At 35.0% G+C, this 55,376-nt stretch overlaps 1 protein-coding gene and 1 long non-coding RNA gene across 2 annotated transcripts; both read right to left on the bottom strand.

Moving 5' to 3' along the window:
- Positions 1-7,982: 7,982 nt before the first annotated feature.
- LOC101212138 (sulfate transporter 1.3) lies at positions 7,983-12,274 on the bottom strand. Its single transcript, XM_004140325.3, has 13 exons — positions 11,846-12,274; positions 11,684-11,732; positions 11,377-11,584; positions 11,094-11,268; positions 10,908-10,973; positions 10,683-10,796; positions 10,438-10,554; positions 10,194-10,320; positions 9,470-9,756; positions 9,166-9,356; positions 8,433-8,518; positions 8,236-8,312; positions 7,983-8,126 (listed from the first exon to the last, which is right to left on the bottom strand). The coding sequence occupies exons 1-13, from the start codon at positions 12,179-12,181 to the stop codon at positions 7,983-7,985; spliced, it is 1,977 nt and encodes a 658-aa protein (XP_004140373.1). The 5' UTR covers positions 12,182-12,274.
- Positions 12,275-29,901: 17,627 nt separating this feature from the next.
- Positions 29,902-31,117, bottom strand: LOC116403739. Its single transcript, XR_004216571.1, has 2 exons — positions 30,898-31,117; positions 29,902-30,449 (listed from the first exon to the last, which is right to left on the bottom strand). It is a non-coding gene; the product is annotated as an uncharacterized LOC116403739 (long non-coding RNA).
- Between the last annotated feature and the right edge of the window lie 24,259 nt (positions 31,118-55,376).

The following is a 55,376-nucleotide window of genomic DNA, read 5'->3' on the forward strand; positions in this document are numbered from 1 at the left end:
CGGATACATAATCTATATATACGTGGTATATAAATGCAATAAGAAAAAATTACAAAACATGAAGAAAAAAAATGTGAATATATTATTGAATATATGCAATAGTATATATATAAAAAATCACAAAACATAAATGAATTATTTAGTAGCATATATGTAAGAAATAAAAAAAAATATTGAATGGATATATAATATATATGTATATATTGGTATATATACGTAATTAGAAAAAATCACAAAACATAAAAAAACAATATGTGTATGTATTATTGAATATATACAGTAGTATATATGTGACAAATCACAAAAGAAAGGATGAAAAATTTCTTGTCGGCGTCGAAAGAAATTTCTAAGATTCTTAATAAGGTGATGAAAATAGTTATATAAGTTTATATTTAATTATTAAATTATTCCATATTAGAAAAGATTTTATTTTATATTAAAAAAATAAATTATTTCCACAATAGAATTATACATTAATTAGTCGCATAAATAAGGAAGTTATCATTTACTTAATAAATTTGTTCTTAACATGAAAATGAAATAATTTGAAATTAATTTCAAAAATTATAAATAATAAATAATGAAAATAAGGTGAAAATTGTTCTAAAAATATACGAAATCCTAATTAAGAAAATAAATTTCAGTTTAGGGCATTTGTGAAATTTTGTATTAAATTTATGTCTTTTTTCTAAATCTTCCTTATAATAACTCTAACCCTCGTTTGGGGCCTGTTTTAAGGAAACTCTAGTTTTAGGGTTTTCATTTTTCCATTTTTGTCCCTAAATCAATTGTCTACCCTTCTCAACCCTTTACCAATTGTGTACAGTATTCTCCATCTCAACTCGTCTTCATCTTTTCTCCACTCGTCTTCAAACTCTCTTCAACACCCACTTCGCCTTTCCTCAACCCGTTTCATCCTTTCTCGATTTCCATATGAAATCATTCCTTCGTCTCTTGAATTGTTTATCAGCCACCTTGTTTTTGGTTTAATGCCCGGAAAAAATAAATCCCCCTTTTACCTTCAACCTCTTCCGTTCTTGTTCTTTGGTATTCGTTTTCTCGTAGGAAAAAAACCTCTATTCCTCTAATATTTCTTTCTCTCCTACTCTTTACTCTTTGTCATTCAATGTTTTATTGAAGGTTTCGCTCATTGCGTTGCCTCTAAAACAAATTGGTTTCGCCTTTCAATTTCGTTGAATGACTGGGTTTAGACTTTTCCTTTGAAACTCAAAGATTGCATGTTCACCACTCGTCTCAATGAACATGCAATTTCGACTCGGTTTTTCCTCCTTCCACTTCCTCTTGCTGCTTGGACTCCCATTTGTAGAGCAAATTTCTTTTCCCAGTAATTTGGACACTTGCTACACTATTCTTACTATCATTTTGTGCATATGGGATGTTCAAGCAAGGTATGGTTTTGGCATTTCATGCTTCCATTTAGTTGCAATAAATATGCATACTGTATTTGATTACCTATGAAGTTTGTTCTATTTATTTGCAATCAACTCCCCTCCATCTATAACCCTGCAATGCATTAGTCTATTCATAGTTTTTCTTTGCCCTTCATGTGGTAGGTTTTAACTATCTTCTTCCTTTTCCAGACATATTTTTCATTTATAGAGATTCTCTTCTTCTTCTCTTTTTTTTTGGGGGGGTCAATAAAAGCATAATTTATTGACAACTTGTCCATCCATATATACCTATTCATTTGTTATTTTATTGTGTTCTGTTTTTGTGTTTTTTTTCTTCTTCCTATCATGCTTCCTTCTTTGTTGCTTCTTGTTTTGGTAGGTAAGTTACTTTTGCTTTCTTTTTTTTTCAAGTTCTAATCGTCCTTCTATGTTTAGTGAAGATCCATGTTACGAATCATGTGTGTGACTGTAGTTGTTTTAAGCTTTGTATTCTATTTAAGGCATAGTATGGGCCATGACTTCCTTTCTTTATGCAATTATATACTATGTTTCGCACAACCCTATGAACTTGCAAATCATACTGAACTATTTGTTGCAAACTTTTATTGGTTGTTCATTTTCTAAGATTGTTTGTATGCATTTCTATCCCCATACTTCGACTGTACCTCCTTTTCATGCATACTTATATTGATGTTTCCACAATTAGATCCAATTCATTACATTTCACGAATTTAATTCCTCTGAGACACGACCATTTTGAAAATAAAATGGTGCCATTTTCTTAATCATTTTAACGAGCCATTTTTTCATTTGAACATCAATATTCTTCCATAGTGTATGATATGTAATCGCTACATTTTGTCCCTATAGTCTCTTTAGGGCTACTTGTGTTTGCTCGGAAAACTCATTTTGTTACCTTATTTTCAGGGGAGTCGACTCCATATTTCCGTCGTGAGAGGTACGAGGCATTGGTGTTTGTAGTACATATTTTGTTTTCTTTGTTTTCTACATTTTTAAGGGCGTATACTATAATGTATTTTGAACATTATTGGCTATTATTGGTGGTTAATTAACTTTGTTCTTTTTTGTCTTATAATATTGTTTTTTTCCCATAGTAATTTATTTGTACTTCATTATATGACCTATATATTTCATTCCCATAGTTTCTCAATATTTTGTTCAATTATGAAAGCATTAAATTTGAAATAAAATACCTATCGCTAGATTGTAACCATAAGGGCGACTTCGTATTTCATTAACCGTTGCAACTCACACTATTTTTGTATGGATTTGAAACACAGTTGACCATTATTTTGTACTAAAATACGAGTTTAGGGTTTTTAGGAACATGATGAATAATTATTAAGCACATAGTTACGCATTAAAAAAGATGGAATTTTGTCTTTTTCGATATGAACTATTCTTAACGACCCTTTTAAAATAGAACACCATGACTTTGAAAAGTTGTCATAGTCACGCACAATGTATATACTTTTTAAACAGTAGACAATATCCTAAGAACAAAAAAATGCTATTCAATTTTCCGAACACATTAAAAAATCTTTTCAAGGAACTAAAGGGTCCTTCATCATCTTTTTTTGAATAATGTGTTTAGAATTTCTGATTTCAGTTACGAAACAAAATGGATAGCATGCTTGAATAAGTTTGTTTTACTTCATTATAGTGTATACGTTGAAAAATGTATTATGTTCTGACGCATGTACTATAGGTGTGATAACATTGCAGCTAGAACAGTAGATCTTCAGGTTCGTTGTTGCTACCATCAATTATTTATAAACATACACACAATGTTAAGTGTGTTCACAGTCGCCTAACGTCAGTTACTGCTGATTTTGAAGGTACTGAAGAACGATAATAAGCGGGTGACACATACATCCTACGAGACCAAACATCAAATTGGACAACTTGCCTATTTTCGTATGATACACGCCTCTGACCTCGCTTGTCGCCAAAGTACTAGAATGGATAGAATACTTTTTGCCATTCTATGTCACTTACTAAGGACAAGTACTAGTCTGATGTCGATAGAAGTCGTCGATGTGGAGGAGATGGTCGCAATGTGTCTACATATACTGGCGCACGATGTGAAGAATAAAGTCATCCAACGAGACTTTGTGCAGTATGGGGATACTATTTCTCACCATTTCAACCTCGTGTTGTTAGCTATGATACGACTGCACGATGAGTTGCTGAAGAAACCATAGCCAGTAACAAACACATGCATCGATTCACTATCGAGGTGCTTCGAGGTTTGACTAGTTTTCTAATCCATTTTGATAAGGTAGCTCGAGCTCATAGTACTTAGTTGTAGTTTTTCCAATTATGCAAAATTGTCTCAGGGCATTGGACGAGATTTACATAAAGGTGAACGTGCCCGTTTCCGATCGCCCTAGGTATAGAACACGTAAGAGCAAAGTTTCCATTAACGTGCTTAGTGTCTGTGACACGAAAGGCGACTTCGTATTCGTGTTGCCTGGCTGGAAAGGCTTGGCAGCAGATTCTCGCATACTTCGCGATGCTATATCATGACCCAACATATTTCAAGTTCCAAAGGGTAAATGGTGTTCGAACTAATACGACATCGAATCTAGAGATTTGCATATGGTCAAATTAAGTAATGTCACTATCGTGACAAGATTTTACTATCTATACGACACGAGGTATCCTAGCGTCGAATGATTTCTTGCTTCATACAGAGGACAAAGATACCACTTGCAAGAGTGGCACGAATTTGGTAAATATGCGCCAAGTAATGCGAAAGAGTACTTCAACATGAAACATTTCGTTGGCACGAAATGTTATTGAGCGAGCATTTGGTGTGTTGAAGGGTCGTTGGGCAATACTGCGCGACAAGTCGTACTATTCAGTGCAGGTTCAGTGTCGTACGATTTTGGCATGTTGCCTTCTACACAATCTCCTGAACCGAGAGATGGTGCATGACATTCACTTCATTGAGAACTCCAAAGAATGGACTCAGTGGAGGGATGAAATAGCAGCAAAAATGTTCACTCAATGACAATTACGTAATGAGTAGATTCTATTTGTCTATTTAGTATCGATGTATTCTAACTAAGTTATATATGGTTTATTGTCCTTTTATTTGAATGTATGCTTCCATTAATAAAATTAATGGTTACATATCCAATACAAGATCTAAATTGTCATTTTATGTCTTTAATTTTTCTTTTTTACATATTTAACTTACTGATTTATGTGCCTTCATTTCAATTTTTAGTATGGCAACTTCGTCATGTGCACTGAAGAATGTGTGGACAAAGGAGGAGAAGGTAACGCTTGTGGAGTGTTTGGTGGAGTTGGTCTCAATGGGTGGATGGAAGTCGGATAATGACACGTTCAGACCAGGGTATTTGACACAGCTTCTTCGGATGATGGATGCAAAGTTACCGGATTGCAATGTTCGTGCCACTACTGTTATTGACTGTCGCATAAAGACGTTGAAGTGCTCCTACCAGGCAATTGCAGAAATGCGAGGACCCTCATGAAGAGGGTTTGGCTGGAATGAGGATGCAAAGTGCATAGTTGATGAGAAAGAATTGTTTGACAGCTAGGTCAAGGTATGTGAAAAATATAACTAGACAATGTTATTAATTTTTACTAGCATCTGACACTAGTCTCACATGTACGTACTTTTTATTCATGTATGCAGACCCATCTTCCAGCCAAAGGGCTCCTTAACAGGTCATTCCTATTTTACGAAGAATTGTCCTATGTCTTTGAAAAAGATAGGGCAACAAGAGCGCACTAAGTCCTTTGCCGATGTTGACTCGAACGTTCTGCTTGGGTTTGAGGATTTTGCACACGTAGATTTGAACGATATGGAAATTCCTTTCATGTCTAGCCATGGGTTTAATATATACCCTAACAACGTCACACGACCTAGTCGAGCAAGCGATTCAAGGACGTGTTCGAGCGACTCAAAGCGAAAGAGGAAAGGGCATAATTTGGAAACAATTGATGTCATTAAGGATGCCATGGTCTGCCAAACCGACCAGCTGAGGCTCATTGTGAGTGGCTGCGTTTGGCACTCGAGGATGAAATGAGTACCCGAAGGGCTGTCGTTTGAGCATTGTGTGCCATACCTGAGCTTAGTAGGTTGGACAAGGCGCAATATAATCAAATACTGATGAACAATTTAGCCGACATGAAAGGTTTCCTTGAATTGACAGACGAGGAGAAGCTTGACTATTACAAGGTGACTAGGTGCTACCTGCTTGTTTCTTTTAATTCCATGGACTATTGCTAATGTTTTTTTATGACTCTACCTGTTAATTGTTGTTGAATTATTTTTGTAATGACTTTGAACTTTCATGTTTTTAGTTTTGATTATTCATGTTTATTTAATGCAGTTATGTATGAAGTAGTTTATTTCTTATTTATATTTATATATATATATATATATATTTGCAATCATTTTTTTCGTTTTTACTTGGTGCATCACAAAAAGTAATTGAAATTGTGAATGTAATCAAACGTAAAAAATAATCGCCAACTAGTTCATATGGACGTTATCAATGCACGCATTAGGTCAATTGCTTCACGCAATGTCGGGCGATTTGGTAAACAAAAAATTATTCACTTTGCCTATTGGATTTTAAATATGAATTTGATAAAAAAATTAATTAAAAAAAATACATTACATCATTACCAACATAACCATTTTCCAAAACACATGATCATAAAACTATCATAACCCTACCTACATAACACTTCCCCAAACACATCTTAGTATAAAACTATCATACTATCATAACACTATCTAAATAACCATTCTCCAAACGCATTTTTATCATAACACTATCCACATAACCCTTTCTCCAAACACATCTTTATCATAACACTATCCACGTAACCATTTTTTCAAAAACACATCTTATTATAACACTATCATAATTGTATGGCCTTTCCCCAGACCCTCTCACCAAACACCCCTTATGTTTTCAATATCAATTTCATCATTTCTGTAAAAATTCGGAGTGTTAAAAGACGTGGAGACAAAACAACTTTCTTTGGTGGCAAGGCCCCAACACACCACATCAGTTCTTCATTGCTTTTGCCCTCTCTACTTCTTCTTCTGCAGAAATAGGTAAGTGAGAATCCGATGCTTCCATTTCCATCCACTGTGGCCATTGGTGGGAACTGAGTTTTGAAGTAACAACAAACACGGTGATTCCATGGCCTACTTCTAGGTTCGTTCCCTTTTAATTTCTTGTTTACTTATACTCTCCATCTTGAGGGGGAGTATTAGACATATAGATTCTGATAGTTTCAGCTTTCTCTTTCTTTATTTCTTTCTTTTCCTTTCTCAAACCCTGCGCCCAAAGTGCGAGGCCGTCAGTGGCCCTTCAAGATATACAGGCGCACGCGAAGCCGGTCCACGTCTGGCAGAGTATCAATCAAGCGATGGAAAAGAAGAAGTTCATATGTCAAGAGGACCAAAAAGCAAAGATCTTGAGGCGCAAAGAATTTGCGAAGAAGGCTAGGGAACGAACATATGATCCGCGCCCACTCCGCGGGGAAGGTTAAAATTTGAAAGTTCTTGGCATTTCTGTTCGTCTGTGAAATTTGATTCTAAGGAAGAAGAAGGTCTATGTAGAGAGGTAGGCTGTTGAGTGAAGAATTTGGAAGCATCAGTTCAGTGGTTTGGTTGAAAAAAAGGTTTCTTTCTTCATCTTCTGCTGTCAGGGCAAGTAGCGAAAGTTGGCTGCTGTTTGGATCGTATACATTCATTCAAATAATTTTTCCTGATAATGGTCAGGCTCGACGCTTAAAAGGGGATTAGATAAAGAGGTGTATTTTGAATCGCTAATCATCTTAAGGTTAAGTTATAAAATAGTCCTAATTTAATGACAAACCAAGGAGCCAAACGCCCCCTGCGTTAGAGCATTTTTGATAATAATCAAAAGCTTGCGTTCCTAAAATATGATGTTAATGTCACAAGAATGGGATACATTATGAATTTATGATGGACTAATATACCATTTTGGTCCTACCCTTTGCTAATTCTATTTTTGTTCATCGTTAGTTTTTAAGTGTTTAAATTTAGTTATCATTCTTTGAATAAATCTCAGAAATAATCACCATTATTATTAAACCTCGAATAAACAATGCCAACCATCCATTTATATTTGATTAGATAAAATTAAAACGAATATCTAGATTCATTCAAGTTCATAAAATTGTCTCTCTGCTGAGTAACAGAGGGTGAACAAAGATAGGAAAATAAACTTCTAGGGGAAATTGAACAGAAGAGCAGGCTTCTTCACTAAGTATAGATCTATACAGAAAGATGGTTTTTAGACACATTTCTGTGGTACCAAAAAAAGAAAAGAAAAACCCATCACCTTTTACTTTTAGCTTTTTCAGGCATAGTTATGCATTTCCTCTTTGTTCATTTTTCCTTTTCCCTGCAGCCTACTGTATCTACTGAATGATCATCCTCAGGAATCTATAAAAACTGCTGTTTTATTGCTGAGCGATTTTTTACTCCATTCTCAACTCAACTGGAAGGTCTGGCATTCAACTCTTGGATTAGGCCTCTTCCACCAATTTTGGGGAGCAGGATGATATAGCTTCAGCAACTGTTAGAAAGATATGGTCCTCCCCAATCAGATTAGTAACATCAGATGTGTGGAGTTTGTCAATCACTACTGGCCCCGGGTTTGCCAAAACAAGCTGTTCAACAACACCACACAGACTTCCGGTAAGGCATATTTGAAAATTTGAAATAACTGTTTCTTATTTTTTTCTTATTTAATAACGAGAACATTCTGAAGTAGATAACCTGAATGTCTCTTTTCTGGAGATTATTGTATAGCTCTTCCAAGGCATGAATTCCACTAGTATCAATGTCGGTAACAGCTACAATAAACAGAACCCCATAATTTTGTGTACAGAACGAGCAACAGGGATTTGATTGTTAGGTTTGTCTACCGTTGAGGATTAGTTCTAAATATTTGGAAAGGTTGAGAGAGTACTTACGAGACATCTCAACAATCAAAAACTGAGTTTTTGGTGAATAGGCCTTCTTTGTTTGTTCTTCCTCATCTGCCAACCATCTCAATATCCTGCAAGGATTTCCCAGTATTATTAAGGGCGAGGATAACAGAATTGTAAAAGGCAATAGCTCTTGGAACTATCAGAACTTTCACTTTTCCAGACATACATTACTCCAAACATGCAGTCAATAATTTGCTAAATTAGAACTTGATTCTATAATATTTAGTTGAAAAATGAAAATAACACCCGAAGGAGGCAGTCATACATTAATCCAAACATGTAGTTAACACTTAACAATGCTAAAGTTATGTTGTAAAAAGAAAATAGCATGACTTATTAAATTTTGGAAGTAGGCAGTCCTTTCCCTAGGAAACAGTAATAAATTACTTATAACATGAAATAAATCACCAAAGATCCTATTGCATTTGGTTGTTAAGAAAACTTGTACGAAATTAATTTTTATGTAGGTGGCCACCATAGATTGAACTCATGACTTCTTAATCATTCATTAAGAACATATCTCCTTTTTACCCCTAAGCCAACTCATGATTGTCCACCGAGAAAATATTTTTAACTAATTATGTGCCCAGAAATATAAAATCCTAGGGGTTGTCTTCTTTTCAACAACATATGATAGAGTAGGGAAAATACAACATCTTGCATAGAAATGGATGACAACAAAAATAGACTTTTCTAAAAATAAGATCATATTTACCTCTCTTTGATGTAATTGGAGTTAGAAAAGTAAATCGCAGAATCAACTCTCACAATGAGAATGCCTGGAACCCTTGTTGCTTCTGGATACTGTTGAGTGTTCCTATATACTGTAGTCCTAGGGATTTTTCCGAGAACAGAGACCCGTGGCCTGGTTACTTGTAAGAGTATCTTAGCAAATGATATAGAGACCTGCTCCAGCACATCGAAGACAGAATCAGATATCTTTAGGAGAAAAAGCTAGCAATGAGAAAACCAGTTAAGCTAGTAATGAGAAAACTTAAGGTAGCAGGCACGAGTCTTACAGCAATTAGGAGGCCTATCTCAACACTTGCAAATATCACACCGAAGAAGGCTCCCAAGCAAGCAACAAAATCAAATTTATCAATCTTCCAGAGCAAAATTGCTGCTTGAATGTCAATCAAGTTGATCACAGCAGAGATAATGATGACAGCGAGAATAGCATTTGGAGTGTATTTGAATAGGGGAGTGATGAATTCTAAAGTTAGAAATACAACACAGGACATAACAATGTTTGAGACCGCAATTTGACAGCCAGACATGTAATTCACAACTGAGCGAGAGAACGAGCCTGCAAGTAGGAAACAAAGCTTATTAATTATTATCTACCATTTAATGCTCCTAGTTCAAGCCCTATTTTGATGAAAAGGAAACCATGCTATAACCTGCTTAGTTACCAGTTGAGACTATTTGCTAAGATTTATAAGAATTCTACTGCTTAATGGTATAGATGAACTTTTGATCCAAAACTCTAATTTCTGAATGTGAGAGAACCACATTGCCGTTTTGAACTTTTGAGAATGTTTTTTCCCCTAATATCTTAAGATTATTAAAAATGTATATTTAAAACACTTTGAGGGCTTTTGAAGAAAGCGTTTCGACCATTCACAGAAGCATTCCCGGATGACCCTTCGATTGAAACCTTTTCAGACACGGTGGTATTAGAATTCAATAATATCATTTAGATAAAATTGGCTCTACTATCTGTGAATTATAGTTGTTTCTCACCTGTTGCCACATAGCAGGAAGTCATTGAACCAATAACATTCATTGTTCCTAGTGCCACCATTTCTTTGTTACCATCAAGCTGGTAGTCTTTCATGGTAGCAAATGTTCTTCCAATTGCTATGGCTTCCTAAAAAGAATGTGAACTTTCAAATAATATGGAAAGATTCATTGGGTAGTTCAACAAATATTAAAATCTTTCACATCTACGACTACTTCCAAGAAAATAGTTGCTTGATTTGCTTACCGTTAATGTTATCATACCAGCCACCACGCCAGTCCTGAATCCTTTAAGGAGGTTGTCACCTGTGAAGTAGATTTGCTTCACGGATGAGGGGTTGATTCCTCTCTCTATATGTTTCACCTTTCAAAAGTTCAAGAAAACTGCATCTATCAGAGCTGTGGTATATTATTATTATTAGTTTTCTTTTCTTGGTGACAAGTGACAACAGTATGTCAATAGGGAAAAAGAGTGATAAGCGATGTTCTTACTATTGCAACACCTTTCTGGTCTGCATGGGTTATGTAAACAAAGAAGGTGGACAGAATAACTGATATTAATGGAGCAATTGCAGGCACCCAAAAGAGGTTCTTATTCTTCTTTCCCTGAGATTGGAGCGTGAAAGCTCTTTTAAAGCCAAGAACAGAAACAGGAAAAAGAGCTTATATATAAATTCGAACCAGGTAACAATTGCAACTTGCAAGTGAGATTCTTACAATATACTTGGCAAACAGTAGAAAACTTAGAAAAGCTACTCCAATGACTATTGTCTGCCAGTTCCACTGCAAAAGGTCATAAAAGAAGTTACGATACATGAGATTTAGTTTGTTATGCATCAGTGATCCATTTGTCTGCAAATAAACACCATAGACATCTAAGGTTTGAAGGGCAAGGAGGCTTACTCCATGATGCGTTGCCTCAAATACTGAGCGCATTACAGAGATAATGTCTGTTTTCTTTGTCAATTTTTGAATACCAAGAAAGCCTTTAAGTTGCTGAAGGGCAATAGTGATGGCAGCACCACCCATAAAACCCACAATGGCAGCATGAGATGGAAAGTCAATCAGAAAACCCAACCTGATAGGAAAAGTCTTGGATAAATGTTCTCATCAAGGGAGTTTAAAACTGAACAGAAAAATGCTCCCGAAAAATTATGTTGGGGAGAAAGAAAAGGCACTCAACTACCTTAGTATCCCTAGAGTGGCTTGGGTGATCCCAGTAAAAAAGGTAGCTGTAAATGCAAGCCGCAGATACTCTTCTGGATGTGTATGGTAATCAATCTCCTTTTGAAGCAGTGTTCCCAGCAAGAGAGAAACAACGGCCACTGGTCCAATCGCTATGTCTCTTGAGCTACCCATCAAAGCATAAACTAGTGGTGGTACAAAGCTGGAATCTGCAACAATATGACAAGTTTGATTCAGGCTGGGAAAATCTAAGTACAGCACATAAAAGTGGGAAGAAACTTGATGCAAGAAGCATAATGTATGCTTACATAATCCATACTGGGGAGCCAAATTAGCAAGTTTTGCATACCCTATATCCTGTTATATCAAAGTTTGACATGATCAGACGCAGTTGGTTTCTTACTCAGATTGGCATGGTTTTTTCACTCTCTTTTCTAGCATTTGCATGCATATCAAAGCAGCTATTTTACCTGTGGAATACACAAACTTGCAATAGTGAGTCCAGCAACTATATCTCCTCTAAATTTAGTTAGATTGTAATTCCTCCCCCATTCAAATATAGGGAAGATAGCCTGAATTCCTAGGACTAGCTTTCGGGACTTCGATTGGTCCTTGAAGGTTCGCAGAGGATCATCTGCAAAGAATGTCTCTTTCACTCTGGTTTTAAATTCTTTGAAGAGATTTTGCTTCGGTGGAACCCCCACCTTATGGACGCAGTGAGTATTGTTGCGTGAAGACGAAAGATTTCTAATGTCCATCTCATTTGTTTCAAGTTCTCCGCCATTAGAATGGCCCCTTGAGTCCATGAATAACTAGTTCACCTACTGTGAGGAAAAACACACAAGAGAAAACAATGGAAGAGTTAAGTTACGCGAGCAAATAATGGTAGCTGAAGACCAAATGTAGCACGCAGTCAACTTAACGTTCTGAAGCTGAGAAAACTGTGTTTAATGAACTGTAGATGGTGAAAGGAAACAAAAGGAATTCAAAACATTCAATTGGTTTCTAAACACAGTATACTTCCAACACAGACAAAGCTCAGACACGTGAAAACTGAAGCCAATCTTATAAAATTTTTGGAAAACAAATGGCACAAGCAATGGTCGATAGTCTTCAACTGAGTTTTATAGGCCAACTTCTTTATTATATAAGATATGGGGAGGTTCAAGTCAAACATTTCAAGCTGAATAGACAAATTATCAAAAACAAATTTACTTTTATATGTCGTGAATTTAAACGTCAAGACGTACGTAAGGTCTTTAGTTAAAAGTTAAGCTGCAATTCAATCAGAAAATAAATATCCACAAACCCTTTAATTGATGTGAACCGATGGTATCATCTGCCATAACTATTGGTGATTAATTTAAGGCATTGACTTGCGCTGTGTACACAACTTGCACATAAAACTACAAGTTTTTAGTCAATAATTTTGTTTAGGAGTAGCCATGCGAGAGAATCTCTAATTTCAAATCAAGAAGGAAGTATTGAAATTTTTCCTTGTGGAGCCGATCATAAATCAGGATAGACCTTAACGAAAGATATCCAAAGAAAATAGAACGTCCGTTGGGCCCAGGCGGACTTTTCTTCACTTGCTGTCTAAGTTTGAATTTTTAAAGAAATTTGCTTGAGGGGGTTTCATGTGGAATAGAACTAGCAAAGAAAAGTCTAACAACGCGACCAAATGTTTCTATTCTATACAAGGGTCCAAAATTAAGATCATTGATGAGGACAGGTGACTAGAATACAAGCAGTGGGGAATAATATACTTTCTTATGAAATCCACAAGCCAGTGCACAAGAACCAACCAAATATATGAGAAAAACTATCCAGTAAAGTAGTATGTACTTTATACAGCAATTGAAGATGTAGAGATTTGAATTATGGTTTAACTAGTAATTTCCACTTTCACTCCTAACATAAGAAAGTGAGTCCATTACCATCCTATAATGGTGGGATCTCATGATCTTGTGCCATGTAAGCAAGTCGAAACCCAAAAAAAAAAATGAAGAAAAAGGAGGGCAGGGCTCGGAAGAAGAATAATGAAGGATAAAAAGAGACTAAGAGGCCTTATTTCACATCTCTTCCAAACCACCCGTAGTGGACTTTAATAGTTTCATCAATAATAATAATAATGATTTAACTTATTAAAATGTCAGCTTATTTCCTTCAACGCACACTAGGGGCATTTTTTCTCCGAAGAAAAAAAAAGTACATAAGAAAGGAAAAAGTAACACATTATTTTATTGAAAAGAAATGCAACAAGAGAAGAGACGAGGAGAAATGAAAAGAGATATCCATTAGGCATTAGCGTTAAAGTCCAGAATCAGTTTCCCACCATTTCCCCTTCCCCTTCCCCTTCCCCTTTTTGTTCCCCACACTCGATGGTTTCTAGGGTTTCCTTTCCCAGGTTAAGTTAGAACCAGTACCAAACACATCCAATATCCAAAATTCTGTCCAGATTCATTGAAACAACAAATCTGCTTACAACTTCTCCTCAACTCTACTCTAATAATCCACACGCCTCTCCACCTTTCATATAGTTCAACTTTTTCTAAAATAAAGTAGAATGTTGTGCCACAATCAAAAAGAAGATTTTTGATGTGTTGTTCGTAATTTTACCGCTCTTGTTCTGCCGCCGCGTAAACGTGGCCTCATTTCTCTTTAACATTCCCGATTCGTCGTTCCCCAAAGTAATGATTCAAAATTAGGTATTTGTTTGGTTGGTGAATCCATTTTTTTCGACCACCGAACTTGTAATGAAGTGGAATTGGAGTTCATTATTCTTTTTCTACAAAAGTCAAATGAATTCACGGTCACCGAACGCTTCATCCGCGGCGGACGGTTGAACTTTGAATAGTGAACTAGTGTGGCTGCCAACTATGAATTTGGACGTTTATGCGGCAAGATTCGAGTTGAATGGAATGGTTGATTTATTTACTTAAGTTCCTAGAAATTAGAAATTTTTTTTAGAAGAAAGCATACTCTTTGTTTTACATTTTAAAAGTAACAAATTTTTTTAAAATTCTTAAATTTACTTTGCTCCGTCGATTTTCGATCGACATGGACATCAATTAAAAAATGGTTGTAACACAATTTCTAAGTCCATCAGGTTATGTTTTTAAATTTCAAAATAACGAATATTCTAAAATGACCAAAATACCCTTTGAGGCCCGAACGTTAGATATTTGTAAACCCTCAATCCTAAATCATGTACTCACTCTGGCTGAGAGGAAACATGTTTGCTCCTCAAATTTAAGAGATCTATTTGTTTGATTTTTGTTCGTCGAAATTTCAAGAAGTCATTCTAAAACTTAAATATGCGAATGTGATTTACTTTGAACGATTTCATAGTTTAGGACTGGATTTTAGGTTTTGTTATTGTGTTTATGTGAAATTTGAGACGCATGAGAAAATATATAGTTGATTTTTTTTGTTGTAGTTGGATGTAGAAGTAGATTTTAAGTTAATGCAGGTGATTTCCTTGGATGAATTTTGGCAATTTCATCAATTTAGGCTCGTGTAGATGAAAAATCTCGATCGAGATTGATGAAATTGTCCCAAGATTTGTTAAATGAACGAAATCAATCAAACTATTTACAAAATAAAGTGAAATCAATCAAACTCTCCTTATTCAATTTAAACTTTTTGCTATATTTTGTAAATTGTAACGCCAAAAAATTAAGATAATTTTTGGAGTTAAATTATCTTAGTTTTGTTTAATTAGGTTTAATTTATTGGACGTTATTTTAAAGACTATTTGGTTTTGTGGAAATTAGAATTAATTATATAATTTGTGTGTATTTATGGATTTTTTTTAAAAATAATGTAAAATTTAAAACATATATCGAAAATAGGATAGGTACAAAACTATTTATAAAATATAGGTGATTTGAGGGGAAGTCTTGTACCCACTACACGACTTCCACGTAGTGGACCCCACATAGGCCAACTTAAAATACCTATTTTTAAAATAGTTTTGCACCCACCCTATTTTTGATATATGTTTCAAATTTTACATTATTTTTAAAATAGATCCGTTATTTATTAAGTGTTGTTAATAGTTTAAAAGAAGTTGAGAATAAGATTTGCAATAAGAAAATTTCACCGTCACATCCTATTCCCACTACTTTGGCGTTTTGTTCGTAGTGCGATTTGAGGTGTGACATTGTTTTTCCTTTCACTAGGATTTTTTTTCCATTGGGTTTTTCCCTAGTAAGGTTTTAATAAGGCATATTTCATATACGTAATGGACGTCCCATAGGTAGTATTATAAAGAATATTAATATAAGTAGATGCCTATTAGTGTGTGCTTAGTGGCCATAGCCACATGTCAACCCATTAGTATGCTCAGTGTTCACTATGTGTCAAGCAAACATGGTCTCTTAGTGGCCATGTAATCCATCTCATGCTTGCCAAGTTGCTTATAAATTATAAATAGAGGGCTTTGGTGGATTTGTAAACACACACTTGAATTGGATGAGTGTCCAGATTAATGGAAAATAGTGGAGAAAATTGAGAGATTTTCAATTTTCCTAATTTCCTTTATTTCTTTATATATTATATATTACATTATATTATTTTATTATTTAAATATTATATTTTCTTGGTTTTCGTATTTCAGTTGTGTCCCTTTTAATTTTCACAAATAAAAATATCACGTATTATTTATTTTTAGACTAGATATGATTTAATAAACCATTATGGAATCCTAAAGGGATTAGGTTTTTAGAGAGGTCATCATGTCCAATTTAATGGGAGGTATTTTTTTTTATAAGAATTAATAAAGTTAATTGTAGAGACAATTAATTCTCTTTACCCTCTCAAGCCTAGTTGCCACGTGATATATTCTCCATACATTCCTCTTTAAATTACTCTCCATAATCATTCTTCAGTCACTCTCTCCATAATCATTCTTTAGTCACTTTATGTTCCTAAGAATTAGTGACTTCCAATTTTGTAAGGAATCCAAGAGAAAATGTCATGATCTGTGCTGACGTTTCAAGTGAAACGTCAGAACACTCATCTTAAGTTCTTGAACTTTAACTTGATTGCCTAGTCTAACTCAAGTAACTTAAAAAACTCAAAACTTAAAGATTAGACGATAAGAGCTTTATTCACAACGCAACATAGAACAAATAACCTCTTTTAGTAATTTAACAATATGCATTCTCTACACAATACACATTTTCTTAGTACATGAACTATGATATAAACTTAGAATATCTTGCCCAGCTTCAATGCATAGTAGCTCACCTTACTTTCCCACTTTGGCCTTAACGTCTGGTCACCCAGGGAAGGAAAACTTAACCATAAGTCAAATACTTAATGAGTGATGGTTTTGAAAAACCTTTGGACATTCAATATATAAAATCATTTTCATAAAACAGACTTCAACTCCTCATTCAATAAATCATAAACACACATTGGTCCTTTCACATTCCTTTTGCCAAGAACATGAACCATTTCCATGCATAGACTACCGTGATAACCTTTTCATCAACAACATCCCTTAGAGTTTTTTTGGGTTCATTTCTAATTGCTCAGACAGCTAAGGTCAATACGCTCCTTTTACGCATTGGCTAGCTTCATTCTACCAAGCAGTTCTTTTCTACATTGTTGCTTTTACTCATTATGAGCATATAATAGTTAACTCATTGATAGGAATAAGACTAATGGATTACTTGCAAACACATACACAATCACGAAACTTTTACTTGAAATCATAATATAAGAGCTTTCTTAGAAATCAAACTTTCTTATAAACATTAACATAAAATATAACATTACGAGACATTAAAAGCATAAGGAAGCCTTTAAAATCTTTAATCAACTTTGAAAATTACTCATTACTCTTATTCCCTTCTTTAGAATGCCTAGCTTCAGATTTCCCCTTCTCACATAGTAGCTCTTCAGCTGTACCATACTTAGCTTTTCTTAGCAAAGTATTAGAGTAGTCTCATTTTCTTCTATCCAATTTTCCTATTTATACTAATCCTAAGTTGGATTAGTCACCTTCTAAGCTCTCTTAAATCACTAGCTCATACTTGATGTGCTACATGTGTCAGCTTAACATTTCTTTTAGTCATGCTTACCCTTAACCTTGACATGTAGCCTACTAATTAAGTTCAATTAAGAAATTCCCCAGAATTTTCCTAACTCATTAATGACTGGCCTCTCTCACCTTCCACTAAAACACCTTGTTACTCCTTACCACAACTTTTCTTCCTTGTGTTACCTTGCTTAAACCCGAGCAACCACTCAGAATGCTATTGATACCTTGTAGAAATAAAAGTTATTATAGTCTTTTAGGTAGAATAATTAAGCCTTAATGCATAAATTAGGAAGTAAACATGTAGGAAATAAGAAAATTGATCAAGTTGTGCATTGCGGATCACAAAAGAGCTTTATGCCTGTTTATCATGTTTTAGTGTCTTATTTTAGGATTTTTAGACGAGATGAAGAGTAGTCCGACGACGATAAAGGTAGGTGAGAAAGATATGCACAAACTAACCAAACAACCACTTTAGCAAGACTAGGCGAGATGAAATAGTAGAAAACAAAGAATGGTTGGCACAAAAACCTGCAGCTGGAACAAATATAGTAAAGCTTATAAAGGACCTATGTGGTGTCGACTCAACTTTATTAGAATTAATTCGAGCCCATGCTGCATGCTTCCCATACCGTCCTGTCACATCACTTTTCACTTCTAAATAAGAGACTTTTTCTTCATTGGATGTGTGCAAATTTTGACAAAGTGCCATGGCCCACCCTAGTTCGTAACAGAGATGTGACTGCCTAGACAGTCCACGTGATATTCTTTGCGAAGTAACACGTCGATTGCCTAGTAAGCAAAATTTCATTGTAATTGAGAGGAAAATTTAAAACAAAATGAACTTTAGACGGGATGGGCTTCATTGATTTTCTATAATACAATTCATTCAATACAAAACCATTACACATGACCCTTGAGCTTACTAGGATTTTCCTTACCTAGCTACTATATATGTCGTGCGAGTAGACAATGACCACTACCAATATAATGTGATCAAGGAGGCACACTAAGGCAAAAAATTCAACGTGGTATGTCTTTTGCTCATTGGGGGGGGGGGGGGGGGAAAGGGGGAAAATTGAAAGGTTAGACTACAATGTCTAGTGAGTGTGGTTTTTTTCTTAGTCTACTTAGGTAAATTGATTGGTCTTATCGCATAAGTCATTGTCATGTCTGTCCATAGTGAATAGGGTAAGTCAATTATTACATTTTCGATTAAGGCACCCATTCAAAACGTCAACGTCTTTAATATCACGATTTGTCAACACTTAGAATTTTCCAAGACCAGCTCGCTCATTATTCATCGTGATTCATATCACAATGTATGCCACTCACATACCATATATTTATCTCGCAGAGTCATTCTACTTATTCAATTACATCTTTGTACCATTTTCTCGACTCAAGCTTTTACCACACTCTTTTGCCAAGTTGAAGCTGCGTGGAGAATCTCAACGCACTTAACAATTACTATCAATTCCACTACGCATAATGCGTCTTCCAATGCCAGATCACACAACAAGCAAAGGGCATCCCATACTAGATCACACAACAGGTATGAGGCATCCCACACCAAATCACACAACATGTATAATAATGAGGTTTTATCGCATAGAAAAAGAAGAAAATAGAGGAAAAAGTCATCGATTTGGTTAGCTTGTGAATTGCATAATACAAAAGAACCTTATCCCTAATTTACGAGTATTTAATGTTTTTTGTCGTAGGAATTTAGGCAAAGAAGAGTGAAGCTTGACGAGAATATGTTTAGACGAGAGGCACAGTGCAACCTTTACAGAAATAGAAGTGCAGGCTATATGATTAAGGTAATAGCATACAACATCGATTGGCAGGAAATTCAGAAAAAGGACAAAAGGACGTTTGAGCAGTGTCGAATTCAACTTTTTAGAGGTTTTAATGGACCATATTGGCCTCTCAACATCAATCCTCATATATAAATAGAGTGCCTCACTTCTTAATCAATGTACAATTTTTGGCCGAAAAAGCAAGTTCCTCATTTCACCCATTCATCTCCTTTCCTTTGAGCTTTAAAGGGAAGCTTGCAACAAAGGAGAGAGAGATCCATCCCTTCCATTGTTCCCCTCAGATATAGGCAAAGCTCATAGCCAAAGAGTATGAGAGATCAAACTCTATGGCGTAACTGATCATCTGTTGTCTGTTCATTTTGCACTTTTTATATTGTATTGTTTTGTAAGCTAAACCTCATGGAAGAAAAGTTTAACATATTTTTTTGTGAAAACAATGCATTTCTTCTTTCACTCTCCCATATTTCTTGTCTAGCCATATATACATAGTTGATTGACTGAATGGTAATAGTTGATGATTGTGATGTTCTAGAATCATACTTAGTGCAGTGAGAGTTATGCTCAGCTAAGCGTAAGTACTTCAACCTTGCTCATTTGAAAGAAGACCTTGAGTAGAGATTGTAATAACTAAATAAGTGAAAACCACTTTTAGAGCGGGTGACAAGGAGAATGCGGTTGGGCATTCTTGTCGCGAAGTTTTTCCTTTGCATACATCGCTAAAAGGTTGGTATGTGGGTTGAATAAACTGAAAAGTGTAAGACTTAAGTGAGGATTAACTACTACTATTGTATTTGTAATGATCAAGTATAAATCATAGCTTAACTAGAAGTATTTGCATCCCGAGAGGCGAGCAAGTATGGCGGAAGCACTAAGAGATTGCTCGTCTTAATTCTTAGTTAATACATGCTTTATGTCACCTCGAAGTATCACAACATTAATCATTGCCTTTAGTTAATTCAATTTTCTTTCCTTTCCATGCCATCACTAAGTTCATATCCCATTATGCCATACTCCCATGTTCACCTTGCACCACCAAGCACCGTAGTGTAAATATCTAAGACCAATATTATACTATTCATATCTTTACTGTATAGTGTATATTGCATCATTTAGTGCGCGATTAGATAAAATAGAAGCTTAAATTCCCTGTGTTTGACCCTGGACTTACCAGAAAACTTCTATTTTTGTTTGCACTTGGGTGACAGAGGAGAAAACGTGTGCGAGAATGTTTGACTTTCATGATAGCAACGCATGAATAGGAATGCATATTTTATCGCATACCCCTATGTAGCCACATAATAGTCGTAAACTTAGAACTACTCTTGTTAAAATTAAGAGCTTGACACTTGAGAACTTAAAAAACATTGATAAAATGTTAAACATAGAAAAAATCAAGTTTTTGGTGTCGTTGTCGGGGAATTTTTAAAGATTTTTCTATTATTTAATTGTACGCTAAATTATGCAGAAGTTCAATTTCAGTTGAATCACATGCTTTAGTCGAAAAGCTTGTGAACACGTTTATGAGTGCAAGCGAACAACTTGAATTTGAGCTTGACTCTGAGATTGAACGAACATTTGGGAGGAATCATAGTTAAAGGCAGAGGGAACACCAAGTGAACATGGACAATCAGAACAACAATGTCCCTGCCAACCAGGACGCCTAGAACCAAAATCCAACCTACTTAGCTCATGATCTAGACTGGCCCATCAGATCATATGCATCACCAACCATCTATGACTTCAACCCGGGTATTGCAAGTTTAGTATTCGAAGACAGCTTAAGGTTCAAAATCAAATGAGTAATGTTTCAAATGATCTAGAATGCTGGACAATTTGGTGGGCACACACGTGAAGACCCTCATGAGCATATAAGGAATTTCTATTCCATTTTTGCGTTGTTTAATATGCCAAGAATATCGTGAGATGAACTTTGCTTGGCACTATTTCCACTCACACTGCACGACGAGGCTAAACAATGGGCTAACTCTTTGGAAGAAGGATTGGTCACAACATGGGATAACTTTATTGAAAAATTTATGAAGAAGTTCTTCCCACCCATTGAGAATGAAAGAAGAAAGCGAGACTTTATGACCTTCGAACAGAGGAATAGTGAGAACCTGATTGACGTGTGGAGAAGATTCAAGAGAATGAAAAGGGATGCCTTCACCACAACATACCTGGATGTGTTTTGATGTAACGATTTTACTTTGGGCTAAGTAGAGATACATTACAATCTGCTGATGCTCTATTCACTGGTGGGATGCTTGGGTTATCCTATAATCAAATCAAAACAATGCTGGATGCTATGGCCAACAACAGTCAAGAGTGGAGAGATGATGGCTTTGGATCGAGAAATGATAGTAAAGGTAGTAGGAGAGATAGAGGAAGCATAGAAGATGGGACAGACAAAAACACAATCTGTAGATACCGTATTTTGTCCTATATTTATTTATTATAAAAGAAAAAGGAAAAGAAAAAGAAATTAAATTTGAATTTAAATTTGAATTTGAATCTTAAATTTATATTTTAAAAACAATAATAATAATAATAAATACATTTAAAAATAAATAATAAAAATAAAAATAAAAGGTTTGTTTCCTTCCTATTTTTTCTCAACCATCTCTTTTTGTTCGTCATCACTCTCCCACTTTCTCCCACTCTATCACTTTCTCCCACTCTCCCACTTTCTTCCTATTTCTCTGTAGTCTGCACTCCATCTCGTGATCTAAAAAAAAACAATGGACATTGCCCTATAAAAAGGAAAGAGGAAAAAAGAAAGAGGGGGAATTTTTTTTATTATGATTGGAGGATTTAGAAAGAGGTGAAGAGTGAAAGAAGATCAAAAGGAATAACCTTTGGCATTTAAGGGCAGACCTGCCGGTAAGTTTTTTTTTTTTTCCTCTTTTTATTCTTGTTTGATGATACTGCTTTTAATTATGAACTATCGTGTTCATCATTGTTCATCATTTTACCGTCATTTGGCATGTTAATTTAATTATTTGTATTTTTTTTAATACTGAGCATTCTACCTTCTATTCTATATTAAATTTTTTATTTTTTTTATTTTTTTAAATATTGAGCATTCTGTTCTGTGTTAATTTTTTTTTTTTGTTGGGTATCCATTGTGTTAATTTCCTTTTATTATTGGGCATCCATTCTGTGTTAATTTACTTTTATTATTGGGCATCCGCTCTGTGTTAATTTCCTTTTATTTATTGGACATCCATTCTGTGGTGATTTCCTTTTATTATTGGGCATCCATTCTGTGTTAATTTCTTTTTAATTAATTAGCATCATGTATTTGTATTTGGATACTCATTTTTCATTGGCACCCCATTTTACAGTTAATTACTTATATTCATATGACAACATGCCTTAATAATTATGCATAATTAATCAATTAGCATCCTGTATTTGGTAATACTCGTTCTTCATTGGCATCCATTTTACAGTCTTTGTTAATTACTTTATCCATATATCCATATGGCAGTACTGCGTTAATAATTACTGCTATCCATATATTATCCATGTTAATGATTATCCATGATATAATTAATATTTGGCAACACCCATTTTTCATTTGGCCTATTAATTAATTAGCAACTTGTATATGACATTTTCACTCACTCATTCTAATTATTTGCATGATGTATTAATTAATCAGTATGCATCTGGCTATAATTATTTGATATTCATTTTGGTGTGATTATTTATTTGCAATATTATTTGTTTGCATATCGGGTCAAACCTACTTTGGCATTCAACTGTTAATTATTATTTGATATCCATTTGGCCCTCGTTTAATTATGCATTAATCAATTATTTTGTATCATGAATTAATCAATTATTTTGCATCATTTTGAATTAATTAATTATCTTGCATGTGTTGTATTAATTAATTATCTTGCACCCTACATTAATATCTTTTACATTTTGCATATATTATCAATGTATTTATTTTATCTCAGCATATTACACTTAAATATTTTTCAAATTTCATAATGTTTTGTCATTGTTATTATTCATTTTTTTATTTAAATATAATAATGTAAATTGGAGAAAAAGTATTGTTTTTTTTATGGATTTTATAATTTAAAATCCATGAATACATGAAATTTTTCCGTTTGAAATTTAATTAATAGATTGTTTTTAAATTAACACATTTCATATTTTAAATGAGACTGAGTAGTATTTTCTATGAATTTATTAATTCTAGATATATGAAATTTTTCATTAAACACCTATGATAGAGATTAAAATATCAAGTTTTGGTATCTTAATATTCTTAAGGTGAATAAAAATATTTTAAAATAAATGTAAACTTCATTTTTCTAATGGCTCATGTGCCACTCATAATTATCAATTCATGCTTAGGTTTTACTTTCTTCGATATGAATTGATAAACCTAAATAAAAACTTTGTTATGTGAACCCCTATATTTAATTTAAAAGATAAAATTGGGTAACCATTTTGTGGGTGTTGTAGAGTGCTAACACCTTCCCTACACACAACTGACTCCCGAACTTAAATCTCTGAATTTACGTAGACCATTTTTTTTTTTTGTGACCAATCACACCTTAATATGATTGGTGGCGACTCCAAAATTATTTATTAAAATAAAATAAACGGGGAGGTCGGCCGCTCCGCGTAGCGTTCACGTCGCGACAGTGGCACTGCAAGGACAAGTAACTGAAATGAATAAGCTTCTTCAGTCAATGGCTTTATTGCAAGTCAATGCTGTGGGGAGTTTTGTACAGATGATAAAAAAAATGTCTAAAGTTGGTTGTGTGGGATGTAGTGGACATCATGGTGTTGACGGATGCCTATTAAACATAGAGACTGTTACACATGTAAAAAATGACCCTTACTCCAACACCTACAACGTCCAATGGAGAGACCATCCCAATTTCAGTTGGAGGGGTCAGAAGCAAAATGTTCAACAATGAAAAATTGGCCAATCAAATTACAAGGGCGAAACATCTGGTTATCACCAAAGATAGTATCAGGAAAGGCCACAACAACCAAACCAACGCCACGATAACTCTTATAACCCAAATCATTCTTTTTCTTCTTCTTCTTTGTCTTCATCATTAGTGGAAGCCCTTTTTCGCGAGTATATGCAGAGGAATGATGCACTGTTACAAAGTCAAGCCTCATCCATTAAGAACTTGGAGTTGCAACTGGGGCAACTTGCCAACGATGTCTCCGAAAGACCAAAAGGAGCCCTTCTTTGCAATACCAAAACACCAATTCAAAGAGGGGGTTCAAGCAATAAAAAGAGTCAACTAGTGACATTAAGAAGCAGAAGGAACTTGACCATCCACGAACTAGAGTCTGAACAATAAAAATGTGTTGGGCGAGGAAGTAGAGCACAGAGGTGGGAAGAACAACGCGGTAACTTGTCTATTCAGGGAACGAGCTCCAATCCCTTACCACTGTTCCATTTTTTGATTGCCTAAAGAAGAAAGCCGACAAACAACAATTTTTCAAATTCCTAGACGTTTTGAAGCAGCTGCACATTAATATCCCATTTGTTGAGAAGTTAGAGTAGATGCCGACCTACGTCAAGTTCTTAAAAGATATTTTGGCGAACAAAAGGAAGATTGGTGATCTTGAGACAGTGGATCTAACGCAGACAACAAGCAATGTCTTCAAGAAAGGGCTGCCCTAGAAGATGACAGATCTTGGAAGCTTCCCAGTTCCCTAATCTATAGGTGGAGTAGATCTGGGTCGCGCTCTATGCGACCTTAGGGTGAGCATCAGTTTGATGCCTCTTTCAATCTTTAAGAAGTTGAAGGTAGGGGAGGTATAACCAACACATATGAGGCTCCAATTCACACACAAATTCATCTCCAAGCAAGAGGGAAAAATTAAAGACGTTTTAATAAAAGTGGACAAATTCTTGTTCCTCGTAGACTTCGTCATTGTTCTGGATTATGAAGTTGATCGGGAGGTTCTAATCAATTTGGGATGATCATTCCTGTCAACTGGCTGTGCACTCATAGATGTCCATCAAGGCTAATTGACCATGTGTTTTATCAATGAGGAGATCAAGTTGAATGTCATGGATGCAATGAAGCTTCCCGCAGATGTTGAAAACTGCAGCGCAATAGAATTCCTTGGTTGGGACTATTGTGAGGAAGAAATATTTTGTGAACTGTTTAGCATTGAAGAATTTCTTAAAGACGAATCAAATTTACTTGAGGAAGTAAATGTTGTGTGTAGTGAACAGAAGTTTAAACCTTTGGATTTGCAAAACAAAGACAAGAAGAAAATAAGGCCATCAACTAAAGAGCCATCATAACTAGAGCTTAAGCCTTTACCCAATCACCTGGAGTATGCATATGTGGGAGAAAATGATACCCTTCCAATCATTCTCTCCACCTATTTGAACGTTGCAGAAGAAATGTCATTTTTAAATATGTTCAAATGCCATAAGAATGAGATATGATAGACCTTGGTAGATATTCAAGGCATAAGCCCATCCTATTGCATGCATAAGATCAGGTTGGAAGAAGGTCAGGTGCATTCAATTTCAGAGACGATTAAACCTCGTAATGAAAGAGGTCATCAAGAAGGAAATCATTAAATGGTTTCCTGCAAGGGTTATTTATCTTATCGCAGACAGTGAATAGGTAAGCCTAGTCCAATGTGTTCCTACGAAAGGTGGGATGACTGATGTAAAGAACAAGCAGAATGAATTAACTCCAACGCGAACAGTCACAGGATGGAGAATGAATTACCGCAAGTTGAACGCGACAAAAAAGAAGGATCACTTCCCCTACCTTTAATTGACCAAATGCTGGACATGCTTGTAGAGAAAGAATATTACTGTTTTCTAGATGGTTATTCAGGATATAATTAGATCACAGTATCATCGGAAGATCACCAACACAAGATAACATTTACGTGTCCTTACGACACATTTTCATTTCGCATAATGTCATTTGGTTTATGCAATGTGCCAAGGACATTTCAAAGGTGCATGATGGCTATCTTCTTGGATTTCTTGGAGAGATCGGTTGAGATATTTATAGATGACTTCTCAGTATTTGAGGATTCTTTTAATGAATGTATAAACAATCTAGAGGAAGTGTTGGAGAAGTGTGAAGAGACATTGCTCGTTCTGAACTGGATGAAGTGTCACTTCATGGTCAAAGAAGGACTTGATTTGGGGCACAAGATCTCTAACGTGGGACTAGAAATGGATCCTGCAAAGATCAATGTGGTTAGCAAGTTACCACCTCCTTGTGATGTCAAATCGTTGAAAAGATTTATGGGTCATGCAGGATTTGGGTTTTCCCAGATTGTTTTTTAACTAATCTATTATGCACTGATCAACCCTTTGATTTTGATGAAAAATGTAACCAAGCATTTCAAGCCTTAAAAGACACGTTGACTTTAGCACCTATCCTCATCACACTTGAGTGGTCACAACTATTTGAACTCATGTGTGACGTGAGTGATGGACCAGTAGGGGGGCTATGATGGATCAAAAGAAGAACAAGGTGATCCATCCAATCTATTACGTGAGCAAAAACCTTAATGACGCCCAAGAGAATTACAATACTGCTGAGAAGGAATTGCTCGCGGTAGTATTTGCAGTAGAAAAGTTTAGGAGCTACATTGTGGACTCTAAAGTTACAGTGCACACCAATTATTCTGCGATTAAATATCTCATGGCGTAGGGCACTAAGCCGCAATTAATAAGATGGGTTTTATTGCTCCAAGAATTTGATTTGGAGATCATAGACCACAAAGGCGCTGAAAACCAAGTGGCATATCAACTATCATGTCTTAAGAATGAAGAGTTCCAACAAGAGAAGGGAGATATTAAAGAAAGATTCCCAGACAAGCAACTCTTCCGCATTGAAATAAAGGAACCCTGATATGCAGACATATTCAACTATCTTGTTTGCAAAACATGGCCGTAAAACTTTAATAGCCAACAAAAAAAGAAGTTGTTTCACGAGTATCATTTTAATAGATGGGATGAGCCATTCCTTTATAAATTGGGGCCAGATCAGATATTAAGGCGGCGTGTCTCTAAATATGAAACAACTAACATACTGGCAAGTGTCGTAAAGCACCCTATCGAGGACACTTTGGTCGACAAAGGATGGCTGCAAAAGTCTTGTAGAGGGTACTTCTGGCCTACTCTCTTTCAAGATGCAAGGAACTTTGTGGTCAATTGTGACCAATGTCAGAGAACAGGAAATATGGCTCGATGCGATGAAATGCCCCAACAACCCATCTTAGAGATTAGATCATTTGATGTGTGAGTAATAGACTTTATGGAACATTTTCCTTAATCTGGAAACCATGTGTACATCTTGTTAGCTGTGGACTATGTATCGAAATGGGTTGAAGCAATATCCTGCGCTAAGAATTATGCGATTACTATTAACAAATTCTTGAAAAAGAACATCTTCATGCAATTTAGGACTCTTCGAGCTATTATTAGCGATGAAGGATCACATTTCGTTAATCACATCATAACCAAACTGCTCGTGAACTACAAAATAACCCATAAAGTAGCCACTGCCTACCATCCTCAAGTAAATGGACAATTAGAATTGTCCAACAGAGATTAAAAACATATTGGAAAAAGTAGTAAATCACTTCCGAAAGGATTGGACGAATCACTTAGATTTCACGTTATGGGCGTATCGCACCATGTACAAGACACCGATTGAAATGTCCCCTTACGCAATAATCTTTGGGAAAGCATGCCACTTACCATTGGAGTTGGAGCACAAGGCATCATGGGTATGCAAAAAGTTGAACTTTGATAAGAATGCCACATGAGAAGCAAGATTACTTCAATTTCTTGAGCTTCAAGATTGGCATTCTCAAGCCTATGAGAATGCCAAAAATTTACAAGCAAAGGACAAAGGCATGGCATGATAACTGCATCCGTAAACGTGAATTTAGCATTGGTCAGAAAGTGTTATTATTCAATTCACGTTTGCGTTGGTTTGGGCCATTTTTGGTCAAGGAAGTTTTTCCGCATGGTGCAGTAGAGATCACATCGACAGATGGAACAAACACGTTTGAGGTAAACGGACAGAGGCTTAAGGCGTATATGGACTAAGAATGATGTGATAAATTTTATGTAAAACTGTTGTAAAACGCATTTTACACATTTCCTTTGAAACACATAAATACATTTTGTAACTCATTGTAAGTTATATCATGTATATAGAAAGCGTCGTTTTGTGCATCATTATCGCTTTGTATACTTTTCTTGTTCTTGCTTCGTTGTTTGTTTTTTTTGTTTTGATCACTAGTAGAAAAATGGTCTACGACGACAGTTATTTACTGTCGCGAACAAAATCCATGACAGTTATTTTCAGTCATAGAAGCGGGAGTCATGGAAAGTCCTTCCATGACAGTTTTCAAAAACTGTCGCAATAACTTATTTAATGACATAAAATAAATGTCGTTGGTTAGCATTCTACAACATCAAATAGCTGTCATATTTTATTTTATGACAATAAATAACTATCATCATTTTTGTATTAACGACAGTTAAATAAATGTCGCGAATTCGTTTATTGTGACATGTTTTAAATGTCATGGATATGTCAATCGCGACAGTTTTTTTTAAAGAAATGTCATTATTTTGCTATTGACGACATTTTTTTCTGTCAAAGATAGGACAATCGTGACAATTAATTTTGTAAAAAAAAACTGTCATTGTTTTGGTATTCACAACAATTAATAATTCATATATTACGACATGTTTTTCCTGTTGCAAATTACTCGATTACTACAATTTTTTTCTGTTCTCTTTGCCACTCCGCCATTACACGAACCATTTGAATGACAATAATGTAGCCGACAATGACAATTTTGAATTTATAATATTGACACCCATATAGAAAAAAATAGCCGACACTTTAATATGTATACGCTATAATAGAATTTATAATATTCGTACATTTCCAATCAACTTCCAACAATTTACAAGTACGGAATCCTAGCCCTTAATCAAAAAATATTTTAAATTGCATCAGAATACATATAATAAGATTTTCTGCTAAAACATAAACGACCAACCGAGAATGTTCGTCTCTGAAAGTGTTCTTTGAAAGTAAACTCATGAAGTTGTCGATTCCATTTGAACCTACAAAGACAACATGAATATAAGCATCCATTATAGGACAAGAGAGTAAAACTCGCTTCATTTTTTTTTTAAATAAGACTTAGGATTCAAATGTGTTTTCAAGGAAGGTGAAAAGTTCACCAAAAAGTTGTGATAAAAGAAGAACAAAAGGTATAGATATAGAAATATAGTCACGAGAAGACACAAGAGTATACATGGAAAGAGGAAAGAAAACATAGAAGAGTAAACATGGGACGATGATGAAAGAAAACATAAAAGAGTAATCACAGGAAGAGGAAAGAAAACATAGAAGCTACCCGAGGTTTTCAGAATTGAAAAGAATCATGGGGGAAGGGGAGAAAAAGGTTGCTTATGCATACAAAAATTGCATAAGTCCTAACAATCACCTAGTCATTCCACAAAGAATTATCTCACAAAACTTCCTACCAAACAATCCACAAGTGAAGAATGGTGAAAAACTACAATAATGAATGGTAGCAAACAAACATATCAACTAAACTAACGATATGCCAAGAGAACTCTAAATGAAAGAAATGAAGATTTCACAATTAACTTTAACTTAGCTGAATGTCAAGCCAAGAAGATTGTAGCCAAGATTCTTAATTAGTAAGGATTTACATCAAATCATCATTACATAATTCCATGAACAAATGGAGGAATGAGTTAAAAGCATTGATAAAATTTGTTGAGTGAAGAAAGAGTTTTTAAGCATCAATATGCATCCTAGCCCAACAAATAGTGGTATTTGCTAATAACAACCTAATGAATTCCTCCCCCTGCATCCCAGCCCAGCCATAGAAATTTTATCTCAGCAAATTTAATCCAAATAAATACATGGTTGAATATTATTGGTAGAATTGGAAGGTAGAATTCAGTAACAAATTAAACAAGTTAATGAGCGAAAAACAAAAATCCGAGAATTATTTGAGAAAATCGTACCTGATACGACCATCTGCATCGAAAAAAAATATCAAAATCCTACATGAAAAATTTAACAGAAAAGATATACCTCCAACTAAAATGTTGTATGATTCTCTATTGAACTAAAAAGTCTCAGCTGAAGCATATCCAACCTATAAATTCAGGAAAACAACATAACAATTAAATCATAAAACCCAAAGAACACATAAATTACTGCAAAAAAAAAAAAATCAGCATAAGCAAAAATATTGATGACAGAAGGAATGACTACAAACAATGAACTATGCATGATTTACTCTCACATGTGCAAGAAAGAATAATTGATGCCACACATAAAGTCAAAGAATTACAAGTTAATTAAATTTCTAAAACGACATGTCGTGGAGGAGATACAAGTGGTTGTTTTGACATGACATAGAGAAATCAACAACACTGGTGTGGTTAAGAATCACGAGTCAATTCATCTGAATCTGAATCACTAGCATTATAGTCTATCGCAATCAATGTTAGCTTATGAAATTAGCAAGATATGTTGAAAGAGGATGGATAAGATAAGGAAAAGACATTAACAAATAAGAGATTTATATTGTAACAATCAACCTGGATGTTTATCACTAACTTTCCAGACCGACGATCGACTTCTTGATGCTTTTGTCATCTGAATTCTTCCCCAAAATCAAAATACATCAAAATACACTTGACACCTTTAAAATTAGCTTGCTGTAAAATAGAGTAATACAAAAGAAACAGGAAAAAAAAAAAAAAGCAATGTCACAACCACATATTACTATACAAGTACAAACAATAGAAATAATGAAACTTTCCTAATTCGAACGAACAAAAATCAATCAAAAATCAACCAAATGCTTCATTGAGGCATTTCATCAAACACATTGTAAGCTACCAAAATGTTTCATCACCAACCTACACAAATTCTTGAAAACAAAGAAAATAATTTTAAAGATTGCAAAGAAATCGGCACTAGCCATGACATCTCTTTTGGAAATGAGGATAAGATCTTACCGGCGAAACAATCCAATGAAATTGGGATAAACTGAAACTCACGAAACAATCCAATGGAGACAACGAAGAACTTCATAGAGAGAGAGAGAGAGAGAGAGAGAAAGAGATAAGGAAGAGAAGCTTACCGGCGGAGGGGAGGGGTGACGACCGACGCCCACGATTTGAAGCTTCGGGTTGATTGGAGAGGTTTGGAGAAAACGGGGGTGGTGGCGACGGGTTGGTGGAGAAGGTTTCGACGGACGGGCAGGAGGGGGTGGTGGTGGCGACGGGACTTCAGACGGTCAGAATTGGGAGAAAGCCGACGGGACTTCACGCGGATGGGAGGAAGAAATTGGGGGAAATTTGGGGGAAAGTTAGGGCACGCGGATGGGAGGAAGAATTTGGGGAAAATTTTGGGGAATTTGGGTTTTTTTTAAAATATAAATATGTAAATTTAATTTTTTAAATATAAAATAATAAATTTTTTAACCCTAACATTCTATGACATTAAATAACTGTCGCGAAAAGTGTTTTCCGAAAAATTCCGTCTTTTCCCGCCAAAAACGCGAAATTTTCTATTTTGTGACAGTTTTTTTTTTCTCATTCATTTTTTGAGATATATAACTGTCATAGTAGACAGGTTTTCTTCTAGTGGATTGAATTGTTTTTCATCTTCTTTATCATTTTACGAAATTATTTTAACCATATCTTTTATGTACTACTCTCTTTACCACATGTCTCTATCAATTTATAACCTTAAGGTAGTTAGAACTCTTTTGCGCTTACGAGGAATCATTGGACAACTTGCTGCTATGTGAGAAATCCAAGGACAATGGCGCGATGAAAACCTAGGTGGCATGCTTTGGGATTTTGAAATTTAAATCACCAAGGAAATTGTGCTTTGCTTGAGAAAGGTGAGACATTGTCATCATCAAATGGTCACTTAGGGCTTTGAAGAGACGCACCGACCTGTGTCAGACGCAATTAATAACATGATGGCCGTAATAATTACACCCTTTAGCAGATATATATCTGAAGTGCTTTCTTTTATGTTTCTCCTTAGAGTTTATCACACTTAGGCTTTCCCATTTTTAAACCCTTACCGAAAAAATCTCTTCGTTTCCATTTTCCCTCCATATGTCCATTTCCAATGGATGATAAGCATCAGAAAGCCTCCGAAATCACCCAAATTACTAAGAGTCCTTAACAGATAGACGTTTCATTTTCATCAAAACCACCCAAACACCCAAAAGTTTCAAAGACCGCCAAAACTTCTTCTAAGCAATCCAGACGTGAAGAGTCTAGGAAGAAGATAATGTTCAAACCACACACCAACTCCTCAACCTAAAATCAAGCCCAATCCATTATACCAGGTTCGAAGTAAGCCCAACATCAGCATAAGATTTAAGACACGAGATAGATTTATTTAGGAAACTAATTCCCTGTGTTCAACCCTAGAATTACTAGGAAATTACCTCTTTTGCCTCTTGCACTTGGGCGAGAAAAATGAAAACTTGTACTAACATTCATCATCATGCATGCAACAATGCATAGGTAGGATATGCACCTTTTTTTTTTCATTGGAAAACCTTAACCTAGATGACATGTTAGTCGCATTATTAGAGCTCTACATGACATATTCATGAATGATTCTTGTACACAACATATATCACATAATAGAAAAATAAGCAAAACGCAGCAAGTACCACCTACTTCAAAACAACCTTCTCAAAACGGCTTCTTCAAAATTCTTTCATCAAAACTCTATTTTAAAGTGACACTTCTGATTCAGACACATGTCTCACAATAAAGGAAAAAACCATGTGGTGCGTTCTTTATAATTCGTTGAGGAGTTCGAGTCATGATCATTCGAGATTGAAAGAGAAAATTGTGAAGGTTGGAATCTTCAAGGGTAAGTAATACTTCTCTCTATCTCCAACTACATTATTAGCATGCTAAGGTTGTATGTTTGCTTATCCTTGCTATGACTAATATGCAAATCTTGTTAAAGAAAAAACTTTTTTTTATATTACACGACGATCACATGCTTTTGCGGGAATCCAGTTTCCTTTGCGAATATAATTTAAATATTAAATTAAATATCAAATGTAAAAATAAAAAAGGTTAATTTGACTCTTTGTTTAAACTAAATTAAGAATATTTGGTCAAACTCCCTAGCATGATAGAGGAGTGGTTAGTGGAGTGAGGGGATATAAACCACTTCACTTATTATTCTAATCCTAACGAAAAAGAGACCAAAAATAAATTCTCTCTGCCTGATCTTACATAAAACCATAGAGAAAGGTTTCTCTGTGTTTTTGTCTTTCCCTTCACCATAAACCCCCATAAGCTTCCTTGTCCAAAGAGGATAGTAAAGAAAGATCAGTGGTCTATCTTACTTGCCGTGCTCGTGATTTGATCGTGTAGTGGATCTAGAGAATTGGAAAAAGACTGAAGAGGTTCTACAAAGGTATAATTACTCTTCCCTCCAATCTTTATAGCCATGCTTAATGTATCCTTTTTAGGTTGTGTTTTTCTGTAACAAAATTGCGGTGAAGTTAAAAATCACTTCTGCAAATTGGAATTCAATCTCTTTCACTTACAACTAACAATTTTTAAGGAAGGGTATTAGGCTTTAAACCAAACAATTTCACAGGAGACTTATTTCATTTAGAACAGTAGGCAATCGATTAATGAGATAAACAAAGATAGCAAAAGCCTCATCCCAAAAATGAAAAGGTGATGATGATTGAGAGACCAAAGTTAGCCCAATATCCACAATCTGTCTATATTTTCTTTCATTTATCCCATTCTGTTGGGAAATATGAGGGCAAGTTATTTGATGTTCAATGCTATGTTGTTAAAGAAAAGGAATAAGGGTTTTGAACTAACCACCTTCATCAGTTTGAAGTTTTAAAATGAATTTACCTAAAAGTTTCTCACCAAGATTTTTTATTTTTTGAAAAGCTTAGAATCCCACAGATTTACAATTAAGAAAATAGATCCAAGTATATCTACTATACACATCCATGAAGGTAATGTAATAATGAAATCCATGTCTAGAACATTTACAAGGCACACACCACAAGTTGTAAAGGAATAATATCAAAAATATTTGAAGGGGAAAAGAGAGAGTGATGTTTGCCCAAGATTACTTCAGAGAAACTTATTTTATTTATATTTGGCATATGACAAGTAGAAGAACGAAAGATAGACTTAATAACTGAGAGAGCAGGATGGTGTCTATGCCAAAGACCAACATTATTAAAAACAAAAATAAGGGATATAGTGGAGACAATTCTCAACACTTGAGGTTGACTAGATTTGATATGAGTAGGATTAGAACATGAGCGATGGATTGAAACAGGTTTGGCATTGAAACAATAAAGTCCTTCATGATGTGTCCCTTGGAGTAGCGTATGGCCAGTAATGTGATCCTTCACATAACAAAACTATGGGTGAAATTAAAAATAGACATTATCATTATGAGAAAACTAAGAGACACTAATCATATTTTTGGTTAAGGGAAGCACATGAAGGAGATTATTTAAGGCACGCAAACAGTTACGATTTGAATTTGAAAAAAAGAATGCTTAGATTGGATTTCCTCCTCCATACTCAGATCCAAAAGATAGATTGTTGAAGTTATTGGTTAAGTGGTTCGTTGCACCCAAATCAAGTAACCAACTACTTTCAAAATTGAGATCAAAGTAGTAATCATGGCAGACTTTTGTCAAAAAACAAAAATATTAATATTTGGTGGAAAATTGTTGAGCATTCCAGGAAGGACCATGTAGAAAATAACATTTAGATGTTGTGTGGCCAAATTTTGTACATATTGGCATTGGAGTTTATTTTGCTTGTTTCAAGAATTATTCGAGTGCTCGCCCCTATTAGGCCGAACACTTTCATGACCATGTTGATTTTGATTGAATGAAAAATGATTATTAATTTGCTTCTGAGTATCGCTCTTCTTGTTATCATTATTCATCTGAGGTTGGCTGACAGTAAGGATCCATCAATGTTGTTAACCTTGTGTTCAGTGTGATCTTCTTAAGCGAGTAAAAGAGACATAACGTCTTGTATGGTAGGAGAACCAGTACGTGCCCCATACTAAAAATCATCACTCACACCCTGAGTCTAAGTTTTCAAGAATATACATTACAATATAAAAGCAAGAGAGTATTTTATGTGGTCATCACAAGAAATAGTATTATCGACCAACACTAAGGTATCAACACATTGTCGAATTAAAGATTGGACCATATATTCTTTGCCAAAATGCAATGTATAATTTGACTGAGAATTTCTTCTTTCATTGAACCGAGGAGCCAAGGGGAGATCATTCGATCTCTTTATTTTCACTTCTTGCATCCAGGATTTGAGATTTGAGATTTGAGTATGAGGAGATGAAGACTCTGCTTGTCCCCTGAGAAATTTAAGAGGAGAAAATGTCATCTCCTTCTAGATAATTTTGAAGACCATTCCCTTCAAGGGCTGTTAGAACCTGAAACTTCTACAAAAGAAAGTTATCATCATCAATTTAACAACAAACACTTTCTTTCCCGTACAAAATATTTGAGTTATAATATTATATGTTTATGGTGTGGATTATATTAGTTTGAGAAAGAAGTAGTAAACACGGTAGATAAAAAACTAATGAATGTCAAATAGTAAATACTATAGCAAATAGTAAATATTAGATAGTCTTTACTCAAAAGGTTCTGATACTAACTCAGAATACTGTTATGAATCACATTTAGAAGGTTCGTAAAGAAGAAAAAACAAAAAAACACAGCAAAAGAAACCCTTTATTTTAAGGATATATTTTATTACCACAGAAATGCCCATATATATAAAGCTTGGGAAGAAAACTCTTACAAAAAGATACTGCACATCCTCAGTAAAATTTTCATAACATAGTAGAGAAGATTTTGGATGGAAATAAAAAGGAAAGGGAAGAAAGTAAACGAGGAAGAGATTTTGACAGCCTATTCTACAAACATACACCAACAACCCATATTAAACCTTACAAGCAATCAAATAGTAAGAGTATTTGCCATAGATAGCAAAATCTTTTAATAAAATTAAACCTCTATCATCTCTATTTAGCATATTACAAATATGACAAAATTTATTAATAATTTTAGACAAATAAAAAATGATATTAATTTATTTTTATAAATACCAAAGTTACCCCATTTCACCTAACGTAGTTGAAAAATGCAATTAATCTTTCAAAATATAATTAAACTACGTTTTAATTATATTTTTTTAGTTTTAATTATGTTTTTTTTAGCATAAAATTATCACACATTTTAGTTCTTAATTGAAAACAATGTTGTTAGGGTACTTTTTACAATATGGTTGGAAGCCTTATAATTATGCTTATTATTATTATTATTCATTATTAATTACTAGTGTACGGTTTATGATAAATAAGTATTATATTAAAAATGTGGAACGTAAATTTGTTGAGCAAGAAATTTCGGCCAATTAAATCTTGCCACATCATCATAACAAATATTCGATAATTATATTATATTTTATTTTGATAATTAAGTTTACTTAATCCAACCCAATTCAAACTCAACAAGCAGATGGGCCCAAGCCCAATAAAGCAAATGGGCCCAAGCCAAGTCCAAACCCAATAAGGCAAATTGGCCCAAGCCTAAGCCCAATAGGCAAATTGGTCAAAGTCCAATCCCAACAAGCAAATGGGCCAAAGCCCACCTAAAGCCCACAAATTTTCTCTATAAATAGAGAAATTTGTCATTCATTTGAGAGAGTGTCTCTTGTTGAAGGAAGAATTGAAGCTCTGAAGAATTGAAGATTCAAACTTCTATAAAGCTCTCAAGACGTGCAAGTTTTTATCAACTTCGAGATCATCATCTTCTGAAAGATTGAAGACTTGGAAGATCAAACTTTCCTTAAATTCTAGAAGATTGAAGCTCAAATAGAATTGCAACTACAACATTCTAAAGACCGAAGATCAAGAAATTCTAAGTTTTTAACTTGTATTCGAGAGAAAGCATCAAAGGAGAAAATACTAGAGATTGTATTCACAATATTCATCAATATACAAATTTCAATTCTACGAAATACATTTCTTCAAAATCTCGTGTGAACAGTTTAGCACGCCTAGTGGGACAATCTCTACCTTTCATCTCTTTCTCTTTTGAAGAACATCTAAAGATACCATGACATCTCAAGACAATACTTCCAAAGCTCCAAGTGACATCGACAAGCAGCCAAATACTTGTGGCCGCTCAAGAGAGACTCAATCATCTGAGGAAATGTCATCCTTTGAGGCCGCAAAGAACATTTGGGAACAACTGTCCAAACCACCAAAAGGTGGAATTATAATCAAAGAAAATCCTTTGATTGGCGAACAAATTTCCTCCTGTGAACGCTCGAATGAGGAGATGCTCCATCCAAATATCATGTCAGTTATGATGACTGGCGTGGATACAAATGAAGACAGAATGGTTGAGCTGGAAAAGAAGATCAATATACTCATGAAGGCCATTGAAGAAAAGGATAATGAGATTGCATCTCTCAAGAATCACTTCGAACGTTGTGATGCTGCTAAATCAAGTCATACACATACTGTCAAAAATACTGACAAAGGGAAGGCAATTATGCAGGAAAGTCATCCACAAAATTCGACTTCAATTGCATCGCTGTCTGTTCATCAGTTACAGGAAATGATTGCAAACTCCATCAAAACTCAATACGGTGGACCTGCTCTAACTCTCTCTTTGTATTCCAAACCATATACGAAGAGGATCGACAATCTCATAATGTCGCATGGATACCAACCACCCAAGTTCCAACAGTTTGATGGAAAGGGTAACCCAAGACAACATGTTGCTCACTTCATTGAAACATGTGAAACTGCTTGTACGAGAGGAGATTTGTTGGTAAAACAGTTCGTTTGAACTCTAAAAGGAAACACCTTCGACTGGTACATCGACCTGGAACATGAATACATTGACAGTTGGGAGCAGCTTGAGGGAGACTTTCTCAATCGTTTCAACAGCACCCGATGTATCGTCAGAATGATGGAGTTGACAAACACCAAACAACGGAAGGGGGAGCCAGTCATCGACTACATAAATCGATGGAGAGCTCTAAGTTTGGATTGCAAAGACAAGCTCACAGAAATTTCTGCAGATGAGATGTGCACCCAAGGCATGCATTGGAAACTTCTCTATATTTTGCAGGGGGTAAAACCACGCACATTTGAAGAGTTGGAGACTTGTGCCCATGATATGGAACTAAGTATCTCACGCAGAGGAGCAAAAGATTTCTTGGTTCCAAAAATTAGGAGTGACAAGAATGAAATTGATGACACTAAAATGATTGCAAATAGTGTCATAAACGAATCTTTGGTTGTTCATGCAACCCCTTTGAAATATTTCTCTAAAAGAAAAGAAACAAAAATTGAAGGAAAGCGTGATAGCGAGCAAAAACAATGCTCAACTCTTAAAGAAAGACAGGAAAAAGTTTGTCCATTTCCCGACTCTGATGTTGCAGACATGTTAGAGCAGCTGCTAGATAACCAACTTATTCAACTGCCAGAATGCAAACGACTGGAATAAGCAGGAAAAGTAAATGATCCTAAATACTGTAAGTATCATCAGGTCATTACTCACCTTGTTGGAAAGTGTTTCGTGTTAAAAGAGTTGATTCTAAAGTTAGCTTGTGAAAAAAAGATCGAGCTGGATATTGATGAATTAGCTGAGGCGAATCATGTTGCGATCGAGATGACTTTAAGTGTTCCACCATCAACACAAATTTATGATCAAAGTTAAAGCTTAATTCAATTTGGGACTTTTGAACCTACAGTTGTCCAATTCCATCAAAGGATCGTGACGACAAACTCCCAAAACAAAGAAGAGCATGTTGAAGATGATGACGAAGGATGAATAGTTGTGACTCATCGAAAAGAAAGACAACCAAATTTCATTCTAAAAAAGTCGTCATTTTGTCAAAAGCATGTGAAAGGAAACATCTTCCATGAAAAGAAAGGAAAAAGAAACAAGAAGATGTGGAAGCCTAAGTCTGTGAAAGAAAAAGACGAGGACTTCTGTACGCCTTGACGGTCGATAGCTTTGAGAGAATTCCACCCAAGAAGATTCCTTGATGTTCATCCCAAGGAAGTATTAGAAGTCACTGCATGTCATGTCGTCGGTATAACAAAAATCGACAACAATTATGCATCTTCTGAAGAAATCGACAATTCAAACGAAATTATGCAAAGGACTTCTGTCTTTGATCGTATCAAGCCTTCAACTACTCGATCTTCAGTCTTTCAAAGATTGAGTATGGCCACAAAAGAAGAAGAAAACCAATGTTCAACATCTACTTGCACTCGAACTTCAGATTTCAAAAGGCTAAGTATCTCCACATCAAAGAAAGATCAACCTTCAACATCTGTTTTTGATCGACTAAATATGACAAACGATCAACATGAAGAAGAGATGAAATCTTTGAAGGTAAAATCACTTCATGAAAGAACATAACGGCGAGAAGATACGTAGTTGTGTCCTATCACGCATGAAGAGGAAGTTATCTGTTGACATAAACACAGAAGATTCCTTGATCGTGAAGCCAAAAATTAATATATTCATTAATTCTACAAATGAAGAAGGTGAACAATTTTTTTCATGAAAATATTAGTTAAATGTGTAAAGCTCCCTATCGCAAGAGCCTAAACTGCATGATGCTCCTAGTCCACAAGAGCTTAAAAGGTGAATGAAAGAAAAAAAAAAAAACCCAATTGAACTACGTAATGGTTATAAAAAGGGTATGTAGGCAACTTAAAGTTTACTTTGAGTTCAGTTGAACGAAAAAAAAAAGTATTATATTTCGCCGCGATGATGTAATCTCAATAGAGAATGAAATTCATGAGGAGTTACAACAGAAAAGAAAGGGGGCAAAGTCAAATTAGCAAGCTCTTGCTTTTCTCTCAAGTGTTGTGGCTGAGAGTGGAGCATCTTCTTCTCTCACGTGTTGCAGCAGTTGTCATCATCTGCATCTTCGACGTGTTGCAGCAGCTGTCCTCATCTTCATCTTTCCACGTGTTACAGTTGAGAGGATCTTCATCTTCTCACATAAGTGGCAGTTGAGAGGATTCATCTCCATCTTCTTTGACGTGTTGTAGCAGCCGTCATCATCTGCATCTTCGACGTGTTACAGCAGCTGTCATCATCTTCATTTTCTCACAGGTGTTACAACCGAGAGAATTCATATTCATTCTCACCTATGTTGCACTTGAGAGGATTCATCTTCATCTTCTTCGATGTATTGCAGCCGAGAGGATTTATCTCTATCTTCTTCGACGTGTTGCAGCATCCGTCTTCATCTGCATCTTTGACCTGTTTCAGCAGCCGTCATCATCTGCATCTTCGACGTGTTGCAGCAACTATCATCATCTTCATTCTCACATATGTTGCACTCGGGAGGATTTATCTTCATCTTCTTCGACGTGTTACAGCAACAATAGATGCCATGATAGAGTTGCATCGTCTATCATGTACAAACCCAAAAAGTCGCAGCAGCAGTGGGCACCATGATAGAGTTGGATCGTCTATCATGTACAAACCCAAGAAGTCGCAGCAGCAGTGGGCGCCATGATAGAGTTGGATCGTCTATCATCTACAAACCCAAAAAGTTGAAGAAGCAGTGGGCGCCATGATATAGTTGGATCGTTTATCTTGTACAAACCCAAAAAGTCAAAGAAGCAGTGGGTGCCATGATAGAGTTGCATCGTCTACCATGTACAAACCCAAGAAGTTACAACAGCAATGGGCGCCATGATAGAGTTGCATCGTCTATCATGTACAAACCCAAGAAGTCGCAACAGCAGTGGGTGCCATGATAGAGTTGGATCATCTATCATGTACAAACCCAAAAAGTCGAAGAAGTAGTGGGCGCCATGATAGAGTTGCATCGTCTATCATGTACAAACCCAAGAAGTCACAGTAGCAATGGACGTCATGATAGAGTTGCATCGTCTATCATGTACAAACCCAAGAAGTTACCGCAGCAATGAGCGCCATGATAGAGTTGCATTGTCTATCATGTACAAACCCAAGAAGTCGCAGCAGCAGTGGGCGCCATGATAGAGTTGGATCGTCTATCATGTACAAACTCAAAAAGTCGAAGAAGTAGTGAGAGCCATGATAGAATTGCATCGTCTATCATGTACAAAGCCAATAAGTCACAACAACAATGGACGCCATGATAAAGTTGCATCGTCTATCATGTACAAACCCAAGAAGTCGCAGCAGCAGTGGGCGCCATGATAGAGTTGGATCATCTATCATGCACAAACCCAAAAAAGTCGAAGAAGCAGTGGGCGCCATGATAGAGTTGCATCATCTATCATGTACAAACCCAAGAAGTCACAGCAGTAATAGGCACTATTTTAGAGTTGCATCGTCTATCATGTACAAACCCAAAGAAGTCACAGCAGCAATGGGCGTCATGAGAGAGTTGCATCGTCTATCATGTACAAACCCAAGAAGTCGCAGCAGCAGTGGGCGCCATGATAGAGTTGCATCGTCTATCATGTACAAACCCAAGAAGCAGAAGCCTAAGAAACAGTGGGCGCCATGATAGAGTTGCATCGTCTATCATGTACAAACCCATGAAGCCAAGATGCTTGCATAGAGCCTTCAAGGAATGACTGGAAAAAAAAGGTTAAAGTGAAAGTCAGTTTAAAAAAGAAAAGAAAATTAAAAAAAAGAAAAGAAAATACATATAAAAAAAATATAGAAAATAGTAAAGTGAAAATAACTTGAATTAAAAAAAAAAATCTTCTTTTCTTTGAGCTGCTACCATTCAAAAAAAAAATTCGAAAAACTTTTGAAGAGCCTAAAAGTGATGATGAAGAAGAGAATGATTTTTGCTCTCAACTTTGTTCTCTATTTATAGGGTAAGAAATGCATCCATCTCCAACTTCTCCTTCTACTTCTCAACAAACCAACAAATGTCAGGAGTTGAGATTGAGTTAGGAGTTGGGATTGAGTCCTAATATTTTTATTATATATATATATATATAATAAAAAAATATTTAAATAAATAAAATATTTCTTTTAAATAAAATTCTCCTAACTAAATACATAATTGAAAAAAAAAAAAGTATTTACTTTCTCTAAATAATTTTGCTTTTTATTATGTTTGAAAATTCTATACTTTATTCCAAAGCATAAATTTATTTCAATTTCAAATTAAGTAAAATAAAAAAATTCAAAATTTAAATTTGGGAGCAATTCATCTTTGAGGAGCACAAGTTTTGTTACAAATTCAAATTAAAAGATTGTGAAAAAAAAAATCAAAACTTTGGACTTAAATTGATGAGTTGGCAATATTTCAATTTTCTCAATTTCAAGTCACAATTATCTCATTAATTTCATTGGTAAAAAAAAAATCTCTTCGCCATATCCCAAATGATTTATATATATATATAAAATAAAAATAAAAATTGTGAATTGAATTCAAAATTCACCAAAACTTCATATAGCATTTTAATCACACTTATGCATAGTGTGATTAATTTGTCATATTAACTGAAATCATAGTCAAGAACAAATCACTTAGTATTTTTTGTTTTAGCTTATCGTTTTCGAGACTCGTCCACCCATACAGGTGCACTAATCTCGAAAGGGGGCATTTGTTGAGCAAGAAATTTCGGTCAATTAAATCCTGCCACATCATCATAACAAATATTCAATAATTATATTTTATTGAATTTTGATAATTAAGTTTACTCAATCCAACCCAATTCAAACTCAACAAGTAGACGGACCCAAGTCCAATAAAGCAAATGGGCCCAAGCCCAAGTCCAAACCCAATAAGGCAAATTGGCCCAAGCCTAAGCCCAACAGGCAAATTGGTCAAAGTTCAATCCCAACAAGCAAATGGGCCAAAGCCCACCTAAAGCCCACAAATTTTCTCTATAAATAGAGACATTTGTCATTCATTTGAGAGGGGGTCTCTCGTTGAAGGAATAATTGAAGCTCTGAAGTACTGAAGCTCTGAAGAATTGAAGATTCAAACTTCTATAAAGCTCTCAAGACGTGCAAGTTTTTATCAACTTCGAGATCATCATCTTCTGAAAGATTGAAGACTTGGAAGATCAAACTTTCCTTGAATTCCAGAAGATTGAAGCTCAAATAGACTTGCAACTACAACATCCTAAAGACCGAAGATCAAGAAATTCTAAGTTTTTAACTTGTATTCGAGAGAAAGCATCAAAGGAGGAAATACTAGAGATTGTATTCACAATATTCATCAATATACAAATTTCAATTCCATGAAATACATTTCTTCGAAATCTCGTGTGAACAAAATTAATAATAGGAAATTTGCACAAGGCATCAAAATCTTTCAATAAAATAAAGCCCATATCACATTTTTAGTATGTTGCAAATATGGTAAAAATTATTAATAATGTTGGACAAATAAAAAATTATAATTTATTTTTATAGATACCAAAGTTATCCCATTTCCTTCCTCTTAACCTTATTGGATAAAAAATGATACATATCGCCTATGTGCTTGAACGCCTCTTTGGAATCAAAATGGGGATTCTTATATGAATGTAGCAGTAGATCGAGCTTCTTGTATTGTTTTTTAGTGTATTGATGTGAGTGAATGACTCCACTTAAAGAATTTGGTACCAGTTGTCTGGAGAGTTGGCAACAACTCAAAGAATCTGAAAGGAAGTGAGGATTTCGATGGTGCCATTAAGGTTCGGATTGAGGTGATAAACTCACCTGGCGTACTTGAGAGTAGACTTGAGATTGCAATCTCTGAACCTCTTCTCTGCCAGTTCTCTGAGACTTCGAGTTCTTAATCGGGTTTTGCTGCCTTCAGAGTACTAATGAGGAAAAAGAGAATGAGGTATCACATGGAGCTCTGATCCACTTTGTTGAACTTGGAAATTTCGTGACAACCAAAAGGTAAAGATAGCAATCAAATGATCATTAGATGACAACCAAATTAAATGATTATTTCAAAAGGCTAACTAAAATGGAAACAAATTAAAAAGTACAATGTAACAACTAGATGGTAATCAAATGACTATTTTAGAATTAAAGCTAACTAAAATTTGAAAAGCTTTTAATGGTCATTTTTCCCAGTGGCAATGAGATGATTGACAATAAGGTAGATTACAAAAATGAAAAAAAAAAACTATATAGAAATTAACAAAAAAATAAAATAAAAGTAAAAGTAAAGTAATCAGATGACAATCATAATGTAAAAGAAAAAATCCTTAACAATTGACAAAAAAAAAACAGAAGGTAATCATAATAATAGATGGTAATTAGAAAGTAGTTGATAATTTACAAAAAGATGAAAGATAATGAGATGATTATCAATAAACTACTTAGTAATTATATAAAACAAAAAATCATGAGATAATGAATGATATCATATTAAATTAAATACCAATGAAATGGTAAATGAATATTATTAACGATTAAATAATAATGAAACAATAAAATAGTAATTGATATCTTTGATGAGTTTGGTAATTTGCCATTCCTGCAAAATTTAAAATATTAAGTCATTTTCGTTTTATATTTTGCAAGTATAATTAAGTCCAAATGTCTAATTTGTAAATAAAATGTTGAAAAATGTCTAGACACATTTAAAAATGAATCTATATACATAGTTATTCTATTTATAACCCTTCCTATGATCGACAAAGCCAACAATATTAAAATTTTAAATCTACCTTGAATGTAAGGAATTAGAATCCTACCTAGTAATTAAAAAAAATGAAATTGAAGGAATTGTGAATTCAAAACCAATATATATTAAAACAAATAAAAAATAAAAACAACAATATATACAACAAATACATCTCACAACAACAATAATAATATTTATGATGTAAACTCCGAGAGTCGAGACTATTCTAAAATAAAAAATTGCATCATATGACAAAAAAATTTAGAAAAAAGCAGTACATAACACATCTTTTTTGCATATGACAAATATGAGAAATATGAAAAGTAATTAGATATATCAGGCGACTATCAAAGGACTATCATAAAACTATTCGCTTTTAAATTTGCTACTTTTACAATTAAAAAAATGTAGTAATATGGGTCCTATGCAAACGACTCTTCTAAAAATAGATAATAATGACACCTATCAACCTACAAGCCTAAGAATTACCATGCATGATGCATTTGAAATAAACCTATTACATATTGTCAAAACCCTTTCAAATCTCATTAGTAGCCATCTCATATGTATTCTAATTCTTCATCTTTCTCAATAAAACTTGCACCCGAAAATCCTTTCAAACCATCAACCTTCCATCTACGTAAAATCCCAACTCTTCAAAACACTATAATTCTATCCGATGATATATGAAATCATAACCCCTGATCATTTCCCATCCATGGTTGGTCATACTAACGACGACCATTGGCAATTATACTGCATTATATTTAGAAGGTAAATGCTCTAACCATGATTCTTCTTATAGAGAACAAGACATTGTATACACAACCCATTCATCATCTATTTAAAAAATAATATAATTCAGGGAACAAATTGATATGATTATTTTAAAAATCAAACACTAAGGGGGCCTTTGGGGGAAGGGTCGGGTGATGGAAGGGTTAGGGTTATGATAAAACTAGTTTTATTATAAGAGGTGTTTAGGGGAATGGTTATGTGAGTAGTATTATGATAAGATGTGTTTTGGGAAAGTGTTATGTGGGTAGTGTTATGATAAGATGTGTTTGGAGGAAAAATTATTTAGGTAGTGTTATGATAGTTTTTATGATAAAATGTGTTTGGGAGAAGTGTTATGTGGGTAGGGTTATGATAGTTTTATGATAAGATATGTTTGAGAAAAGGGTTATGTTAGTTGTGATGTGATGTATTTATTTATTTTTAATTCATTTTTTTTTATCAAATTCATATTTAAAATCCAATAGACAAACTAAATAATTTTTTTGTTTACCAAATGGTCTGACCTTGCATGAAGCAATTGACCTAATTTGGGCATTGGTAACGTCCATATGAAGTAGTTGGTGATTTTTTTTTTACGTTTGATTACATTCACAATTTCAATTATTTTTTGTGACGGACCACGTAAAAGCTGAAAAATGATTTCAAATAAACTACTTCATACATAACTGCATTAAATAAACATGAATAATCGAAACTAAAAACATGAAAGTTAAAAGTCGTTACAACAATAATTCAAGAACATTTAACATGTAAAGTAATAAAAAAACATTAACAATAGTCCGTGAAATTAAAAGAAACAATAAAGTAGCGTCTCGTAGGATCACCATGCAGTAGTCAAGCTTGTCGTCGTCAGCCAATTCGAGGAAACCCTTCATGTCGCCTAAATTGTTTATAAGTATTCGATTACATTGTGCCCTGTCTAACCTATTAATCTCAGGTATGGCACGCAATGCTCAAACGACAACCCTACGGATATTGCTTTCATCCTCGAGTGCCAAACGCGTCACTCTACAATGAGCCTCAACTGGTTAGTTTGGCAGGCCATGACATCCTTAATGACATCAACTGTTTCCAAATTGTGCCCTTCACACTTCTGCTTTGAGCCGCTTACTCGACTAGGTCATGCGATATCGTCAGGGGACATGTTAAACCCATGACTGAACATAGAAGGAATTTCCATGTCGTTTAGATCCACGAGTGTAAAATCCTCGAACCCGAGCAGAACGCTCAGTCAACATCGATAACAGACTTCGCATGCACTTTCGTTGTCCTATCTTTTTCAAAGACATAGGACAATTCATTGTAGAACGGAAATGGCCTGTTAAGGATCCCTTTGGCCGTAGGATGGGTCTGCATACATGAAGAAAAATTGCATACATGAGACTAGTGTTAGATGTTAATAAAAGTTAATAACATTGTATAGTTATATTTTTCACATGCCCTGACTCAGCTATCAAACAATTCCTTCTCAACAACTATGCAATTTGCATCCTTATTCCAGTCGAACCCACTGCATGAGGTTCCTTGCATTTTTGCAATTGCATGGTCGTCTTTATGCGACATTCAATAACAGTAGTGGCGCAGACATTGCAGCTTGGCAACTTCACATCCATCATCCGAAAAAGCTATGTCAGATACCCTAGTCTGAACGTGCCGCTGTTTGACTTCCATCTACCCATTGAGACCAACTCCACTAAACACTCCACGAGGGTTGCCTCATCCTCCTTTTTCCACAAATGCTTCGATGTACGTGATGACAGCCATACTAAAAATTGAAATGAAGGCACACAAATCTATAAGTTAAATATGTAAAAAAAACAAAATTAACGACATAAAATGACAATTTAGATCTTGTATTGGATATGTAACCAATATTTATATTATTGGAAGCATACATGTAAATAAAATGACGACAAACCCTATCTAACTTAATTATAATACAACGATACTAGATGGACACATAGAATCCACTGACTACGCAACTACCACTGAGTGAACATCTCTGCTGCCATTTCATCCCTCCACTGAGTCCATTCGCTGGAGTTCTCAATGAAGTGAATGTCGTCACCTCCGATCGTCGCATAGATCGAGTCTCCCTCGTCCAGTTTGTTCAAAAAATTGGCATGCGCCATATCTCAGTTTATGAGATTGTGTAGAAGGCAACATGCCAAAATCGTACGACACTCAACCTGCACGGGATAACATGACTTGCCGTGTAGTATTGCCCAACAACCCTTCAACACACCAAATGCTCGCTCAATAACATTTTATGTCGATGAATGTTTCATGTTGAAGTACTCTTTCGCATTACTTGACGCATTACCAGATCCACGCCACTCTTGCAAGTGGTATCTTTGTCCTCTGTATGTAGCAAGAAATCATTTAGCGTTAGGATAACCCGCGTCACATAGGTAGTAAAATCCTGTCACGATAGCGACATTACTTAATTTGAGACCATATGCAAATCCCTAGATTTGATGTTGTCTTAGTTCGAACACCACTTACCCTTTGGGACTTGCAGTTCGTTGGGATGTGAGAATCTGCTTCCGATCCTTCCCAACCAACCAACACGAATACGAAGTTGCCTTTTGTGTCACAGACACCGAGCATGTTTGTGGAAACTTTGCCCTTACATGTTCTATACCTAGGACGATTGGAAATGGGCTCATTCATCTTTATGTAAGTCTGGTCCAATGTCCCGAGACAATTTTGGATAATTCAAAAAACTGCAGCTAAGTACTATAACCTCAGACTACCTTATCAAAATGGATTAAAAGATTAGTTAAACCTTGAAGCACCTCCATCGTGGATCGGTGCATGTGTTTGTTACTGGTTGTGGTTTCTTCAGCAACTCATTGTGCAGTCATATCATAGCTAACAACATGAGGTTGAAATGGAGGGAAATTGTCTCCCCGGACCGCATAAAGTCTTGTTGTATGACTCTATTCTTTACATCGTGCACTAGTATATGTAGAAACATCGCGACCATCTCCTCCACATCGATGACTTCTGTCGATGACAGACTAGCACTTGTCCTTAGTACGTGGCACATAGAATGACAAAAGTTCTTCTATCCATTCTAGTACTTTGGCGACAAGCGAGGTCGGAAGCATGTATCATACAAAAGTAGGCAAGTTGTCTAATTTGATGCCTAGTCTCGTAGGGTGTATGTGTCACCCACTTATTGTCATTCTTTAGTACCTCCAAAATCAGCAGTAACTGACGCTGGACGATTGTGAACATGGTTAATATTGTGCATGTGCTTTTTGGGTCCATTTGATGGTAGCGACAATGAACTTGACGATCTACTATTCTAACTACAATTCTATCACATCTATAGTTCATGCGTTAGAATATAATACATTCAACATATACATTATAGTGAAGTAAAATGAACTTATTCGAGCACGTTATCCATTTTGTTTCGTAACTGAAATCATAAATTCTAAACCCATTATTAAAAAAAAAGATGATGCAGGACCCTTTAGTTCCTTGAAAATATTTTTTAATATGTTAGGAAAACTGAACATTTTTTTTTTCTTAGGATATTCTCTACTGTTTAAAAAGTGTATGCATTGTGCATTACTACAACGGTTTTTCAAAGTCATGGTGTTCTGTTTTTAAAAGTTCGCTAAGAATAGTTCATATCGAGAAAGGCAAAATTCCATTATCTTTTAATGCATAACTATGTGCTTAATAATTATTCATCATTATTTTGAAAGCCCTAAACCCGTATTTTAGTAAAAAATAATGGTCAACTGTGTTTCAAATATATATAAAAATAGTGTGAGTTGCAACGGTTAATGAAATAAGAAGTTGCCCTTATGGTTAAAAGCTAGCGATATGTATTTATTGCAAATTTAACCTTTGCGAAATTGAACTAAATATTGGAAAACTATGCGAATGAAATATATAGGTCGCATAATGAAGTATAAATAAAGTACTATGTATACCAAAAAGAAAACATACAATATAGTATACAAAGTTAATTAACAACCAATAGCGGCCAATAATGTTCAAAATATATTATAGTATATACCCTTAAAAATGTATGAAAACAAAGAAAACAAAATATGTACTACAAACACGAATTCCTCGTACCTTTTACAACATAAATATGGAGTCGGCTCCCCTGAAAATAAAGTAATGAGATGAGTTTTTCGAGCAAACACAAGTAGCAGTAAAGAGACTATAGGGACAAAATTTAGAAATTACGTATCGTACACTTTGGAAGAATGTTGATGTTGAAATGAAAAAAACAAGGCTCGTTAAAATGATTAAGAAAATGACACTGTTTTATTTTCAAAAAGGTCGTGCCTCAGAGGAATTAAATTTGTTCAATGTAATGCACTGGATCTGGTTGTGGAAAGATCAATGTAAAATGTGCATGAAATGGAGGTACAATCGAAGTATGGGGATGGAAATGCATACAAACAATCTTAGAAAATGAACAACCAATAAAATCAGAGTTTGCAACAAATAGTTCAGTATGATTTGCAAGTTCATAGGGCTATATGAAACATGATATATCATTGCATAAAGAAAGGAAGTCATGGCCCATACTATGCCTTTAACATAACGCAGAACTGAAAGCAACTGCAGCCACACACGTGATTCATAACATGGATGTTAACTAAACATAGAAGGATGGTTGGATCTTGAAAAAGAAGAAAGAAAAAGTAACTTACCTACCAAAACAAGAAGCAACAGAGGAGGAAGCAGGACGGGAAGCATGACGCTGGTGAAGTGAATCCCAGGTCTAGGCGATGGGATGCTAGTTAAAGCGAATCCTAAGTCCCAACGACGAGTAGTGACTGCTTGATGACTTGAATAGCGGATTTGTTGCGATTGTTGTGGCTATTTTTAATGTGTTAAAAGCTTGTGGTTATGTTTGATGCGATGAGATTGATACATTTGTATATGAAATGATCTTGTGGTTATAATATTTGATAATGTTGTATTCCCCAAAAGGTATTTTCTAAACTCATCACTCACTAAGTCATTGACTTACGTTTTAAGTCTTCCCTCCCAGGTTGTTAGGTGTTGAAGCCAAGTAAGGAATGAACTTCATGCATAGAAGTCAAGTAAAGGAGGGAAAGGTGGATAGTTATGTAAAGCTTGTGCGGTGTGCAAGCTTTGTCATCATATCTCGCATTTAAGGAGTCGATAGGTAAATGATTCATTCCTTAACGTTGAGGGTTGCCGCTCAGTTCAGAAGAGAATGTGAGGGCTACACGTAGGTTGGTAATGCCAAATTCAGTGAGCAAAATAATAGAAGAAGTGAGCTAGGTGAAGGAAGCCCTAGAGGTTGCCCCTGAAATGGTTGCTAGGCGATGGGGGAGAAAGAGATCCTTACACCTCTAAGTGCCTCTTACCACAAGGAGCATCGTTAGGCGGTGTAGGAAGAAAAGTGGATAATAGCTCAGTTTTAATTATGTGGTTTCATGAGAAAAGAAATGTAATTGTAAAGTATGTTCTCTATAAAATGTTAAGTTAATAAAGAGAAGAAGTTATGTTGTTTCGCTGCATTATTATTGTTATTCTTCTTTTACCTTACCGTCTAGAGGTTGGAGTTGATTTGTATTATTTAAAGAGTAGAAGGGGATGAAGTAAAGTTTAAATTTTCAATGCGATAAGTAATTCTAAACTCGAGGCAAGTTAAGTTGCTAAACGTTCAGTGCATCACCTTTTGGAGAGATGCGTGATGAGTGTCTAGATGTAAAATGTTTATATCGCATGTTTGATTTGTAAGAGTGTTCTTAAAGAACCCCGCTCACTAGACGTTTCTTGTATAACCTTTCAAATGTTTTGTTTTATCCCCTAAGTAGCGAAGAACATCTAGCTTCAAACTTGCCGCCTTGATCACATGTCGTGCCCTTTTGAAGCATCACTTTGTAGTGGCCACTATCAAATTTCATCACATGTAGAGCTAGGTGAAGGGATTCAAGATTGTTATTTTAAAACCTTACGTTTGGAACTTGAGAAGCTTGTACTCACATTTTATGTACTTTTGATCCACTATCAGTGAAATCTTTGTGTTTTGCAATTGAACTTCTTCACATTAAATTTTGACGTTCATTTAATTCGCTCACTAAGCGTTCTATGTGTTCGCAGAGAGATACAAGTGGAATGTCTAGGCGGTCAAGTCTTCCCTAAGTTACATAAAGTAGCTTTAGACGGGGTGTGACATTAAGTATAAGGCATGTTATCCCAGATCACACAACAAAAATAGGGCATCTTATCCAGATCAGAATACAAATATAAAACATCTTATCCTAGATCACACAACAAGGATACTGCATCGCACACCAGAACACATAGCAAGTGTGAGCAAATTTCATTGTATAAGGTAAACAAGATCATTTTATTTCATCAGCGATCACATTAAAATCCCCTTTATTTACAAATCACATGCATTTTAAGAAATGAGAAAACATAAGAGAAATAATGTAAGTTAAGGTTTTAAGAGAAATACATTATAAATCCTTTTAATTTTTAAAACATTTTAGGAAGAACCACTCACAATCAATGAGCTCCTTTGCCTACTCCTTTGTCAAGATTTCCCTTGCACCTCCTTGCCGAAATTTTGAAAATTTGGAACATATTAAAAAATATTTCCCGACGAAGTAAGCTCAAAATGCATAACTGTTTATCACGCAGTTACTTCTCATCTCGTGGCAGTCTCATCACATAACTTATAATGCAAAACGTGTAATTTCATCCCGTAGGGTAGAACGCAATCAGTGCCTCGTTGATAAAATATTTTCATAATTTTTAGATTTGCCCTTGAATATTAGAAACTATTTGTCACTTCTCTTTCTTCTTCTTCATTCTTTGCGATTTCTTCTTTTCCAGATTTCTTCATCTCCTATTCCAAAGTTTCTTCTTTCTATTTTACACTTATTTATTCTTCTGTTTGAATCTCCTATTTTATCATTATCATTTTCGGCAAGATTCTTTGAAGCTCTTTCACAATTATTTCAATATTCTTTTTTATCTTCATGATTTTCAAAAATATCAAGATCGTTTAAATATTATTTCAAATGATCAATACGATCGTTTAAATTTAAAATCTTTTCCCGATGTTGAAAATGAACTACACAATTGTGTTCACATGATCTAAACGGTTGCTTACCATACTCCATAGGATCGTTTAACATGGTCAATACAATTGTTTAGTATAGTTGGTTGTTGGTTTTGGACTTACCAATTTCGGGTGTGTGTAACGCAAATGTGAAAGGTCACTAAGTCAGGTCATCACGCGTAATGAACTTACCGTAACTCTCTATATCGCATGCTTTGATTCTAGGCGATGAGTCATGGGTTATGTACGATGCTTGTGATATTCCTCTTCATCGTATAATACTTAAGTCCTCGTTGAGTACAAGTTTTCCTACTGCTTGCCCAAGTGCAAGCGAAACAGTTGGTTTACCTAGATGATAAAGGGTCAAACACTGGGATTGTTGATAGACGTTAGTTCTAGCGAATTACTCATTAGTTGGATGATAGAATTAACTAATAATGTATAAAGAACCATAACTATGATTAAAACTACTTATGTACACCTAAAGAATCTGTAAAGAGGAGTAAATAGATGCGAAATGGAACTGTATGTGAACTAACTTATATGCGAGAAAGAGTGAAGGAAGGTCTATGCACCATTAGGCGATTAAGTAATGCGAGAGCTTTGATGCGATTTAACTTACTCAACCACCTTATAATTAAGGCATACTCCTCTCGGAGTATTAAACATGACACATAGTCTCCTTTCAGTATCCACATGACTAAGTTCGATTAGGTGAGATATATCTAGAAGTATTCACTTATAAAACTTATACAACTTCACGTTTAAGGACAACAACCTCACGACGCCTAGTGTCCATACTTGTTCGCCTTTCAAGATACAAATGTTAGAAATTATCTTGCTAATGTGGAGTTTGTTGCCAAATTCCTCTTTGCGCGCATTAGTCTTATTCTTTCTACTTGCCCTCTCAGGTAGTTGGCTATTGACACTGGTCAAGCGATGAATATAGCTTAACTAATGCGATAGGGATTATAAACTAGCGATGAAGTACTTCTTATAAAAAACTATCACTGACTTAAACTACTAATAACACTTTGACAAATGAAAAGTCAATAAATGGTGGATTGAAAAGGTATAAGTGTGCAATATATATAAAGAATGTAGGTCTAATTAGGCTATTGTACTATATGAATCTAACATATTACAAAGAAGTGCAAAAGTGGGGAGCAAGAGAGTGGAAAATATTACAAGTTAGGGGACAACAAGAATCTGGATTCTTCCCTCCTCAGAGGTCAAGCTCTCGCTTTTACAATTGATTGGAGAAGAAGAAGAGAATATTTACTGACAGCGAAAAGGCTATTTATGTCCGCTCTTTAGAACTTTTGGCCTATTTGGGCCTCTTGCACCCTTTCAGGCGTCTCCTTTGTAGGTTGACAGAGATGGCTTTGTATAGGCAGCATTTGGGAAGGAAACTTCTATCTTCTGAACTTGTCAACGACATCCGTCAAAAAGTGTCTGTCGCACGTCACATCACCTCCAACTACAACTCTTGTCTTCTAGTGACCCTTCTTCATGGATAACTTTATTCCTCGTCTGGAGAAGTTAATCGCCTATGAGTTCCTGGTTGTAGTCCTTGCGCAAAATATTTCCTGCGGTTCACTAGTTTCTTTCTTTATTCATTATCATGCATTTAGATATTAAAATCACATGAAACAGGCATAACACTTATGTAAAGTATATTTTTAAACTTATGCGTTTACAACACAAGTTACGTGTTTTGATCATCTTTCTGTGCGTTTTGACCTCATTATTTTAATAAAAGGAGCTATAATAGCAGGTATTTATACACTCTATCAATAGTCTACACAATCGTTAGATTTCAAGTTTTTAACGATCATTCACATTGGACTACACGCACTTATCATAATCAACACGATTGTTTTTCATGATTTACACAATCGTTTATCATGGTCAACACAAACATTTAACATGGCCAACTTGATCGTTTAAATTTGAAGTCTTTTTCCCCATTGTTATAAAGAAATACACGACCGTGTATCATGATCTAAACGATCATAGATCATTCGTTTAGAATGTTGCACATTATCGTTTAGAATAAGATTACTCACACGCATGTGTGGTCGATTAATCGTATGTTGACTAGGGTAATTTTGGTATTTCTCATTGTGAGTAAATGAGCATTTTCCGTTTTCGAAATTGTTCTATATAATGTAAATATTTTACTGTTTGTTATAATTAAAAAAAAACCCCGCAAAATTTTCAATTCGATCAATGCTATAAATGGATAAACTTCTATTATTGTCTATCAATGTCACTGATAGAATCATATAGATGCCTATAATCGGTAAAATTTGAAAGTTCGCTATGTTTTCTAAATATTTTGTCAAATTTTCCATTTTTGACAATTTCTCATTATTTATTTATTAAATAATTTGTTTTAGAAAACTAATTTACGTGGTCTTAAAATCAAAAAGTTATTGTTTAGTAATCATTCGGTGTGAATTTTGATTTTAAAAACTAAGAA

This window comes from Cucumis sativus, chromosome 5 (genome assembly GCF_000004075.3).
Source record: "Cucumis sativus cultivar 9930 chromosome 5, Cucumber_9930_V3, whole genome shotgun sequence".
NCBI classification, from domain to species: Eukaryota; Viridiplantae; Streptophyta; class Magnoliopsida; order Cucurbitales; family Cucurbitaceae; genus Cucumis; species Cucumis sativus.

Coding starts and splice junctions, on each gene's coding strand:
- LOC101212138 (XM_004140325.3), bottom strand. CDS start 12,181: ATGGACTCAAGGGGCCATTCTAATGGCGGAGAACTTGAAACAAATGAG. Junction 10,555..10,682: donor ACCAGAAAGGTGTTGCAATA/GTAAGAACATCG, acceptor AACTTTTGAAAG/GTGAAACATATAGAGAGAGG. Junction 9,757..10,193: donor TTCCTGCTATGTGGCAACAG/GTGAGAAACAAC, acceptor TCCTACTTGCAG/GCTCGTTCTCTCGCTCAGTT.